Source organism: Larus michahellis, chromosome 3 (assembly GCF_964199755.1).
Source record: "Larus michahellis chromosome 3, bLarMic1.1, whole genome shotgun sequence".
Taxonomy (NCBI): domain Eukaryota; kingdom Metazoa; phylum Chordata; class Aves; order Charadriiformes; family Laridae; genus Larus; species Larus michahellis.
In genome coordinates, this window is record NC_133898.1 from 34,227,237 (window position 1) to 34,299,325 (window position 72,089).

The following is a 72,089-nucleotide window of genomic DNA, read 5'->3' on the forward strand; positions in this document are numbered from 1 at the left end:
TATTAACACTTCTAATCTGCACTGCTGATAAAACTGCAAGCCATTTGCCTTTGGAGGAATTAGTTCTGCCTCACTTGTGTAACCAGGCGATGGTGATTAACCTTTAAACTGTCCAATATTCTCAGCAGACTCCTGCTCCAGATTAGAAACTATTTAGTTATGACCAACTAAATTAACAACATTCCCTCCTCTGAAGAATAAGATTTGGAAGGTATGCATTTTAAGGTGGAATGTGGATAATGTCCTTATTTATTCAGCACTTCTGCTACATAAAATGTATTTGTCGTTTAAGAAGAAAAGGAAAGGAGAGAGGGAGATTGATTTCAGATTGAAACAATCTACGATTAGTTATGTACAGAAGGCTCTTTGGTTGAATCTGGCTTGGGGTGCTGCTTTAGATGGCTGAGACCTGTTTCTGACTTCTCATTCTTAAATAAAACTTAAGGTGCAGGGGATAAAATGGCAGGATGGTGCTCTGGCATGGGCAGCAGTTTAGGGAAAATATTTCCTTCCTTTGAAAGGAAAGGCAATTATCTCAGTTCTTCAGGAGAGTAATTTTTGGAAGTTTACTAACCTTCCTGTCACAATCAGGCAAAACAAAAGGTTTTGTACGTGGTGGTTACAGACCAACATATCCAATGGACTTTAGCTGCTGTGATAACCTAGTACTGTACCATTGTATCTACATATTTTAAATGTGTAATTTATCAATTGAAACACACCCTTCAATACATGTGCCATAAAAGAAAAGAGCAAGGGCAATTATGTAATAGTATAGTGTTTGTCTGACGTGCCTTAAATCCCCATATTGTTATTCCTCACTGAATAACAAATACAAAATCCCTGTTAGCAATGTTTTCCGTTTTACCAGTTTTATATTAGCTGCCTCCTTAAAAATTGCTAATCTAGATACTACATTAGTAGGATGTCAGTCAAACTGCAATCCACAGTGAAGCCTTCTTCATATACCAATTTAAATCATTCATGGTCCTTTCTTTGGCATTATTCAAAAGATCATAATAATTTTCTTGTGCCCACAGCACAAAAAAATCAATTATTTCCCCACAAAGACTTGAAAGTACTTAGCGAGTGCTGTAAGAAAAGCTGAGGGTTATATCAAATTGAAATTGCACTCATTACACACAACACAATTAGTTGCCACTAGTCTGGCCGGTGCTTTAATTCTGAATGGCATATCTTTATTATTACAGAAACAAGCATGCAAATGGCATTGTTCAGGATTTGCAGAAATCAATAGGATATAGTGCTGTGTGTTTGGTGGCCACTGTCACTCAGTCTGCTGTGGATTTGAGATAATGTGTGTATTTGAATTAATGAAGGGAACGTGAGACATCATAAGTGACACCCAAATAAAAGAAATGGGTACATGATATTTGTAATTATTCTACTTGTGTTTTTGTTGTAAATACTTGTGCTTTTTGTTTTTTAATCAAAGGATTAATTGCATTTTAATAAGGCATTATGATTTTCAGAGCTTTAGTTAATTAAAACTTGTAGTATATAATTATGAAGTGATGCTGAGATTTGTCTAAAGATCACCCATATGTTTAGAATACGTATATTTTTCCTTATTAAGCAGTTGCTACATTTTTGGGGGAGGATGAATTATATTAAATGTTTGAAAGATGATGGCAGTTCCAAATGGATTTCTATAAATGGCAGCTAGGAATGTAGATTATGTTGTTGGACAAATTAAAGTGGAGGAACTACTGGGGTTGGAAACACTTTTTGGCTGTAGTGCTGGAACACTCATTTGCACAAATGTTAGCTTTCAGCCGCAGGAGTAAGAACAGATGTATTTGTTCAATGTATCATATCATTCCGCCCATTAGGTCCCAGTGAAATTGCTGCAGTTTGAAATTCTGAGTACAGGCCATAAATAGTCACTGGTGGTGCGTGGTAAAGATTATTTTCCATGTGACAAAAGGGTTTTGAAAGCAGGGAGAAGGTAGGTGTGCATGTGTGTGTGTGTGTCTACGGACAACTTTATGTATCGACTTGTTTCCTGAATTGAATATTCCTGCTACAAAGCTTTAGTCACTTACAATCAAACCTGGGAGATATATAGATACATAGATATAAAAAAAGAGATATATATAAAGACTGTTTCCCTGTTTCCTGTGGGAGTATATTATGTACAGATTGATAGACTAATTGCTAGATAGATAAAACAGAGATAGAGTAAAACAGTATTAGAAAGTTAAAATCTTAATGTTACAAATGAAGCTTTCCTTTGGCAGTATTTAAAAAAAATTTAAGATCTCCCGTTATATTTATTCCATTCCTTTTGGAAGTGTACATCGGAAGTAACAATTTATTTTTCTCTTTCTTTTATTTTTTTAAAATAGAGAGGGAGAAATATTGCTTTGCTGTTGATTGGTGAGGTGGGGTTTTTTTATTTCCTGTCAACTATAAAATGAAACACAGGTTTATGCAGAATAGTCCAGCACAGTCATATATTCCTATCACATAACCCCATGAACTAGAAAGGGTTTCTAACGTTCCCTCTTGAAGGAAGGGTCTTAAATTAGACCTCAGCATTTCCTACTTGGAAGCTTGGTTCTTGCAATGCATGAATATATATTTATTTATTACGCCCTGCCTTGCAGATACTTTTTGAGACAAACCCACTCAAGAGCTTAAAATGTTCCGAGCGAGGTGGGGAGGCGAAGCCTGCAGAGAGGGCAAAAGAAAGAGCAAGAATTCTCAAAAATTTACGTTGACTTCAGCACTCAAAACAGGATTTTATTAGGTATCTATAAATGGATTTTAAGTAGGATTTTCCCATGTTTTCTCCCAAAGCTGATTTAAAATCTAATATTATTAGATTGGTCACAGCCTTCATATTTTAACTGTCAAACCCAAAGCCTGAAAGGTGATTCATTCAAAGCTTGCTAAAATATTTGCTCAGCAGCACAATAGTGTGTGATGGAAAATAAACTCCTCTAGAGCATCTCACCCTATCAGCCATGGCCTGCAGCAGGAAAAGAATGAGGGAAGGTCAGTCAATTATGTGTGGTAATCACCGTAAGCATATTATCTGAGACACAGATGTCTTCCCTGACCCCACACGACATAGCTATTAACCCCACAGTAGTATAAAAATGGGGAGGAGGAGGAGCCGGTCCCCTAGGTAAACCAGACCTTTTCAGTCAAGGCTTGTCCGGCAGCTCAGCGGAGTTGCGGCGGCGGCGAGGGCGCTGTGGTGGGGAGCTGGCCCCGCACACGGCGGGCGGCGCGGCCGCCTCTCCTCCTCGGGGACCTTTCTATAGACCTAGTCATGTGAGATAAATAGTTGCATCATCGGAAAAATGAGACCGGCAAATTGACTCGTGAGATATTTCGGGAGCGTAAACAGCCCTGGAATGCCGGGCGCTGCCCGTGTTTTTACGGGAGCAACTTTTGTGTTCCTGAGCACACTTACACAGTCGATGTATTAGTGCTGATAAAGTTTAATACCACTATCATGCAATCGTCTAATGCTTCTAGAAAACACAGATGATTTTCTCATTACATTGAGTAATGTGCTGATTACCACATACGGCTCCTTTTGAGTTCAAGTTCCTTCTATATTTACTTCAGCAAAATGATCGGCTGCTTATTCAAGTGAAAGGGATTTTTTCAGTGCGATTGTTCAAACACATCAAGTAAGAAAAGCAGATTTTTAAACCGGCTATTTAAACTGTTGAAGTTGAAGGCTCATTTAAAAGTTTGCATGTAAAATTTGGTTGCGGTATAGGAAACATGCATTAGTAAGAGATACAGTAACCCTCACCAGAAAGCTCTAAGCTTTCCAACACCAAGAATTAACCCAGAAAGTGGGTGTGTGCATTTCCTGTAGCCTTTGGAAAACCTTTTCTTTAGGTGATGCTTTGTTACCTTTTGGGAGGCCATTTTGTATTTTTCTACCAAAAAGATGAATGACCGCTAAGCAATATAAGCTATTACAGTGCTGCACAACATACAGTGCAAAAGAGTCCACAACTGACCAGGTTTGTGAGTTTTCTCCTTTTTAAATAATTGATTGTAATGGCATTCCATTTTTGTGGCATCCCTGTAACTGAGATCAGACTGGGCCCAGTGAATACCAGAACGTGAAGGGAATGCTTTGCTCGTGGCACTTGCCACAGAATGTAGCAGAGGAATCCCCGGGTTTCCTTTCTGACGGAAGGAATTATTAAAAGATATTCTCTTTGATACTGTCTCCTTTCCCAGGGTTAATCACCGTGTGAGAGCACATTTGCACGCATTGCTGAGCTACAGGTTGCAGACAAGGAAAGTGGTGAGTTGAGCACTTGGATAAGCCTAAACACCGGACTCCGAGGAAAGGAAAATCTATTAGAGATCTGGGATTTTGACACAGTGCAGGGTGAACACAGGTTGCCTCTGCCACTGACCTCAGGGATGACCTGAAAGTGGATGAAAAGGATGGGGGAGATGACTCGCTAGGATAGCTGGGCTGAAGGGGGTGTTGCATGTTCCCCTCGCAGCTACTGCTGGCCAAATTCAGCTGGAGTGCAAGGAAGAGATTTGGGCTATCCTCCCCATGAGAAAATCCCCTGTGGGAGTCTCGGCTACATGGAAAGATACCATTTGCACTTCCTCCTATTATTGTGGTCAGTCTTGAATTTTGGTCCTCTTGTATTCCCTTATTAAACTTCCATCCCATTGTCATTTTAGCCCCATGTCTAAATGTTGCTAAGTAACCTCCTGTGTCAAATACTTTTTCTGCTGGGAGAGAATCTTGCATCAGTCACCTATTGTGACTGCCAGATTAGATACCGTAATGTGCTCGACATGGGATTGCGCTCTACTTCTATCTGGAAACTGCAGCTGATACAGGATTTGGCAGACTACTTGGTAAGCAGCATCTTTTCCTTGAGCATATTGAAGCAGCCCTGAACAACTTATACAGTTCATTTACTGGTCCCTGGGCTGATTTTTAAGTTTGGAGATTTAGGTTTTGGGTTTTTTTATTTTACCTTTTAGCTCTGAATTCTACCTGTTTGAGTGGACAACTCTGCTGAAGAACACGTTGCTCCATTTGCAAGCAGTGAAGGCTGTAAGTTAAGACCTTGCCCCTGAAAGAGAGTGAGCAGTGCATACCTGGAGCTTTACCGAGCCGTGGTTTCTACGAGGCTCTTTTATCATGTTTTCTGTGGGGCCAAATAAAAGCCAAATTCTGACGATCACTTGCGTAAGTAGAAATCAGGAGTAATGCTATTTAAATAATATGTAATTAGGCTAGAGTGAATGAGAATGGAACTTGGTCCCAATTGATTATATATTTCAGGTCAGTTGAAATAATGGAACAGCCTTTTCTGTCTCAGCTTAATGCAGTGGTTCTGAAGAGTTCATCACCTGCTCTTGGCTCTCTTTCCTATTTCCAGCTGATAAATCATCTTTAATGTGTTTTCTAATATTACTTTTCCATGTAAGCACTGGTTATAGTTCTATGTGACAGCAACGGGGGGGAGGGGGGAGCAGGCAATAATTTCACTGACACAGAAATTACTGTAAAAATGCATTAATGTGTCTTAAGTATAATTGACATACTTTGAAATATATATCGCCTATAGGCAAAATTAAATTTTGATAACAAAACCAGAGGTAGGCAGAACTGTACCATCATTCCTGGGTACATATGAAATAGTCAGGATGGTTCCATCAATATATCTGTAAAATATTATCAAATTTCGCATGCGGAAATCATATGTCTTATTCAGTCATGTTTTGTCAGTTAACCTTTTCTTATGTGATAGTTTCTTTTCCTAGAGGAAATACTTGATAAAACCCATAGTAATTTTAAATACATGATTTACCATGTTAGTACTGTCACTTATCACATGCTCTTCAGTTCCTCCTTGTTGATACTCTGTTAACCTTATATGTCACAGCAAAAGCAAAGCGTTTTCCATAAACCTGTGGGGAGTCAGAATTTAATTGGCTTTTCTTCTCTAAATTTTGTCCTAGCTATAAATAATCATGGCTGGCAAAATAATTTTTTTAAAGAAACCCATCTTGCACAACGGTTTTATCATTTGCCTCAAATGCTCTCCTGAATTATGAGAACAATCTGAGAATTGTTGAGTTTTATTCATCCAAGTAAACCTATAGCCTGTTTAGATGCCAAGGGGCCCACAGTACAGAAGGAAAATAGATCTGTATAGACTTGATAAGTACACTGGTTGCAGGGAAACTACTCACTCACATGTGATGACTTAAGCGTGAGAAACTGCACATATGAATTTCTTTTGGGACACTGTACCTGCACACTGCAAACCACTCTGTCTGCAGCATCGCGGGCCTTGCTGAGGAGCTTCAAGTAGCTGCAACTGAAAATACAACATGAAACGTAGTGTCCTGCCACTCTCACCCATTGCACTAGTTTGAAGGGCAACGTAAAGGCAGGTCAAGTAGGGCTGAGTGACAGATAAACTGCATCTTCACCTGCCTTTTTTTTTTTTTAATGTAGTTTGGGCTTCCAAATAATTTAGTTGCTTTTAAAAAGACTGACATAGCTCTATATGCCAAGAGATGCAAAAAAGGACATTTTTCCATAAATGCTACAGTATGATGATGAAAAGCTTTTATGCAGTTTACAGTGTTGTTTGCATTAAGTTTCCAAACACTAGAGAGTAGGGAACTTCTGTATGTAGTTTTTTGTATTGGATCCTGCAGGAGATGCAAAGCATTTTATAGGTGAGATGTCCCAAACCAAACCCCAAGCTGTGTTGGCTATACCTACGGTGTAAGCAGGAGTTTGTTTCTGCAAACTGATGTTTACAGTTTTATGAAAGGACTGGAAACCTTTGGGAAATGCGTGGATGATTAGTAAACACAGAGGTCTCTATTTAGACAAGGTTAAATATAGGTGTAAACTCAAAAATATGTCTTTGCACCAACCCAAATTTTCTCTGTATTAAACATTTCTGCCTACATCTGTCAAATTAGTTGAATCAAAATATATTTTAGTATGCCTTTAAGTTAAAGGGTAAAAGGGTTAAGTTGCTGTCATACCAGCTCTGTGCTGCCCCTTCCATTTTTATGAGAACATCTCACCTGTGTTCTCATCTAAGAACATCTATCTTAGGAAGAAAAGTATGGCTTGGGCATAAGAACGAGGAGTGATTTTTTTATCTCCTACTGATCTGTAATCAAGCACAGTAAATGCAAACACTTGGTCCAAAACTCCTGTGACATTTAATAAGATTTTGATTGTGAGTCAGACTCAAAGTACCTGATTTTTTTCTGTGAAAGTTTTGTTCCACAGTTAGCCAATAGAACATTTCGAATGAAGTGGATACAAAGTGTACTGCACTCTAAAAAAAAAAAAAAAAAAAAAAAAAAAAAAAGACAGGTTTTTGACACGGTTCATTTGGGTTTTAAGGAACATATTGACAGAAGAAATTGTATTGTTCTGTCTGGTAAGAAGTGTAGGGGCTGGAGCACCTCCAGTAACAACTGACCTCAGAGATCTCAGGTAATTTTCTTCTGCTAAAAGACAGGCAGAAACAATGAAATGGGAAACTTCAAGTTTTAACAGAATATGAGATAAGAAAAAAAAAATACTCAGTTCCAGAACTGCTCAGTGCCTAGTGATGGCAGAGGCTGTTTACTACTTTTTCAATATTAACTACATAAGTAATAATCTCACAGACAGTACAAACCTGCAGAAGAAGTCTAGAAGAGAAAGCTTAGAAAGAGGAATCATGGTTTTGGTCCGCTGTTTCCTGTCTGACACTGTCCAAGAAACAGGGCATTGGATGCCAGTCCTGCAAACTCCTGAGTGAAGCTGAGAACTGTGCTTTGGACTTTGATTTAGGGTCTGAAGTGTCAGGTGAGCTCACAAAAAGTGAGCATTTTGTGGAAGATCCCCAATAGCTTTTACTGACCTCTGTTGTACTCAAAATCTTGCAAAATACTGCTCACAGAGTTCTGAATGGCTAAATCCTCTTTGTCACAAATGTTGCTGTCATCTAGGCTTGTTTAAATCCTTTGTGCCATGTTTTTTTGCACTAGTGTTGCACATGTGCTGGGCATGGTACACTGTAGGGTATGGGTGCCAATGCTGTGCTCCTGCAAGCTAGCATATTGCCCATCTTCTTGTTCCATCATGGATTCTCACCTCGTCTTGCTCAATCACTGCATCCATTGGCTGTTACTTTATCTCCCTGCTACCTTCTCCTCCTGCTCTCCTTCCTTGCCCCCAGCTGCATCAGCTCTTCTTCTCCACCAGGCATTCAGACTCAGACCTCGGTCTTTCCGTCCGTCTCCTTGCACACACTGAAGACACAACTTAAAAGAGTGTCACTGGTGCTCACAACTTCCATGCACATCATTTCCTGATATTTGTCTTGCACATCCAGTCACCCACCCAGATGCAACTTGTGCAACTGCTCCCTCCCCTATGGATGCCTTTCCTCCTCCATCGCTTTAACCTGACTCAGCTGCAAAAGCATGTAGAAAAACAGCTGTTTGGCTTTTTTCTCCTCTGCCTTTAGCAAACCTTGGATCAACTCTCCTAATCCCTACAAAGGTTACATCCTTTACCCTTTTCCTGCAAAGCACTGCTCCTTTCTGGCCTCTCACTTTCTATGTTCCCCTCTGTGACAAGCACCTCATCTTGTTAACAGCTTTAGGCAAAAATAGTCTTTTTGCCTTGAGGAAAAAATAATCAAACGAAACCTGGAGAAAAAATTGCAGACAGGTCTGTCTGAAATATATTTATGCTAGAAAATTGCAAATTTACTTTTCCATTCCTGGCATATTTCCTTCAATCATTGCCACGTTTCAGCTTATCTGCCTGTCATCTCTTTTGAAGATGCTTTATCTTCAGCATGGCCGAACCTGAGCTCTTATGCTTCTCTTCTGTACTCTGACTCTACTTTGACTCCTGTTCTTGGTTACACTGACCAACATTATTAACATTCCTGTGATCTTAGACCTATTAACCTGCCATTTTTATTCCCTCCAAGATAGTGGCTAAACCCATCTTTCTTTTGGTAGTAAAACACGGAAATCTGTCATCTAAACCATTGTAGTCTCTTACACCTCTTTCTTTGTGGTCTTTTTTTGCCCTTAAATGTACATCATCTCTCTTGGATACACACAGAAAACCAGCCATAACCATGCCCGTTACTCCAAGTACTCAGTCCTGCTAATTCCTGCTCTCTTAAGCTTTTTCATTGCTCTCACCCTCAGGTCTGCCAAGCAGCTGCCTTGCCTTCCAGCTGTCACCAGCCTGCACCCTGTTCCTGCTTGTTAGCTTGTATGGACATCACCATTTCTCTTTAACACAAAAAACACCCAATGGGCTCATTTGTAAGGCGCTCTCATTCTTCAGCCACTTCTTCAAAAGTGGCATCTGCTGCAGCAATGACTGGTGAAAACACCCTGGGGTCATAGTTGGCACATAAGGTTTTAATACTATTAGAAGGGAGAGGGGCAGGAAGGATGCAGGTGCCTACAGTGACGGGGGCACACATCTTTGTGATTTTAGGATTTTTCTTTTCCAGCTTCTGTGTATTGCCTGAGTTATTCCCCTATAAGCTCTCTGGGGCAGGGATGCTCAGCCTTGAGCTGTGTGCAATGCCACCACTATGGGCTCCTAATCCCAGCTGAAGCCTCTGTGTATCACTGCAGCAACCTCACTGACTTGTACCCCCATTCACAGTGGTGTGCATTCTGGAAATCCTCTGTGTTTGCATCCATACCCCTCACCCTCTTTCCCATACTTAATGTTATATATTTCTCAAGCAAGCACAAGATGAGGGGCTCCATTAAATGCGTCAACCTGCAAAAGGCTTATGTTTAAGATGTGTATGTCACATATATTTTGTGGAACTTTCACAGTCATGATGTTTATCTTAATTTAGTGATATACTTTTCCTCAGGAAAGCAGGAGCTCCAGGGCAGAGATGGACTCTGGCAGCTGTAAGAAATGATTACTTTCCAGTTTGGCTAATCATATAATCCACTGTGGTTGCAAGTCTTGCTTTTCTCTGTAGATGATGTCAACATTTCCATGAGCTACATGTGTTGTATTCATAAGTGGTGCTTAGAAATATGTGTTCTGTAATCTCCTCCTTATGCCTGACACTTTACACATGTGTTTATCTACAAGAAGTGGTGACATTAGCTTGCTAATTTTGCCAGTGTACTGTACCAGTGAGGGTGTGAGAGACTCAGAAGGATATTTAAACTGGCAAAGAGAGAATTATTGACATTAGCTATGAGTACTTTGTAAGACTCTGTTTTGGAATGTCATTTGTTAGAAAATCTTTGCTGCTGAAAGTCATCCATCATTCCCAGATGGACTTGCAAGCCTTACAGAAACTCTCTTCCCAAATCCCACTCATCGCCAGTGGCCAAAAGTACTCACCTTCTGACGTTTGCAAATTAGATATACAGATATTATTCCCTGAGAAGAAGTGGAGTGTGCAAATGGTATGATAAGATACAGTTTTCTTGGCTGCTGAATGGACTTTGGTGGTGAAAAAAATGCTCATTTGCCAGAACCCCACCTACATGCCCCTGTGTATCCATGGAACTCGGGTTTTCTTTATTAACTAGACTGTATGCACAATATTCACATGGTGAAGATCCTCAGCAAGAGCTCATACTGCCCATTTAAGTGTTTTTTTAAAGAATCAATCTCTTACCTCTCAAAATTACATTCATATGGCATTGTTCAATATGTATGGCTGACTACTATAGAAAGCAGCAACAACGGGGTACAATGCACTAATTTTATCCCACTTTGACTTTGAAAGTATAATCGGTACTTATAAAAATTGTAAATACTACAGAATCATGCTAGTAGGATTATTCTAAAATGGAAGTGCTAATACATCAAGTAAAATAGCTTTGCTAGTCCTAACTGGCTCCTATTATCACCATTATCAGAGAAGATATACCTCCGGCAACAGAAATGTGCTGGAGCACAAATGAATATATGCAAGAGAGCCAAGATTTAAGGAGGTGTTTCTTTTTATCTTACAATGAGCGTTGTACTTTTGAGTGCCACAGTTAGAGTAATAAGTGCAAGCTCTTACGTCCAGTGGCCAAGTCGCATCTAGCTAATGAAATGGTAGCCCAATAAAATACACATAACTACCCATTTTGGAAGTATGCTTTTCCTTTCTGCATAAGGCGACAAAATACAATCACTCTTGATGCATTATGTATTTATAATATTACCTATGAGTGCCTATTGTAAACAAGTTGTTAGATTAACAAGCACAGCATATGAAGTATCATTATAAAGTAATCATTCAATCAATCACTCAATCAGAATCATCAGAGGGTTGGTTTTTTCCGGGCGAAAGACAATGACGGAGCTGAGGGGGGTTTTCCTCAGGTGATGCTATAGAATCTATTTTTGTATATCACTGTTCTGAATATTGAGTTGCCTATCGTGAGAAACTGCAACAAGAACAGCATGGTGACTTGGACTTGGACACATTTTGGGGGAGAAAGAGCTACGCAGCAGCGTTTTATTTCAACTGAGTTCAAGATGGCATAAACACCACTGTCCAGTCACCAGTGGCAGTCTTGACCATTTCTATCACGTCCTTTTTCATGAAGTTTTCAGTGGGTATGTTTCAGAATGCTGCAGCCTGCTCCTGCTGGCCTGAAAGTTGTGCACCCTCCATGTGCTGAAGGTGTTGTGCCAGCACCGCGTCAGAGCCTCCGAAGCCAGAACCTCACCTCAGGAGTCTCATCAAATGTAATTGCACACAGGCAAATCTTCCCGGGCTCTGCAGGGATTCATCTCATCCTCATCAAGATGACACTGTGTTGACTTTGGGACTGTCACAGCAGCACTTGTAGGAGCATGGCAGCCACACAAGGAAAAGGAAGGAAAAAAGGAAAAAAATAACTTATGCCCTCTACCTACCCTGAGGAGGGCATCTTTGCAAATGAAAGCAAGTGAACACAGACCTCACTTCTCTTTCATAGCCTGTACATATCAGGTCACCAAGACAATGGCAGCTAGCCTCTCCCTGCTGGAATAATGCTCTGCTTAAGCCTGACTCCTTAGCACAGCAGCAAGAGATTTTAACGTCTCCTTATTCCTAATGAACAAAAGGGCTAAATCTAGACATTTCCCCTTCTATAAATAAATTCTGAAGTGCAATTTAGTTAGTTTATAAGTTGTCTGGGTAGACAGACTTGCTTAGTTAAATACAGATAGGGTTTGTGAAATGTGCCCTAGTCCTGGCAAGATCTTCTTCATACTCATGAAAATAATAGTAGCAGTGGAAGTGGTGATAGGAGAAGGTAAGAACTCATTCTTTAGCAAGGTGGGTAAGATGAGACAACTGAAATGATTGTATAGAGAAATGCACACAGCTTCAGAGCTTTTTATATTCTGCCGTTCAAGTTAGAGTATCAAGTAAGAACACAAGTTCTCAATTCATGTAGCTGAGTCCAAAATCTTTGGCTACCAATGGAAAATGATCTAGCATTTGTTATGGAATAAAGTTGGAAATGCGTAGCTGAGGCAAGTTCAGGTGAGATGAAGGATTTGTTTTGGTGTAATTAATACAACGTAAGAGTGCAGTGTATATGAGAGGGTTCTGCTGGCGTTGACAGGTGGATTAAGTCTTTGGCTTTGATGTAATTTAAAATGGTGCTGGTTACCAGCTCAAAAAAACAGTCTGCTAGAAGATGCTGATTAAGTTGGTAAGTCCTGGAACAGTAGTAGGGTGCGACATATCTGCCAGACAGCATCTGTTTTGACGGTTCATGCTCAGTATTTAATAGAACATCGAGTCGTCCAAAACGCCTTGAGGTAAAATAAATTGTTGCCAGCAGCCTGCTCTCTTGCTGGTTTAGTACATCTTAATAGCGATCTTTTGTCCTCAGCTGCAAGGTGATTCCTAAACATGTCTTCCAAGGTTTTGTTTGCAAAATGACAATCAGTAGTTTATATAATAAGTGTTTACGTTATTTACAAAAATAGAGAGCACTGGCGATAGAATTACAGTGTGGAAACTAACTAGTTATATCATAAAGGCATAATTTGTCAAATAGGCAAATTAAAGTGTCTATGCCCTCTGCAAAATCCTGATGAGTGGATTTATTTGGGTTGGTGGACATCTGGTTAATCCTAGCTGTCTTCACTTGGCCGCTGATGTGAATTCCTCACATTGTGAGGAAATTTCTTGTTAGCTGTTAGCTAAAACCAATGAGATTTGACCGAGCTCTCCGTACACGTGGAAGGCAGCCAGGATGTTGTTTGGAGAACACATGCAAGGTGCTTCCTGAGCACTTCTCAGCTGTTGGCTGTTCCTGATGCTTTGCCTGGGTACAGGCAAAAACTCTGTGCCATAACTGATAGGGTAGATTCATGCCTTTCTGGGTGGAGAATACCGTCAAGTTTTTCTGCTTTGATACAGGCTCTTCAAATAGCTGTCTGCTGCTTGCTTTAAAAGAGTGGTATTTGGTGCCTATTCTAGTAGTGAGTCACTAAGTACTAGAAGTATCTCTCTGTCTACTTTGGGGCTGGAATATGAAAGGAGAAACGTTGAAAGTGAGCATAACATCTTGAACAGTTTTATTTCCCAGTATTCCCTGAACTTTGTCTTTCAGAACGATGACCCGGGTGTAGCCTAAGCAGGGCATTTTTTCCCAGTGCATCCAACTCCTGCCTACTGATGAAGATCCACTGGAATACAATTAGATCTCACAGTTGTTTTAATTGCTGAGGGTCATGAAGTATTGCTGTGTGGAGTTGTATGGAATTGCATTTCTTTCTCTTCAACATCTAACAAAAGGTTATCTTGGATAAATAACTTCCTTTTCTTGAGATATTTTACATGTGCGCGATAGCAAAAGTTCTGTGTTTGTTCAAAATCTATGTAAGCCCATTAGAAAAAGAAAAATTAAGTGAAAAGCTTTCAATGTGCTGATCAGTCTTTATCATATGACTTGACTTCAAGCATTCAAAGAATGTGGCTGAAGATCTCTTCACAGCCTAAAAAGTCTGGATTAGACATCAGTCATTCTGATAAATCTGCTGTAACCACCATAAACTGGGGGAAGCAATTGGAAGGGCTGACTGCTGTTATATCATTCCACATGACCGAGTGCATTTGTTTGTTTTTTACTCACATTTGCAAGATGCAAGGACCCCAGCGGGTTGCAAATGTGAAATATTTTTCTGTCATTCAGTAAGAAACCCTAGCAACATTTGCTTTAAAATGTTACTGAGAGCTGGGTTTGGAGTTTAGAAATTTACTGGCGCAACTATTTTCTAAGCAATGTTACTAGGGATCTCTGCAAAATATGGAATTGAGATGGACAGTCTGATGGAATCAATCCTATTTATAATCTTGACTATCACAAACCCTTGCTAAATCTGTAGTTGCTACTTATTACCTTGGTTAATGTTAGTGCAACTCTAATATCTATGACATGCTCCAGGAAGGCAGCATGCTGTAAATATAATCTGGTTATATTTGATAACCAGGAGTCCTCGGGCACGATATTTGCACAGAAATTCTAGAATTCAAATCAGGATTTGGGACTTTTTGTTCCAATTCACTTACGACCTTTAAATAAGTGCTCCCCAGGCCATGTGTAATAGTCATTAGCCCATAAATGATTGAATGTTTAAAACCTATAAGGATTTGAAAACACTCAACACCTTTTAGGGTGTGCTCAGCCCTTAGCTAAATTGGATTATTGAAGTAGGAAAAGACAGGTCTTCTTTATTTCATGGTTCTTTGGGAATATCACTTTCCCCAGAAATCTCATTGCAATTTACTAAAAGTGGGGATAGAGGCAGGTAATTCGATAACTTCAATTACGAATTATTTGATCTATTCTTTCCTTTCAAGACACACATTTTTCTCTGGTGTAAAAGAAAAAGGTATATAGCCAACCCAAATAAATTTAGAGTCTTTAAGGTTCTTTTGAGCACCCTCTGCCAAGAACTGGCTGTCAGAGGTGCTCAGCACGCGCCTAAATTGCATCTCATATCTATAGAAAAAAGGACAGTACTTAAGAAATGGCGTGCATATACACGAAATGTAACAAGTCACCAATTTGCAGTGTAGTTAATTTGCACATAACACATAAAACAACAACAACAAAAAACTTGATAGAGATTTATAATTTTTGTAGAATAAATAATTTTATGCACAGCAGAATCTGTTAATATGAGCAATTATATCTCATTTACTGGGGTTATAAATACAGATATATATATATATATATATATGAAGAAAAGTCCTTGTAAATATCCATTGTATTTTCTTGAAATTATTGGCCAGGTAGAAGGTTACAGTAGAACACAAAATCATCTTCTTGTCTGAATTACTGTCACCATGGAACAAATTGGAAAAAAAATTATTTTGTGTCAACCAGTCGCACCCCACTGCACACATGGATGTCTCCTAAAGCCATCAAGATAGTATCTGAGCATGTAATCATAGCTGGAACAGTAAGGAATCCTCTTTTTCTGCAACAACCAAACAGCACATTGAGCCCACAAAGACACGACCAACATTGTCACTCTCAGCCAAAGTTAGAAACAAGATTTCTGCCTTATGGCCTTTGAGATATCTTTTTTTTTTTTTTTTCAAATGTGCAGGCAGGAAATTTTGGAGACGACCTTAGCATACTAATAACTTGTGTAGCTAAGGTTAAAATTGCAAGCTTTGCAAGTCACTAGAAATTCCAAAACAGAAACAAAGTAAACTTAAATTATGTTTAAGTATTTATAGGTCTGTACAACTGTTCATCCTCTGTTTTTTTTCCAAATCTTCTTCCTTTGCAGAGGATTATGGATTTAATCATTCTTAATGTATTTAACATATTAAAAAGATTTAATTGCTTCAACCAACTTATATGACTATATATATTTTATTCAGGATTCACTGTATAATACTTCTATAAACATACCAGCTATATAACTAGCATTTCTAACAGTAAAGCTCTGTTTTGAGGAAAGCAAAGTAACTTTATTTGAAAGGCCTTATCTTGCAAGGTACTGAATGCTCCAAGCACCATAAAATCTGCAATGGGTGCTCAGCGCTCAGCGCTCAGCGCTCAGCGCCACACAGAAAGTGCACAGTTGTTGACAGCATCCTTGGTTCAAGGCTGAATGAAATCAAAGGGAAAGAGCTCCAGTTGACTTTGCTGAGTTTCAAACCACACTCAGGCTCCTTGTGGGTAACGTGCTATTTGGGAACCACCAAAAGTATAAGCCTTTACTGTAGCTGCGGTTTCTCAGACAGAGAAAGTAACCAAAGAGTGATTCTCAGTTGTACAGGAATATCACTTTGGGTCAGTTTTGGAACCTGCAAAGCTTCTAATTTTAATGTCAATTACCCATCAGGAACATACTAGGAAAATAACGGTAATGTGCAAAATACTAGTTTTCATCACTTTTAATGCTCAGAGTTAAATATATGCTCTAGTGATCTCTGGAAAAGGGGTATCTTAAAACTAATCTGGACTGCTCAGAAACCCTTGATATTGCCTTCTTACTGAATGCTGATCCTGAGACACGGCAAGAAACTGTGCTGTCCAAACTGATTGGGGGTAGGGGTGGTGTTTGAGAAAGAAGCTTTCCCCTTGAAATTTCCTAGGTCATATGGATTCTGCTTGTCCTCGGCCTGAAGAGGCACTGGTGTCCTGGCAGGGTATTTGTTCATTTGCAGCTTGTTAATATTTATTGTAGAAAGCTCTGTAAAGAAATACCATAACGTGAAATGACAAGAAGGTTTGACCAAGTAATATTTATTTATTTACCCTTCCATCAGCACCTTTCTGTTACCCCAAAGCACTGAAGCTACTATACATTTTGGGTTTGGAATTTTTTTTTTAATAGAAGAAATTTGTCATTTTGGTCAATTTTGTTTAAAAAAAAAAGCAAATACAGTGAGGAGATATAAAAATGCCTTTGGTTTCACCACATTTTCTTGCTTATGGATCTAACTTTAATGTAAAGTGCTGTGATTTAGTTTTTCTCCTTTTAAAGGTGAGCTGAACATATTCTACATTGCAAGAAGACTGTGGGTACTTAATTCTGACCATGGAACAAACAAATTTGTTTCTAAATGGTCATTTTCCAGAAAGCACATTAAAGTGCAATTTATCCAGTTTACAAAAACACTGTATCATTTCTGTGTTTAGCATTACGTTCATGGATGGATGACTCTTCTAGAACAGAATATAGTATTTACTGTACAGGCAACGGATTTTCTGCACTGCCTGGCTACCAGTAACTAAGAAAGAAGATGAACTGTGAACGATTCTAATAGATCCTAGTCTATTAGTACACTGCAGTTTTATTTCAGAATAAACTGGCTGGAAGCACAGGGAAAGAGCATTACTTTGTTGATTTGAGTGACTTCTTGCAGCCCAGAATCTGGGCTTTACCTATTCTGGGCATTTATGAAGCTGAAAGAATTATTTGCCACTTCTGTTTAAATATGATTCTTGCTAGACTGATTCAGGGCCAGATTTTCAAAACCCTATTGCTAGGAACATTGCTGTCTAGCCAAAGGGAGAGGGGAAAGTAGCTGCACTGGCTCAGGGACAAGACAGGAATCAGAGAGCGGTTTGACTGTTTTGATGCACGGGATGAGTTTCTAGTAATGAAATTACCCACTAACAAAAGCAGTTGCCTGCAGTGGTCCACTATAGCCTACCAATAGTGTTGACTATTTTGTCATTAACATAGAACAAGTGTGGCTTAACACTCACACCAAGAGATAGACTAGATTCTTCACATCACCCTTAATATGCTGAACGTAGCATCATATAGACCAAAATCAGATTTTGGTGCAATTCCTGACACACCCAAGTGACTATAATTTGTAGCCTCTGCCTACAAATTAACACCTCAACTACTTCTGAAACTAGTAGACCACAGCAGTGGAGACATGATGCATTCAAACATTGCTGAGCTCCAAAGTCCAGCTTTCTTCAGGGAACAGTGGCACAAAACTTTTCCTACTCCATTTCTACTGGTAAGTTGCTGGGATTTGCTCAGTGTATCTGAGTCGTTAGTAACTTGTCTTGACTTCAATGGCTATAAGTGGTTTTAACTCCAAACAAGGGAAAACTCAGTTGTGTGGTTTGATACTTTTGGGGATCTCTTCCAGCAAATATCAAGAAATGGAACATCGTAGATCAAAGAAAGGAAGCCACAAGATTTTGCAAGATCCCTAGTGGTGACCATTCTCAGCTTTCCCAGCAACTTATTTCTCAGATACTAAATACAAATACTTTGACATGTGCACTGGGAGGGACAGCCCGCCCACCCCTACCATGCAGAGAGAAAGGTACATCAGAAAGCTCGTGAACTGTGCATAGTTTTTAGAAGGGCTGTATCTGCATTGTGGCATCATGAAAGCTACTTTGGTTTTGAACAACATTTTTTCCTTCGTGATACGTTAGTACCTCATCATATTTTTTGGCCACAGTTATGAGGAATTGGGCCAAGCTGGTTGGGCAAGATCGTGCAACCTTATACAAACAGCAGAACTGAAGGTGTTATGAAGTAGTGCTACCAAAAGCAATTCACTGAGCAGTAGAGAGTCAGTAGTAATTTAATTAGCTGCTTATAGTAGTCATAGCATGAAAAGCCATCTGCGTAACTGCAATCCACATTTTCCATCAGAAGTGTAACACCAAAACACACCCAAACATATTTTTCAGGACTGTGAATCTAAAGGCATTTATTTGGCTTTAGTAACATGAATAGTAAACTAGTGAACACGTGCCTTTGTTATATTACATACCCTTGTGACGTTGGATTAACAAAAATAGAGATGTGGACATAATGTAGACTTTTTGCGGTTATGGAAATGGAAATCACAAAATAACTTTGGACCTCCACCCCATGGAAGTGTTTTTGCAAGGTTTTTGAACATAGGCATGTTCCCCATAGTAAGGCAGTGGGAAAGCAAGTGATCATCGTTGTAAGAACTGAAGCAGGGCAGCAATGTTCCTCTTAGCAGGAGCAGAAACGGAGGCATGGAGGCCATGCACACTGTGGCAGTGCCTCACGGTAATTCCTGGGGCAGCCCAACGTCCCTTCCCATCCTAGCTTCTTAACAGTACAGCCTTAAGAGCCAAAGAGGATTGCTGTGGGGTAGGCTGCTCTTGTGGGATATATAACAATAACTAACATCTTCAAGCGGAGAGGGAGTTTTGGGGTTTTGTCCCAAGAAAAGTAACATTGTTTTCCACTTATTGAGACCAGCAGTCTCATGTGAGCGCCGACTCAGGCCCAAACCGGCCTTGTGCTAAACATACAAGTTACATGGTTTGCTCTTCTCCTTTGGACACTTCTCAGTGGTAAAAATAACATTGCCCCTCTCAGCCTCGCAGACACCATTGCATACTGGGGAGCTGGAACAGGCACCACCGACCGTGAGTGATTCATGAGCGTGCAGCTCATTTTTGGACCTAATTAATTATGTCGTGGAAAGGAGATTTATTCTTCGCCCCCTTCCAGCCCCCACCTTCCCCAATCCTTGCTAATCTTGCTTTCTGGATAGCAGGGGGAAAATGAGGAAGGTGTTTAGCAGTCTCAGTTGTCTCTGTGATTCAAATCACAGAATGAAGCCAGACAGCAAAACAAGTGCAGATCAGGCAAAGACTGCCTGCTCCGCTTCTGCTTTCTCTGCAAGAATCAGTTTCAAATATTAGGTGGATTTTTTTTTTTTCAGTTGCAATTAACTAAGAAAAATATTTCAAAGCTGTATAATTAAAGGCCAGCATTTTATTAGGGTTTAAAATAGTCTTTATGAAATCTACTCCTGCCACTGGTAATTACAATGTACATCTTAATATACCTCTGCTAGGCCTGAGCTGGAGATAACAGTCCTGTGTGTATTGCATTTGGCTTGCGCATAGAAGGTAAAATCCTTTATCTTATCTCAATCTCCACACAACAACCAGCCTCTCTTCCAATTCAGCCCTAATCTTCTTAGTAAATAATACTGATATTTTTCACCATAACAAAAATGGAGCTGCCAGATTCAGACTGATAACACCTCTCATTTACACACCATTCTCTGTCAAAATCTGCCTGATTTTTCTTAATCTCTTTAACTCATCAAAAAATACTTTTTTACATTCAGCCATGGTAAGTTCTTTGCTACCAAATAATATTATAAATAAATCCGTTGACTACAGCTGTCTCTTTGGATAGATATTGGAACTCTTCTCTTTCCTGGCTTGTTTCCTTGAACGACGACAAATTATTGTTGTCCAATTTAATTTTGCTGTAAAGTTTGGTATTCTAACAAAATGACCTAAAAGGAGTGTTTAACTGAGAGCATGCCCAAAAGGCATCTTTTTTTTTTTTTACATAGGATGTCATCTCAGTTCACTTCTCTTGAGAATGCTGTCTTTGCACTCCAATCCTTTCCTTTGCAATGGCTTATCTTGAAAACAAGGGGAATGATAACCTAAGTCTTTGGATTTTTATAGCCTATTAATTATCTCTGTATGATTTCTTAAATTGCAAAAAAAAAAAAAAATTACTGCTGAGAGAATGGCAGGAAAAAAGTTGCATAGCAGGATTTCTGCTTACAGTGGTTGAATAGGAATGATACGCTTAAATGAGACTAGTTTATTTCAGCAGCAACCTGCCCTCTGAGTGACACAGACATTTGGGGTACCTGTCCTATAACGGCAAACCATCCGTGTAAGTAAACACTAGATTCAGTCATTTTACACCAACCCTGATTTCACCCACTGCCATGCGACAGACTGAGGCATGTATCACACCAGCAATTTTTATGTCAAACTTCCCATATCAGAGAAAATAATCTGAAAATCTAGAGCAGAATATGGCCCAGAATTGCCAGGTGTTACAGCTGGAAGCAATAGGTATTTGTCTTCTGTAGAGCCTGTGGACCTGAAATGCTAATTCTGTCCCTAGGTAGAATTCTATGGGTTATCTTTAAAAGTATGGCAGAAGGAGTTTTGTTCCACTAACTTTATGGAGGGGTTTTCAGGGTCATTTTTACACCACTCTTTCTTACTTATTAAAGTTTGCAGACCTGTTTTTCCGAAGCAAGGCCACAACACGTTTGTTACGAAGGAAGAAGATCATAGTTTGAGGCTTGAAACCTTGCTGACATGCTTCCAAAGTGCTAATCAGGATCTTTTAATAGAGAATCACCTACAGCATCTCTATCCATGTCAGGATTATGGAAAAATGAACCGTAATGTTTACATAATCTGTCGTCTTTGTGCTACTCTGAGAGAGGTAGGAGCTTGTGATATCAGTCAGTAAAAAACTGACATCTCGTAAGACTGGGGAATGAGACATGCGGTTAGCATGAGGTGTGGGACATTGGTCTTGGCCAATAGATGACCACTGGCAGGCTCCAAAAGATGACTGTCGTACACTGACACTGTGTTTTGCCCACACGTCAGGGCTTTTCCAGCATCTGGTGCTATGTTGGCCTTCTTTCACTGCTCTGCACGAGAGCGGAGCTGAGAAATGGGGCAAATACATTGGGAATTAAAGGCAGGACATGATTGCTGATGGTATTATTACTACAGCTACAACTACCACTACTGTTACGGTTGTTTCTGCTACTCGTTCAATCACAAAGGTGTGCTAGAGTGCCAGGGTTCCTTATTAGGACACGCTATATTAAACTGGGACAAAGAGAAGATGCTGCCTGACAGGCTAATGTTTAAGTCCTACTGATAATATCCATCACACAAAAGACGAGAGCCTTCCTACAAACTTGAAGAACAAAGCATCTGTCCTGAATATGAGTTAAGGTAAGTGATTTTTTCCTATTGACAGCCTCGGTATTTATGCGTACCCCTGACAGCACACTTGTTGGTTTACTTTCTATTTTCCTTACCATTTTGGTTAGCCCTCCCCTGCACCTTGTCCAGTTTTAATTTATCTTGCCTGAGACTCTGTAACAGGACCGTACCAGCATTTATGGTGAGGCCTCAGCAGAGACTTTCATAACGGAGCTAGTCCTCCTCTGTTCACCTAAAGTATACCTCCTGATGCATCCCTTGTGTGCCCTTTTTTACTGCAGTATCTCACTGATTGTTCTCAGCTCTGCTGTGACTGACAACTAACCTGAGGTCCCCCTCTAGCTTAGTCTTTTCTAACTAATTCTTAATTTTTGTTATTGGTTTCCAAATGCATTATCTTCATTTGGGGATAAGTGACTACCTTCATTACCTTCAAAATACTGCTTCTCATCCCATTCCTATTACACTTGTCCTTACTGTCATCCAGCCTTTTTCTGCATGATATCCTTCTCTCCTGTGTATTGATAGTGCCAACCTATGTAGTATCACCACATTCCTAATATTTGTGTCATGGTCTTAATTGAAATAAGAAGATCAGACCCAAGACTGATCCATAAAGAATTCCACCGCTAACTGGTAACCCTACCAATACTTTTCCTTTCAACACTATCTTTTGCTGTCGTTCCTTGAGACAGTCTTTTACCTATCTTTCAATTCTTCTACTAATCCCTATCTTCTCCAGCTTAACAAATAATTTCCCATGTGGCACCATACCATGTGCTTTACCAAAGTCTAGATAAATGAGATCGACTCCATTTCCTTTGTCTAGAAAATCAGCTATCTTATCAAAGGAAGCTATTAAGTTAGTCTGCCTAGATCTCTCTTTTTTATTATATTTCCTACTGCACTGTAGCCAATATTTCATTCACCTCCATGTCTTTATGTATCTGTTCCTTCAAAACCTGTTCTAAAACCCTGTGTACTTTAGAGGTTAGGTTAATGAACCAATATTTGCCCGAATATTCTTTTTTTTTCCTCTCATATAGTATACTTTCTGTTCTCCAATCGTATAGCACTATCTTTACCTTTATTCATCTAGGTTTTGTTCCTGCTTTTCGCTTGAAAGACAAACTTTCTCAATTTTTTACCCCCTTTGGGTTCAAGAAATTTGAAGTGTAATTCTAATTCAAGTCTCTGAGTTCATCGTTCCGCGTGATCTTAGTAACCAATTGCATTAGTTCATTAACATTTGTTCTCTATTAATAAGTACAATAGTAGTTGCAATCTTTTCCAAAGGTCTGTCATTTAATTGAAACTTCTTAACTCATTACCCATTTTTATCTTTCATAACCAGATTTTCCATTGGTCCATAACAGTTTTGATGATGGGTGATGGAGTCTTACATTGAGATGGAATGGTGGTTTTTTGCTTCATCCTTCGTAAGTGGTATCAAGTGGATGCAGATAACTTCAGCTGAGAAACACAAGAGCAGTGGGGGTCTTGTTTGTTAAGGAAAGGGAGACTTGGATAGAGATGAGATGTTTTGCTAAGAAAACTGAAGAAAAATTGAAGTTGGATGGGGAGAACGTTTTCAAGTTGATAGTTACTTCATGCAATTGTTTAAGTTTTTATCCAAAGCAAGGCAGGAACGTAATTTGCTGAACATTGCTCTGGTGGACGTTCATCTTTACAACAGGCAAAAAGGAAGATACTATGAAACAGATGACAGAAAATTAGGACTGACCCTGAGGCCTCAAATGACCTTACTTCTTTTTCAGACTTGAAAATTCCACACAAACTGTCCTGGTTCAAATATATGTGCAACTATGCGCTCCAATCTCAATTGGCATTCACACAGTTTCTTTCCATTCAAAATTTTGTGGAAGGTGAGCAAAAGGGGAGAATAGACATCGCTCCTTGTATAAGCATACACTTACAAATATTTCTTCTTCTTTTAACTTTTTAAACTTTTTTTTCAGCTACTCTATTTCCCTAGTTTTGTTGATCTCCTATCCCCCAGTAAACTGTTATTCAAAAACTATGGATCCTGCTTCCCATCAGATGGTGAATAAGGTTTAACAGGTATCCAGTCAGGGAGATATGCTGCAAAAGCAAATGATTGCAACGCTCTATGCTTTTTTAAACTTCTCAGTATTGCCAAAAGTAACCGGCCCGTATCTGACGTATTCCTGTTTCAATTGTGTGTGTGGAAGTATTACCCCTTGTACGGCTAGTGAGCTGATCTGTGGAATATTTTCAGCAATTTGTATTTAACCCTTAGCTTTAAAAAAAAAATCAAAGCACATTCACAATACTTACAGAAATGTGGGTGTTGAAAAGTTCATTTCATGATCAATATTTATGGACCAAATGCTGCTCCTGATTGCACTGGCCCTATATTTTTACAACGAGTTTCCCAGATGTCGAAGAAGTGAACACACAGCTTTTGCATACACTTTCTGAACTTTGAAGTTTCTGTTGCCTTCCCACTGAGCAGAACACATTCAAGTTCAAGTGGGATATAGAATTGTTATTTAAAACTTACAGTCAAATTAGACCCTAGAGACATGATTGTATAGTGTTATTGTCTCAGTCCCCGTGAAGTTAAGTGTTCTCATATCAAATATGATGTGTTTCAGCTTACCACCTACTGCACAAGTATTCATCTCATTGTTAAAAGATATCAGGCAAAGTGGTGTTTTATTTATTTTTACATGTGTCAGTTATTTTTAGTGGTAATGCTAGTGTGACACTGCTGCCTTTTCCTCTGAGTCACAGGAACATGAAGCTGCTACCTGAAGTTCTCAGCCACCTTAATGATGAGGCCTCCAGGCTTTTCTTAAAGATCAGGATTGCATTTTTCTTTGTGTCTTGCTTTTGAAGAAGCATATTTTTGCCTTGAAGTGCTGCTCTCAGGAGAAGTGGGCTGTCTGAATGCGAGTTTCGGTGGTGGCCCAAAGGCGCAAACATTGACGAGACAGCAGAGCCGCATTGCTGTGAGCTCGGTGGGCAGGGAGCGCTGGCCCCATGCTGGAAGGCTTGCTGCTGTCCAAAGGGGTCCAGGACAGAGGGACATCTGCAAGACAAGGGGGACAGGACTTTGGGTCACACATAGGCCAGAAGGATTTTTAAGGAACTACCTCTTTGAGAAGTCATGGTTCGGCAGAAACCAAATTGCACAGCAAACATTCAACTTGATTTCACCTGAATTTTCTTTTGAAAGAAAACCAAGGAGAAAATGTCAAAATAATCCATTTCAACGTTGTTGGGGTTTCATTTTTCACTTGAAACACTTTTTCACTTTGGTATTATATTTTCTCTAATACAATAGATTATATATTACAGCACAAAATAAAACATTAACATCAAAATGGGATATTATGAATGACCTTGAGTGTTTTTTAAATAGTTCTTTGTGAGAAATTTTGAAATATCCATGTTTTATTCCTGGCACAGAATGAAACTCTTGCCACTAAAGTTCCTTCTGCATAGCCTCAGAGTAACTCTGCAGCTGATTTGGGAAGTAAAGATTGAATTTGCCTCCTTGTCTCTCTGGCTAGCTCAGAAACTTGTGTTTCTGAAAATGGTTTCTTACGTATTCTGTGATTTCTAAGACTTGATCTATAGTCCTCTAAAGACGCCAGAAACCTTTTCCCTGGCTGGAGTTTGTTCTGTAGACACAAAACGTTTGGACACTTTAGAAGTGTTACTATCAGCATTTGTCCCTTTCTTTGGTAGGGTGATACATGAGGGACTCTGGAAGACATTTGTAGGCAGGGATTACTGGAAGGTGAGGTGAGATGAGAGCCCTCTGATCTTAAAATTAATTACAAATGAAATCCAGACTTCCTAGTCTCCCTGAACAGTATACAGTTGCGACTGAAGAACTCCTTTTCCTTAACTTTTTTTGCAGTGATTTAGTAAAGACGTATTTTGCATTAGTACTTCATTGTACACCTGTATAAATTATGCTGTTGGGTAGCCAATGTTTTTTAAAACAGCATAGCTGTCAATTGCTTGTGTAATGGCACATTTTGTGATACTATCAGATGACATATAACTTGTTAAATTACATTGAAAAAATATTGGAGAGAATTGCACTATAATTAAATGACAATAATAATGAGACCAATATTAGCTGCTGCCATCAATTATGTAAGACTGGGCATTTATTATATATTTTTCCAAAAAGCCTTGCCTATGGTTGAAAAACCATTTCATTCAAAACCCTGCTGGTGCTTTTAGCATTTAAAAAGATGTTAACCTCTGAATTCACATTCAGATGTTTATGCCATGCCCAGAGGAGAACAACTATGTGCAAGAAGTTTGCTAAAGCTCTGTGAGGTTCTATTAAAGACTTTTTATTAATCGCTTAAATATTGTGCATTTTGTTTCGCTCTTTTCGTTTGTTTTATATCTGGGTGATTAACAAGTTCTTTAAGGAATTCAGGCCTGACCAGCTGATAAAATTGCACTTCCATGTAAATGTTTTGTTGACTATTGAATATTGTTCAATGCTGTTGTCTCTGTGTGAGGGCACATCTCTTCAGCATGACCTAATTAATGCACTTTTCAAACAGCAACACTATTGCTAACACTTGCATATTCTTACGTCTGAAATATCAACACCTAGTTACTTTAGCACTGCAGCAAATGTCTTCTGTTACATTTTCAACAGATGGTCTGATTCTGCTTTCAGCTGCATCCGAGCAGAACCCCTAGGCATAAGGTCAGAATTGGACCCGTGTATGCGCTGCACACGTGGCCAGGAAGCCATCCTTTGCAAATCTGTCAAGTCCTTTGGAGGAGCCTTTGAGTAAGTACACAGGGGAGGTCAGCTGACAAATTTTGGATTTCTATTTTTAACAGAGTCCCTCAACCAAGGGTCTTAAGGAATTAAGCTGACACAAAATAAGAAGGGAGGGAAAAGGAAGGAAGAGGAGAGGAGAGGAGAGGAGAGGAGAGGAGAGGAGAGGAGAGGAGAGGAGAGGAGAGGAGAGGAGAGGAGAGGAGAGGAGAGGAGAGGAGAGGAGAGGAGAGGAGAGGGGAGGGGAGGGGAGGGGAAGGGAAGGGAAGGGAAGGGAAGGGAAGGGAAGGGAAGGGAAGGGAAGGGAAGGGAAGGGAAGGGAAGGGAAGGGAAGGGAAGGGAAGGGAAGGGAAGGGAAGGGAAGGGAAGGGAAGGGAAGGGAAGGGAAGGGAAGGGAAGGGAAGGGAAGGGAAGGGAAGGGAAGGGAAGGGAAGGGAAGGGAAGGGAAGGGAAGGGAAGGGAAGGGAAGGGAAGGGAAGGGAAGGGAAGGGAAGGGAGAAGAGAAGAGAAAGCGTGATTTAAGACTCGTGCTGGAACGACTAAGAATAGATTGGGATTTCTCAGCCTAGGAGGACATAACTAAGCGGGATGTGATGGAAATCTTTGAAAGCACAAATGGTGTGGAGCATGTTCATGGTTTTCCATAGTGCAACACCTAAGGGGAACACATGAAAGAATCAAATGGGAGTATGAAGAAAGCAGAAGGATACTATTTTTCCTCTCAGGTCATAAACTGCTCTTACTCATTGCTACAGCATATTGTGGATGTTCACATGGATTCAAAGACATTTCGACAAATTCATAGACAAACAGTCTATGAAAAGCTATTAAAACACAAAGGTGTCATCTCTGGCTCAGAAGTGACTGCATTGCAAGTTGCTCTAAGGTGAGAAAGCACATCAGGAAAGCAATGCCATCAGCTTGCAGAATATTAACTGGGAGGTACCCAAGCAGCTTCAGGGAAAGTGCCAAGGGAACAGCAATCAGTTCAACCTCCATTAAACCTACTGATGGGCTTTGTACGCATTCTTGTCAACGTCCTCTTGCTGGAGCAGGTAGGAAAGAATAGGTCATTTCTGAACCAGGCCTCAGAAAATTAGCACAAACAGTGTCTGATCTTAAATATTTTCTGGTTTGAAGAAGGTGAAATTGTACTAACCACAAAAACATCAATGGACACGGCAGTGTCAGAGCTTCTCTGTTGTCCTTGTTCTGCACTGTCCCCACTGCACAACTTATAAGGCTGGTTTACACATCAGTAAGAGCAGCAGGACAGGAGGGTTGGATATATCCTAAGTCAAATTCTCAGAAATGTAAGAAGCCATAAAATTTCAACATGAGAATAAAGAGAGGAAAAACTAATTCTAAAGCTTAAAAAAAAGTTTGATAGGCTACTTGGAAAAATAGGATAAAATATTACGAGCAAATTTCTTCCATAGTCGTGCTATGCTTGAACTTGTAGTATGATGATAGTGTGAGGAGAAAGAGTTAACTGACAGACTTGCAGAATACATTTTACAGAGGAATAAATGATAAGGTAAAGGTTAGGTGCTCCTTCTTTAGAGCTGTGGAAGTGGCAATAAAATGGCAGATGAAACTCAGTGTAGATCAGTGTACAGGGATACACATGAGAAGAAACAGTCCTAACTTTATATATGCAGTAAGGTAACTAGCACTGAACAGGCAGCTATTAAAAGAGGGAAAATGCTCTTTCGAATGGTAATGCTTTTCTCAGATAAGAAATGTCCTTAGGTAACATTGTAAATGGAAATAAATTAAAACCTGACTATCCAAATGTTTTGCACTGGTAAAGAGAGAAAAAACAAATAATTGCCTGTCAGGATGTTCACGCACTGGGTTACACAAGGAGCATGAGCCTATTTTGGAACCAGCCTGCTCACTGCCTATTATCTCCATCAGACATTACAAATATGCAAAATACTCTGGTTGGTGTTGTTTTTGAAGGATGGTTAAAGCAGATGGATGAACCGGTTTAGGTGAAAATAGAAACCGGCTTCTAATCTGGTCTTTTTTTTTTTTTTTTAAAGTGCTCTCTCTCTGAACCTTTTTTCTGAAGTTTAGTAAAACCTGAGATTCACATGCTTCTGCATTTCCTGTTTTTGACCAATAGAGGAAACAGAAACACTGAAATACTGTAAGATGTTATTTTTAAAATATTTCCACTTAGCCAACCAGGAAGTTCTGGAAATCTTGCAAGAAGTCTAATCCTGTAGACTATGTAATCCAAAAATGGTTGCACAAGTTTGTCCAGTCTTTCAGGTATTTATAGTCTTATCTGATGAGGATCGAAAATATAGAGAGAACACTCTATTAGCGTGACAAACATTTTGCATGTGCAATTGCAGTTGTCTCTGAAGAGCTTAATTCCCTGATGGGAAATATGCAGTAATCTGAGCTGCAGCTGAGTGCCAAAAGCCAAGGGGCCATGGGAGAAGGTGGGGGCTGAGTTGCCACACGGGCTCAGTGGAGGCAATTGTAACTGCAGCTGAAGGCACCCACTGCTTTCTAGAAGGCGGCAGGGAGAGTGGGACATCGGCATGGGATGGATGGGTGGGTGGGTGGCTGGATGGATGGATGATATGTGGAGCCTCAGTAAGAAGGTGGAGAAACAGGCAGGTAGGAACTAGAGAACTCAAGAGCAGCAGCCCAGAGGTTGAGACGGTGCGGTGAGCAGAGTGCAACGCAGTACATGCATGGGACAGCAAGTCCATACCTGTTGTTTAGAAGAAAGCAAAAGACACAGGGGGCTGAGGAAGGTGAGGTACGGAGAGTAGAGGATTGGACCAAGAGTTTTTAACACCAATGACAATGTTGCAACACTTTCAAGGAGTGTCACAACAAAGGTGTGCCAAGAGGTGGGCGATATTCAGGCAACAAGCCTACACTGAATAGATTGTCAAAAGTAAATGTGATTTACTTTAAGGTGTGATAGAGACAAACAATTCAGAATGGAGATATCCATCCTATAGAAAGAAAGCAATGGACAAAAAAAAAAAAGCAAGACCCAAGTTTACTTTCACACTTTCACTTCTTGCTTCTCAGGCATGTTCTGCTCCTCTCCTTGCTGGAACTGGCCGTTAAGAGTTATCCAAGGATGGGCTAACAGCTAAAGAAGAGATGCCTATTACAGAAAAGCCAGTGCATCACTCAGCAGATGTAGCCGGTATGCAAAGGCTTATATTAATTTACAGCATGGCACTTAACTGCCCAGATATTTTGTGATTTACGCTTTAATTTAAACTTATCTTGGTTCCTGATGGTATGAATGTTAGTGTAAAGCAAGATAAAGAACTGTTCCGATATGTTTAACATTTTAAAGGTGGGTTTGGTTCATGTGATTGATAAAGCAAGTGTTTTCCATGTTGTGAAACATGGTATGTTTTAGATAACTTTTTATGAGACTGTATATGGAAATCTTTCTGGAAATAGCATGAAGTCTTCTTTTTTGCTATGACACCAGTAAAGCATGAGAAACCAAAAATACTGTAAACCCCAGAACTTTTCATATCATTCACCAGATGAAAATTTTAAGCCTTTTAAGCATGTTCTAGAACAAAAATATACCTCCTGTCAGTTCTAATTATCATGGATTTTGCAAAAAACCCATTTTAGGATGAATGTGTATAAGCACACTACACTGTCCCTCAGTCAGATATATAATTAATAGGAAGGGGAAAAGGGAGGAATTGTTTGTCTTCATTAGATTAGATTTGTTTAAATAACACATATTTTTTAAATAAATAAAGTTTAAATAAGAGAACTTGAAAGTTCTGTGGGCTCCCTAAAATGGCTAGCAGCAGGAACCCATCAAACCCCTTACAAAAAGTACCCTTCCCCTGCCATCGCTCTGGGAAGCACATCCCTGGCTCCCTCCGCAGCCCTTCCTAAGAGGCAGAGACCTTCCCCTCTTGAATCACTGGCTATCTGAGATCTTTTCTCTTTAGAGCCACTTACTTTATTTTCTGCTGCATCCGAACTGCCTTTCATTTCCAGGAAGTCTTCGCAGATATCTTGAGTCTGTCAGATTATCACAGAGCTCATCATTATTAGTTCCTCGTCAGATGATATCTTCCCCTATACTTAGATATCAGTCCTTAGTCGTCTGCGTGTGTATTTTGCCATCAGCACAGCAGTATGCTCTTGATGAACGGCATTGTAAAAACAAGTCATTTCTTAGCTGGGGTGTGACAGACTGTTTGAATCCTGAAAAATTTTCTAGCAGTGATAAACTGTTAGATCTAGATATTGCCTTTCCCACTACCCACGTCACTGCTCATACTAACTACTTCCAAACTATTTGAATCAGTGGGGCGACTACAGAATATGCCCCATGTCAAAACTGCAGGCTTGACACATCGAACAACAGTTGCTTTCAGAGATGTCCCTGTTAAACAGTACGGCCATGCTCAACGGAGATCTCTAAACACCATTGAATGTGAATTAAACACCGTGCAGTTGCTTTGAACAGTAAAGTGAGTTAGAATTTCTCTCCTGTGTTTGTTACATTTTCTGTCAATTCAAAAGCTTTTCTACAGTTTGGGTTTTTTTTATGACCCGTGCTGTCTGCAAATTAAAATTTCGAAAAATTCTGTATTTATGCTATTAATAATGAAATTAAGTACCACATACAAATGAGAGTAGTACCTGTAATTCCTGTAATAAGGCTACAGATCTTTGATAAATATTAACATAGACATTTTTCATCTATTTTTATTGTTGTTTAAAATAAAGATTTTAAACAAGGAAGTAGTTATTTAAGGGAGTGTACTTTGGGACAACTTGTGGAATGGATGACAAATGTAGGAAGATATTAAGGTTATGACAAATTATGAGCCATACTTATGTTTTTATTACCTAATAATATGGGATTACAAAGTTCCGTCAAATTTACAAAATGCTCTCTGAAGTTACAGGGTCTACAGACCTGTCACAAGGAAGAGATATTTTGAGCAGGCGAAAAGGAGAGAGAGATATGATAAGGCAAACCAGAACTATTACCAGTAAGTATGAAAGCAATTAGCCATCTATCAGTATGTAAATAGACTATCCCTACGTATCAAATAACCGTGCCACAAATCGCTATTTGCTTTTGTGCTCAAAGTAGAAGTGGGTAATGACTCTGAACAGCATTTCAGGCACCCAGTGCATGCGCACTGTAATACTAAAAAGAGGGGAGGCAACGGCTGTGGGCAGTCAATAGGGCACAGTGTGGGCGACGCGAAGAAATGAGGGCGGAGAATTAAGAAGGGATTGATTGGGCTCTGACAGCAAGGACTGGAACGACTGGAATTTGATACGGGGGAGGAGGACTTTGGTGAAGAGATTTAAACCAAAGACTCCGACCTGTGAGAAGGATTTGCCCTGTGAGAATTGTTGTGTGTGATGCAGAAGTAGTGATTTGAATGTCAGGGGGACCAAAGAGGAGGCGGCTGCAGTGGGTGGCAAAGCAGGGGATGGTTCAGAGTTTTTGTTGTGAGGTGTGGTCAGAAACAGATTTTGGATATGGTCTGGAGACAGATGTGGCAGAATTGTAATGCAGCTTGGATGTGTGATTGGAGAGGAAGTCAAAGACGATCCTCAAACTGTAAGTCCCACTGCCAGTGAAAATAGTGGCACAGATAATGTGGAACAGGTCAAAAAAGCTTAAGCGAAGATGAGGGGCTTGTTTTTTGTTGGAGACAGGGTAGGATACAGGATTGTGTGGGTGGAGATAAGACAGCATAGCACCGAGCAGAGATAAACTTCTGAGCCATTGCCACTGAAGTGGGATTTATTACACAGGTGTCTGAGGGAAAAAGATCACGCTAAAGAGAGAGACATAAGGAAAGAACTAATGAATGATAATGCTATAATAACAAAGGGAGACATGACTTTGTGATGGCAAGAATGTCTGAATCTCTCCAAGGATACATGGACGGCAGTGACAAGAAAAGCTCAGCAGAGAGTTTGTTGAAAACAGTTCTGTGAGATTAAACAGGTCATAAACAGCTGAATATTGTATCACAGGGGATGATTTAAAGCAGAAGTTGATGCAGTAGTTTAATGCTGTTTGATAAAGTTTTGTCAAGCAGTGGGAACATGAACTTATATTTGGAGACCATATTTAAGAGGTGGGTCTATGGACAGGAAGCATGCAACAGAAAGTCAACAGAAAGCTGGGGGAAGGAAGGAGGCAGCAATTGTGGCTGAAAAGTGGCAGGAGACAATATGAGCAGAAGACATCTGGAGGCAGAAAAGAAGAAAAAAAAAAAGAAAATTACAAAACTGGCGTTGCGTTGTGAGGAATTAGCCAAGATTTCAGCTATCAGTTTCACTCTGTACCTCAGTAAAAACCTCCATCTGTGGAAATCCCTGGGATAGGGAAGACCTATCATCCTTTCTGAATCAGCAGAACGTTACTGATTCAGAAGATAACAACAGTGTTTTGCATAAGTGGATATATTTCACTGTTGTCTTCGCTGTTATTTCAAGTAAAGCCTCCTGACAGCGTTTTCTCCAGAAATCAATGTGTTCCCATAAAAAGTTTCATGAAAGAGTTTTTTCTAAAGGAAAGATGAAAAACCAGCCAGTGTTAGAAGTAGAAGAAACTTTCTCATTGGAAATGGACACACATGCAAAAGGCAAAAAGCTGGGATGCTTCTAAAACCTCTCATCTTCTAAAAATACATTGAGCTACAACGCACAAAATCTGGAATCCACAGATTTTTCATCCTCGGTTCACATATTCAGAAAGGAAGCACTGTTTCACTGGCTGTCGGCTGCAACTGAGAAGCACCACATTTTTAATGCCACTGCCAGCTACCCAAGGCATTAAGAAAGTAAGTGGAGAAGAATAACATATCCGAGTGAAATTGCAGGCAGGGCTACAGGCAAAATGCAACGAGATGATCAGTGAATGCAAATGAACCCTCTCACTTGAGAAGGTGATAGAATGACTTATTTGAATAGTACAAAAATGTCACATAGGTTTTTAGGCCAACAGATAAGAGCACATTGTTAATTTTAAAAGACAAATTACTTGAATAATTATCCTCCTCTTTAAACATTTTCTTAATTATTCTCAGGCATATCTTCAGTTTTAAAGCAGAAAGTGCTTTAAAAGCACTGACAAGCTAGGACATTTTAAAACTTTGCAGGTATCCGAATCAGAGTTGCTGATAATTGGACTTAATCTGTGGGACTGGTATCTAGGAAAACTCCCCTTAACTTCCCAGATAGAAAAATAAAGACTGATGACTCAGGCCTTACAGATTAATTATTCAAAGCTTACAGTTTTGTAGTGAAGAATCGTCTAGTTGAGAGTGTGCAAGTATGTATAAATATACAGACAGAGACGGATAGGTAGAAATAAAATGCTTTTTTTTTTACTATTCTAACTGTAGCCATTTCTGTCACTGATTACCCGTAGGTTTCCTTTTTGTTGTACATCACCAAAACCAGTTGTTAGCTGTCTTTGACAGTGGGTTGAAAAGCACCAACATGGCATATAGACTGGGGATGGGTGGCATTGAGCAGAACAGCTTTGCCACGCAATGATACACTTGAGCTTTGACAGAATACTAGCCCGGTGTCAATCATCCTGTCTTTGCCAATCAAACGCACATCCTTCTGGAGGCGCCTGCAGTTGACACTGGCACCCCAAACATAGTGAAAGGTTAATGCAATGACATTTCAGAGATGACACACTGTCAAGGGCCCAGCAAAAATAGCAGACCTAGACCATGTTTAGGAAAAACTAGTGTGTTTTACAGGGCACACACGTGATGACGACATTCCTGGAGGGGACGGATTTGGTGCAAACATCCTTGAAAGACCTTGTTCCAGAAATTCAGGAGTCAGGAATGGACAACAGCATAATAGGATCTGGCCAAGACCCTGGGGTTCTTTCTTTTCCAATCTGTAAAAAACAAACGTCCTTTTGCCAGAGCTCTGGTTAACCTTTGCCAGAGAAAAGAGCAGGAGCTGGAATGACAAAGCCTTTGGCATCTGCAAAGCCCTCCATTTAATTACAGGGATTTGCAGGGCAGCTTATGACTATAAAATGTATAATAACTTATTTTTCTTCTTAGGTAAAGATGTGTGGCACCCCCACCCATTTTCAAAAGGGAAGACTGGTGATTAAAATAATTCAGGTAAGGGGAAAGCTGCGTATTTAGAAAGTCATGTTCCGGTATGTGTCCCTGTCACAAATAGATGGTATTTGTGACATAGTTTAGAATTCCATTTCAATTACTCCCTTGCTATCTCGGTAAAGTTTCCATTTGTTTCCATTCTTCCTCCAGCTTGCTTCTTTTTCACCTGTCTTATGTAGAAGGCCCCCTCTCCTGGCACCTTCTTCTAATCTCACCTCAGTGAAATACAATGTGACCATTCATATTTGACTTATTACTATGAAGAGCAAGTGTGTTAGAAATGAGGTCAAATTATTTTCTTTGTCCCTGACTGTCAACAAAAGACCAGTTGGAGCAGGGACTCTTTTTTAGCATACTTCCCATTGACTGCAACTAAACTCTGTTGACTTACTCCAGTTACAGATCAAGCCTGGTATGTCCTATTTATTAATTTGATATTTTTGTGTTTATACGTTTGTTTATTTATTTATTTGTTGGAACTTTAATGCTGTTTGAAGACATAGTAAAGTGCATAAACTATCACTGGGCCTAATGGTAGAAGAGGAAGCTATTTCAGAATAATTTGGGGTGTGAGTTAGAAAACAAAATGTACAAAGGTAAAGACAAATAAATTCAAAAAAGAAAGCAAGGTCAGAAATGCTGCAAGGCAATTGTCTGTTCCCTCCAGACAATAACAAGGACTCGATGGCCACTGTATCTGGGCCTGAGCTTCTTTTCATTGACGTCAGTAGTAAAACTTTCATTGACCTCAATAAAAGTAAGGCTAGGGTCTATATAAGCTCTTAATGTTGTCTCCTGCAAAGCTAAATGCCACAGACCAGCCTTGCATTAAGCACTGATCATCAGCTACTTCTTTATCCTATAAATGTACTATTAAAAATGAAAATATTAAGAAATATCATTTCCATTCTAATGAGTGGTTTTGCTTTAAGAACTAGAGATAAGCCCAAGCCAGATGTTCAGATACAAAAATTGCCCTCAAAATCTTAGAGCAAGAAATCAGAGGGTAATAGCTTGTCCTGACACCTTTCAACATGCTCCGTTGTCAAAGGTGAGAAATAGTCATCCCTGGGACAGAACCCCTTCCTCTGGTCTTGGATAATTCTCGTTGTAGGAGGTGCTTTGCCCTTTTGGGGTGCCCATCTCATTTACTTGACTATGGAGGCAGCCTGGGCAATATACAGGCTTGAAATCAAATGTTTAGGCACTAACATTTAGGTGAACTGAATCTTATCCTGAACTGAAGTTCCACTACTATGAACTTTCATCCCACGTATTCACCCCTTCCACATCTTAATCACTGTCCTATAATATCATTTTTGCTTTCTCATAAACAACATATCTCTCTTCCCACGCTCTTGCCTTCTCCCTCTATGGGACAATTTCAGCAAGAGAGATCTCCATCACTTACCAACCAATAATCTGTTGGTCTAATTACTTAATTTGATATGAAAACTGGGGAGTTATGTCCATACAGCACATATCTATAGCTGGGTGATGCTTTGAGATGTGTGTGGGATAGTGTTCCTTGAGAACTGTAGATGGCATCAGCATGCTCAGAGTCCTACTGGGAAGACAAGTGAGGAATCTTGCTCCAGGGCCTGTAAGACTGCAAGGCACTGGCAGTTATCAGTCTTGTGCGCATCCATTTCTTTGACAGAAATATTGGTGTTGTAGATGACAAGGAACTGTAGAGGTAGGTTGCAGTTGAGTAGCACTTTCAATGATATTATTAGCACATAAATATCCAACATCTAGAAAGGTAGATGTCTATCCCCAGAAAATGCAAGGTGTTTCATCTAAAATCCACCCAGCTGTCAGATCCAAGCATGAGAGATCTAGTGGTATTCTTGGAAACTATTTAACTTGAAGAATTTGGAAATGATACTCTAGTCTAAAGAATAAATTGATTGCTCTCTTCTCACGCTTGCTTATAGACTGAGAGATCTACACAACTAAATTCCTGTTCCACAGGACAAGACTTTGAGAAGACGATTCACAATCTTTATAGTCAATTAGATAAAGTTTTACATCGTTTCAGATTGAAGGCAGTACACTAGCAGTAGATGTCTTCTCTCTGAGTCACTGAACGTTTCTATAACTCAGCCTGAGATAACTGAGGTGTTAAACTATTTCTTCTTTTATGTCTTTGTCTACTCTGAAATAGTCATGAGAGTTTGGTAAAGAAGAGGTTGTCTAGCTTTGTGCTTGTGCACAAAAAAATCTACAACTTACCATTTATTTCTTGGAGGGAAATTCTTCTGGCTGCTGGATGGTTCTTCAGAGCAAGCACACAACATGAGTCTGGAACTTCATGGGCTTAGCTTGCTGAACATGCAGGTCACAGATCCTCTTGCTTTAGCATTTCATTGTCATGAGAAAAGTGGCGGAGTTAAAGGTCTAAGTCATTTGCTCTATTCAAAGTGTTCCCACTGGTTCTTCTGTTTGTGTCTTATTAAGATCAGACAAATGCATTTACATTTGGAAGCAAGAATTCAGGGGGGTCATCCTCAGACATCACAAACCGGTTCTGGAAGAGCACAAAGCCCTTGTAGGACTATTCAACTAAATAGCGATTGCTTGTGAAAGGTGAAATCGACAAAACAAATAAGACAATGTGTGAAAAGAAGTTTATTGCTGCTCTACTCAGTAACAGAAAAAGTAAAGGTGTTCATGTAACTATAGCTTTATGTTCCTTTTAACAGGGCTCTTGCATGTGGATGCTCTCTTGGATGCAGTCTTCTGTATCTGTTCCAGGATGTACTTACAAACTCTGCGTGTCTTCTGGACCTGCAGCACAAGCACTGGAATGGTCTCTGTATGAAGCAGTACTGAGTGTTTGTGCATGCAGAATTATTTTTCCCAGAGCTGCTTATTCAGTAACAATATATTTTTAATTATTAACTGTAATAACTGTTATTGAAGGAATGTGTACCCTATGTGTCAGGACACATAGGGTCCTGCATAAGCTTCTCTTTAAGGGTTGTGAAGCAGTTGCATGCTGCCTGAGAAGACTCTTTGGAGCTTACCAGGCCCTGAAATACTTGGAAGAATAACTTGGCAATGGCTGAAAAACTGGGTACTGATGCATGTTCAGTCTTCCAGATGGTAGTCTATAGACAGACCTTTTAGTGTGCCTTGTTTATGCAGGGTTTTGGTCTGCAGCATATATGGAATCTTTTCGGCTTAGCAATGAATTTTAACTTTGAGCCCCACTGCAAGGAAGAGAATGCAACTACTTTTATTAATACAAATTGTGCAGTTGGACAAATGTAATGGCATAAAAATAGCACGCTGCTAACTTGCTTTTGAAAAGAAACTTGAAAGAGTCTGTATACAGTGCGAATATTACATTGTACAAGCTTTTCCTTTGAAGAGATGAAAAAATATTGTTATGCTTAGTATTTTCATCTATTTTCATTCCTAATACAGTCCTTGTTAAATATATGGGATTGCAAGCTTTTTACACAAGGAGTTTCTTTTAAAATTGCTTATGCACATAAAAGGTTGCCTTATTCTACAAACTAGAAGTCAGCTAACTCAGAACATGCCTTTGCCTTAGTATTAATGAATATTATTTTTCCACAAACTGTGTAATGATTATTTTCCACGTATACAAAGAAAATGTATGCATATTAAAGACACTAACTTAGAGGGATGTAGCATGCAAAACGCATTACAAGGTCAAATCCAGCCCAAACTTCATTTTTCCTTTTCATTAATATTTTTAGGAGTCTTCAAACTTGTAGGTGGTGACTCAATGGGATTTGATATGAAGATGTGACACCTCATCTTAAATTCCTTAACCACATTTCTTAAGTTGACAGGAATGTCAGGAAGTGTGCCTGATAAGGCTTGCTGTCCTCTCCGAGCTGACTAATCATACATGAAGTCTTGGCAAGAGATAACCAGGTTACAGTAGAGCCAAAATGACATCACATCAACTCAATTTCATATCCTGTAGACACCAGTGCCTATCACCACTCCAGGTTGCTAACATCCTTGACACACAAATGGTATTTTCAGTCTCCGATGTCCCCCTTTTACCCTGTGTCTGTCACTCTGGGGTAAATCAGGAACAAATTTGTCACTAAATGTAAAGAACCATTAACTCACAGGCACTTTGTCGTCTGAAGCATAATTTTCTGTGCACGGCTCGCCAATCCCTGAACTCTAGCTATTTGCATAACAGTTTGCTATACGAATTTGTGACGGAGGATAGTGCTGAACTTGTTAAAATTCCATGTGAATCTCAGCACAGAAAATGGACTGGTGCTTTAAATCTTGGAGAGTTGTTCACATCAATAATGAATTTCAAATAATTTATTCACTTCAAGTGTAAGTGGTTGGCATACAGTCCTTACAGCTGGTTTGTTGAGATAATTGATTTCCATATAGTTTAAAGATGGGGAAAAGAAACATATGACAACTACAGCGGGTTTCGAGGCAATTGTGAATGCCATATCAGTTTAATTATAGCTCCATCTTTAGCTGACATGGGCCCTGTCCTATTGGAATTAAAATATCCCAGCAACTTGAAATGTAACAGTGATGAATTTTTTATGTTCTTCTACCTACCTTGTGTGCTAGCTTAGGGCACTGTTACAAGTACACTTCTAGCTTTTTTTCAGTGGATAGTTAACATGACATGCAAGACTGGTCTGCATGACACAGATAACTCAAGGGAATAGCAACAAAGTAAATGAGATGCATTAGTATCTGGATGTGAACTGGGGGATACAAGTTCTCAGAACTTCTTGTTTAATTTATAGAATTGGTTTTTTTCCCCTGTGCATAAGATTTCAAAATGGTAATCATATTCAGGAAATGAGATGTTCCCACTTCAGGTACTAATATCAATATGTAAAAGATAATCATTAACCAGATGTACTACTCAGCAGTGCCTATTATATGTAAACAAGCTAACTGAGGTGATAAAAGAAGCTTTACTTAAACCTTAGTTATATTGACCACGGAGACATGGGAAAAACTGGGAGGTTTTTTGTTTTGGGTTTAGATTGTGGGTTTTTTAATTGACCACCGTATGCACAAAGGAAGGGCTTAGTGAAACAAACAGTGTAATAAAAAATTTGCACTGCAGCTAACACCACAGTGTATGAAACACCCCCACTGTGTGAGGTCCAAGCTGGCTGGTCCTGCACATGGCCATTTAAAAGGAGATCAACTGCACCTCCACATTTTCACATATAGAACACACAGAATGAGCAGAGGCCAAGACTGCTAGAAACCCCAAACTTTACTCCATTTTTATATTTCCACTAAAAATCGCATCACATAAATAGTAAATAGAAGAGCTTTATTTCATTCTTATTCCATTCTTACTCCATTTCTAAGTTTCACAGTGTATAAAAAGCAATAACAGATGGGCTGTCTAGCAAACTTGCATGCAGTCAGGGGCCTGATTCCCTACTGCGTTGTTTCTGCTTCACTTGATGTAACTTCCCCGTTTCCAATCAGGGTCCTACACTTAAGTTCCAGTGTTCAACTAAAGTAATTCCCATGGAATGAGGCCACAGTTTTGTTTCAGGTTAAAAGGATACTTCTGAGTATACCTCAAATATCCTCCCTACATCTGAATAAAGTGGAATAAATGAGAATGGACCCTTCTCTGAAATAAATTATAAACTGTAATGAGGAATTAAGGGCTTCAGTGGTCTAGCTTAGCACAGACAGCACAACATTCCTTGCTGTTAACTCCTTTTTTACAGATCTATACAAAGTTTTCTTTTGACATTGCTCAAGAGCAGAAGGTTCCCCAGCATTGTGACTCCTAGCTTCCAAGATTTCTTAGGGATTAACCGTTAATGGTCTGCCAACTTGGAATAAAAATACTTGGTAAAAAATATCCAGTAAATTACACAATGGTAAACATTTCACAAGGGAGAGGCAGACAAAGGACAGGGTAGAGACTTCATCTTAGCAGTGGGTATAGCTGGTTGGAGCTGATGATACCAGTGACAAGACCATAAAAAAAAAAAAGAGGACCTTAAATTCCTAAGAGCTATTTTAGCCATAACAGCTCATGAACATACTTTATGCAAGTTTAGTTTGGGGAAAACACTGAGTTAAACATTCCTTTCAAGGCGTCAAACCCTAAAGCTCCTGGTATTGACTTCCAGTTCCAACTCCAGAATACAGGCTTTCACTTAAAATGAAGCACAACAGTAAGGTTCTGTAAAGGATTAGTTGCAGGTCCCCGACAGTCACCACACAAATATTTTGGGATGCATTATCCCATCACGACTTTGCTCCCTGTTTGTGGCTCAAATATGTAGCTTTGATTCTGAGCTCGTGCGTGTGCATTATGAACACATATTCATAACTTGGTGTTGGAGCTCAGACAGAATCTTGTATCAAGAAGTCCCTGTCCCAAAAACTGTCTTAGCTGTCTTAATTTAAAGAGAGCAACAAGAGGTACTGGAATGATTACCAAGAGCTCTGGAGAATTAAAAAGCCTTATTGTTATACAATAATGACATATGTATATTATGTACATATGACAAAATGTATACTAACACGACAAAGAGCTGAGATGAGTAAAGAACCTAAAATGGGGGCTTTATGCATAAGAAACACTCTCTAGCATCTGTTTCTAAAATACAAAGGCAAAGTTAGATTGCACAAGAAATGACAGTGGCTGATTCTGTTTGCAAGTGGCTCCTGAAATGTATCCAGGAGTGGAAGTCAGATGGAAACCGTAATAGAGAAATGACCATGCAAAGTACCACCTAGACTTCCTGCACAAGGACAAAGTTGCAAAAATACGCTTTCACTGTTAAGTCTAGACTCAGGTCTTCTTGATATGTCTGAGATGGCTTGTTATGGGGAAGCAGGAATTCTGCCAATGGAAATAAGGTAGCCAAGTGTGCAATCTGCTATAAATAAAGGAAATGGTCTGTGCCATGGGATTTAACCTTCTGTAACTCTGAATCCAGTCAGGTGAGTAGGGCAAGCTAATAAATAGATGCTAACAATTTTTGTGTGCGTCACACTTTTGTTATACATTCCAGGTTGCGTCGTTGCCTCCCAAACTGGTAACTTAACTTGAATACTAAATAGATACCTGTGAAGTGATACTTTTCTTTTTTACTCATTGACAGTAATTTGTAAGACACGGCTTCCTCCCCTCAGCCTGCACAGGGAGAGGAGGGGAGAGATGAAGGATAGATTCTCTCAATCTCCAGTGATGGAAGCATACAAAATTATCTTTGTCTTCAGAGGGGATGAGATCTGTCCAAGCATCTAGTATCTTTAGTAGCTTTTGGGACCACCGTTTGTTAGATCTCAGAGTGTCTGTTTTGACTTTTCTTCCTCAGCCACTGAACAGCCATACTCACTTTTGAAGGAAAAGGCTAAAAATCCCAAAGCTATATAATATGTCTTAAAACAACACTTCCCGTGTACCATTTTTGTGTAAATGTTGTTCCTATGCCTAAGAAGAAATAGACTATTAACTGCGTATTTTAAAGCCTATATAGAATACAAGGAATTGCACATCAATTTTCCACTACTACTAAGTTATGTCAAAAAGTGAGTCATCGACACGGTTTTGTCCCACTCAGAGTTAGTGGAAAAAATTTCATTGACTGGTGTGATTCAGATTCCAGTCTTCCAGCTCTTATTTGTGGTGATGAAAAGTATTTCTGGACATCCCAGACCTGCAACTACATGTCAGAACATGTCTTTTCAGCTCTTAGAATGTACCATATATTGTGGCAAGTTGTTAAGCGTGCAACAGGGTTGGGAAGTCATTGGATAACTATAGCCCTAATTATGAAAACTGTATTAGGTAAAGAAAACACCTTGGGCACATTTGTTGCTTTCATTGCTGAAGGCTACCTTACTGCTATACGCCTCAAGAAGAGGCAGAGCTGCTGGCAACAAGAAAGGCAAAATTTGCAGGGCTAGGTAGAAAGCCATGGATGTTGACAAGAGAATGAACCTCACCCTGCATTGCCCTTAGTTTTGGCTGAGTCTTTTTTTACCTCAATGTTCAACCCGAGCACTTGGTTCAGACCTAGCCAGGTGACATCTTGCTGCCTACTGTCTTTCATCCAACTGTTTCTCTACACAGATGGATGTCATCTAGTGGCGCAAAATCTTACTAATGCCTTTCATTTCTGGCCCAAAAGTGGTGTTTAACTTTTCTAACTTGCTGAGAGAGTAGGCATGTTAGAATCAGTGTGTTGCACAAAGGATGTTGAGACAAATTCAAGTGAATGAAAACTTATTAGCAGGCTCCAACAATGACGGGGAAAAAAAAAAAAAAAGAGATAGAAAGGGAGGGAAAACTCTCCCCAGTGACAAGCTGGGAGGAGAAGCTGTGGTAGGCATCCGGAGACGAGCATCTTCCACAAGCATCCTAACAAGGGCACCAGGTGGTTCCAACACAATACTTACCCCACAGCGACTACATAGTTTTGATCAGGACTCACTCAAACTCCCTGCTGAGTGTTCCCAAATACAGTGCAAGCCTTGAGCAGGGGCAGGTGCTGCATGGCTGGTTGGTTGGTGAGCTCTGTGCAGGCATATTGTTGAGACCCTTGGTGTAAACCAAAGGCTACAACCAAAAGGCAGGAAATAGAGGGGAAAGGAGGGGGTGATTCTTGCTCTGGTGGCAGTCTCTTCCCCTGGAACCTGCCATGCCAGCACTATCAAGGTCTGCAGGCAATGGCTCACCTACATCCAGGAGAGACTTGTGGTCTCAGGAAGCCCTGGTGCCAGTGCACAACCTCCACGGTGTCAAGATCGTCATTCGCCCCTTTCAGTGGCATGCAGCAGAAGATAAGGAATCCTCCATGTGACTCTTCGTGATAAAAACCATCCAACCTTCCAATCACACCCTGAGCAGGACACACCAGTCACTGGCCATGGGGAGGACAGCCTGCTGTAGGGAGTTTTTTTTACCAAAAAGGAAGTGGCATTTGGAAGTAGGCAGAAACCATTGCTTGTGACCATTTGCACAGCTGTATGTTCTCCTTTAAAATTACAGTAAATTTATCAACAAATGCATCGGTACTCCTGAAGTTCTTGATTGGCTAGTGTGAAAAACACATTAATAAATCCTACACATTGTGTAATTTGATGTTACTTAGCATTTAAGATTACAGCACAAAAATGGAAAGCCATGACTCACGATAAACCTTTACCTTCCTTTGCCCAGATTTTGTGCAAGAATTCCCTAAAGCCTCTTCTCCACACCAAGGTGTAAAACACTGCATGGAGAGCCTCCCCATGCAGAGTAGGGGACACAGTGGCACTTCTTCTATGTTAAACTATTTGTGTTTAATTCATACTGCACGCATGCTGATATATGTGGGGACGTAAAGAGCCTCAAGATGCAAAAGGATAGCACCATATTTAAATATACACTGGATAGCCAACTCCAGTGGTTTATATTACAGAAAGTCCTGGAAATGAAATAAAGAATTATGAAATCCATGCATTTCACTTATTCAGACACTGAAACAACCATTTCACAACTAGTGTGTTAGCATAGAACAAGTAGTAATGCTGGACAGGATAACACAAAGAAGTAGGCACTTCACATGTAATCCTTGTATTTCCTCTTTTCATATGAAATTCTGCTTACATAGACAATCACACAGACAAACAGTGTGCAGAACACTTGTTGTCTTCTCCTTTTTAATGCATCGAACATAACAATATCAATTTAAAGGAATGGCTTTTACCCACACATTTAAATTGGTATAAAATAAAAAATTGAATCCCCATGAGCAAAAAAAATAAATTAATATAGAACTTTTCACTCAAATTTCCTTTACTTCCAGCATTGTATGTGAGTAGCCATACATGATCTTCTGCCTGGACTATACTACTGCTTTATGCCAGCTGCAGAAGTGAATCGGTGTGGCCTGCGTGACAGTGTATGTATGCAAGAGGCACCCTGCTTGTCCCTGGTGACTGTGAGTACCAAGTCCCTGATAGAGGGTTTGATCCACTATGTGATCTTTCTCCAAAACACTTCTTACTAACTTTAAGATTTTTGCTTAATTAAATTTGTGTCCGCTGTCTCCTATTTAAACAAAAAATGTGCAGAAAAACATGCAGAAGGACTGTGTTTGGTATCTATGCATGAGCAGCAGGTCTTGATTTATTTGCTCTCTTGTTTGCATAGCTCTAACTATGGTTATTTATCTAGATTATTTATTATTCATAGACCTCTGTAAACACTGGCCACACACGCCATCAGCATGTTTGCAGTTCTGCATCTCCAGTGATGGATTCTGACCAGCCTTTCAGAAACATTTCCTAGTCACTTTGTTCTAGAATAACATTTTCCTGATTAAGGAGTAAATTTGAGATCTTGACCCCACCTTCAGTCAGTCCTTTATATTAACTGACTTCAGAGTAATAATTAGGAATTTTAATATTCACATAGGCTTACAGGTTGCAACAATGAGTTTTATGAAGAGTTAACTATTTTCAACTGAACTGTGACACTCACACTAGGTGTATGAACACTATATATATATATATATATATACAGAAATAAAATAACTTTATGTCTTCTTTTTACTTGTTTTGATCATAAAATATCAAGGTCTTGCTGTAGTTTTTAATCAATATGAAATGCATTTCGTTCATAAATGAATATTCCAGCTTGCTGCATTGGTTTATAATGAATAAACAGCAGCAGCTAAGTATAGAAAGATTAATTTTCACTTTTATCATTCACTTGCAAGAAGTTATTCTCCAATTACTTATTACCTGTGGAATAATACTGAAATTAAAATGAGAAACCCAGTCAATATTGCATGCATCAAAAGTGATGAAAACCTTCACTTACTCAGAACTGTGAAATGTTTATTGGTTTTTAGACATAGAGTCCTCCAGGGAGTGCTACAAATCCACACAAACTCACTGCATCTTCCACGTTGCGTTTGGAGCGTTGGTTTAGACGAAATATGTGTAAAACCTCCTGTAGGCAGACATCTCTCTAGTGACTATACATCTGCAAAGGCTCAGGAACATAAATTATTCCAGCATGAGTCTGGAATAAATTACGCTCACTTCACAAACTCTAGATCTGCTTGATCCACGCAGTAGTGAAGGAAAAACTGTTGTGTTTTAGAGTTAGGGAACAAGAAAGAGCTTATTTAACCATCCTGTATACGTGTGTGCAATTTTACACTGAATTTTTTTCGAAGTAGCCTAGTGTTAATGAAACCAACAAAGGAAAGAGGACTTGTGAAAGGAGGACATGAAATGATGTGAGACTGGCCTGGTGCAGCAGGTTCCCTGAGCTACATCAGAGCCGAAGGTAAAGCAGCTGCCTTCTCTGCAGGAAAAAAACGAATCAAGCTTTTGCCCCTGCAGCACCCTACTTAGCTCAGATCCCTTAAAGCTACTCTGTATCCCCTGCAAAGATAAAAGCACAATACTTTCTCTTCTAGTTTGTATCCCATAGACTATCAAAAAGACTATTCAGATTGGATCAAATTAAAAAAATAAAAAATAAAAAAAAATCCCAATATTCTGTCTCCAGAAAAACCTGAGCAACTATGCAGTGGTTCATCCCTTGCTGCTGTTATACACCCAGATATTGCAGCTGAACGCTGCATTCAGTAGCTGTGGCAGAGCTTGCCCTCTGTGAATTTACTGAGTCTTTTCTGAGTTTACTTATCTTTAAGCCTTTGCAACGTCTTGTGGCAATGTGGCAAGGAGTCTCACACTTCGGCTACTCAGTCTGTGAAAAAATACTCCCTTGCATTTGGCAATTGCTTGTGTACCACTTGTTCCTGTGTTGTGATAAATAGTTAATAATCGTTCATATTTACCTTCTCTATGTCTCCTGAAGAAATAACACCCTACATTAGCCCCGGTCATGTCTTGTCCACACAGAGGTCTTATTCTATTTAAACAGTCCTCATTCAGAAGCTATTCAATGCAGCTGACTGTTCTTTCTGGTTTTCAGTGTATTTCTCTAGGTTTACCTATAGTTTTTGAGATGGGGTGACTGTACACCACAGGCTATGTGCCAGCAGAATAGTTTCTGATTTGTTCTCTAGTGTTTTCCTAATAATTCTTAATTGTTTTCGCTACTGCTGAGCATGGGGCTGGCATCTTTATCAGGCTCTCCAAGATGTGTTCCTTCCCTGAGATGAAATAGCTAATTTAGTGCTCATCGCCATGTAGATGTATTTGTTTTCCATACCTGCATTGTCATTAGTGAACTAGAATTTATTGACTTCTATTTTATTACCCAGACACTCAGTATCAAGAGGTTGATGTTTGTTTTTTTTTAATTCTTCACATAAGTTTTAGTTTTTCTATTTTGATTAATTCTGTGTTAATATAGATGTCGGCCCAGATTCCTGTGAGTCTCCAGCAGTAACCTCCTTTCCTTGAGAAAACTGACCATTTATTCTTTCTTCCTTATTTGTTTCCCTCCTGCTTTTCCCAGTGGTGAACATGCCGTGTTTATCTATGAAATCAAGCCTGATTTATACTGTCACATTGCAGCTACAAACACTGTTTCAGGCAATGAAATATGCAATTAGTCTTCCTTGACGTTTGTCTTTTCTTCTTAGAATCACAGAACCATAGGGTTGAAAGGGACCTCTGGAGATCATCTAGTCCAAACCCCCTGCCAGAGCAGGGTCACCTGGAGCAGGTTGCACAGGAACGTGTCCAGGCAGGTTTTGAATGTCTCCAGAGTTGGAGACTCCACCACCCCTCTGGGCAGCCTGTTCCAGTGCTCTGCCACCCTCAAGGTAAAGAAGTTCCTCCTCATGTTTAGGTGGAACTTCCTATGCTCAAATTTGTGCCCATTACCTCTTGTCCTGTCCCTGGGCACCACTGAAAAGAGCCTGGCCCCATCCTCCTGACACCCACCCTTTAAGTATTTATAAGTGTTGATAAGATCCCACCTCAGTCGTCTTTTTTCTAGACTGAAGAGACCCAAATCCCTCAGTCTTTCTTCATGAGAGAGGTGTTCCAGTCCCCTAATCATCTTGGTAGCCCTTTGCTGCACCCTCTCCAGCAGTTCCCTGTCCTTCTTGAACTGGGGAGCCCAGAACTGGACCCAGTACTCCAGGTGTGGCCTCACCAAGGCAGAGTAGAGGGGGAGGACGACCTCCCTCGACCTGGTGGCCACACTCTTCTTGATGCACCCCAGGAGGCCGTTGGCCTTCTTGGCCACGAGGGCACATTGCTGGCTCATGGTCATCCTGTTGTCCACCAGGACTCCCAGGTCTCTTTCCACTGAGCTGCTCTCCAGCAGGTCAGCCCCCAGCCTGTACTGGTGCATGGGGTTATTCCTTCCCCGGTGCAGCACCCTACACTTGCCCTTGTTGAATTTCATAAGGTTCCTCTTTGCCCAGCTCTCCAGCCTGTCCAGGTCTCTCTGTATGGCAGCACAGCCTTCCGGTGTGTCAGCCACCCCCCCAGCTTTGTGTCATTGGCAAACTTGCTGAGGGTGCGCTCTATCCCCTCATCCAGGTCATTGATGAATATATTGAACAGGACTGGACCCAGTACTGACCCCTGGGGAACACCACTCGTCACCGACCTCCAACTAGACTCTGTGCCCCTAATCACTACCCTCTGAGCTCTGTCTTTCAACCAGTTATCAATCAACCTTACTGTCCATTCATCTAACCCACTCTTCCTAAGCTTCCCTATGAGGATGCTGTGGGAGACGGTGTTGAACGCCTTGCTTAAGTCAAGGTAGACCACATCTACCACCCTCCCCTCATCTATCCATCCAGTCATGCCATCATAGAAGGCTATCAGATTAGATAGCCTTCTATTACTAGAAGATTATTCTTCTTTACACATTGTTTCTTGACATAGTTCTTATGTCCTTTTTGCTTCCATTTTCTGTCTCTTTCCTTCCCTGTATCATTGTGTTCACTTTCTCATCCATCCACTTTCTTATCCAACATCTTCTTCTCCTCTTCAGCTTTCCTGCAGGGTCTCAACCCTTTCCTCACTACTCACACCTCTTTACACAGGCTTACTAGAGCTAGAGTAACTGCATATGTGTATCATTTCTCTCCTTACCCTAGCCATTCCTCTTTCACTAAAAATGGAGGAAATCACACACAATCTGTGCATGAAACAAAGTCACTGAACCTAGTGGAAGTCTCTCCACTGGAACAAGTAGAGTTGGAATCAAGTTTTTGGTGAAAGCAGGCTGAGTTATGTATGAGGCCGGCTGACGGATAGACACTGCACTGCTCTTCCCAGTGGAGTCAGGTGGTAGGGAATATGCCACATCTCCTCTTGGGCTGTTCAACCAGGTGATTTGGTCTTCATGATAAGGTGGGAAGATTTGCCTAAACAGGTTGTAGTGCACTAGGCTGAATCGTACCACTCCCAGCTCGTCTGCCTCTGGTGAATTGCATGCAAAGAGTGAATAACTCTAGGAGGAAAACTGTAGAAGTTCAGCTACCTACGCCTTTCCTAATATTTGGCAACTATGGGATAACAGAGCTGCCAGCACATATAGAGAAGGATGAACAAATCAGTGCACAAGGCAGGAAGATGATTAACTCACCTAGGCTTGCTGCAGGCAACAACAGCAAAACAAGGGACACCAAGCATTGCAATTACTAGCTTGGCGAGCTGTGTTGAATTTTGCTCTTCAGTCCCATGATTCCTGCAAAGATGGGGCAACCACAGTAGTTAGATGTGTTAGTTTGACCATAGTAGAGACGGAGGAGCTGTCCTCTCTCCCATCTGTCACCGATGACACCTGTGTTGCAGCACAGGGTGGGATGCCACGGTGGAATTTTTTTCCCCGTGATGGAACTTCCCGACATGGTGGCACTTATTTCCTCACACCTCAAGCCTTGATTCTCTTAACTGGCCTTTTTGATGCCAACAATACCTTTTCTTCCTCATATATCCGGCATTCTTGGTTTATTCAGTCATCACCAGGGATCTCAGAGGGATTCAATATTTGCAGTATATGGAAAATTTTATGAGATGGGAATATGTGGTGATGAGTGAGATAATAATTTCTGTGATATGGCTTGTTATTTTTATCATTCTCAAAGCCGTTTGTCAAGTACTAAGTCAAATAACAGGTAATAAGACATATTTCTTTAATCTTCACAGTGAAGTATCCGTATTTTTCAGATATCTCCACTGGACTTTGTTCTTACATTCACAAATATCTTACTCCTTCAACAGCACTGAAATCAGTGGGGATATTTTGTAGGGTGAGATATTCTTCCACCAAATAAATACTCCCCATGAGAAAGAGTGATGGACTGAACATATTTGGCACAGTGAGACAATCTGCAGAACTGGGGACAGCATGGGGGAGTGAAGGTGTCGCAATCAACTATTTCAGCGAAAATAACTGAATGAGTCAGCTGTTATGTGTTAGAAGTGGTAATGGCGATAATGACCACACCTTGTGGCCACGCTGCTCTCCTTTTGCCAAGGATTGTTTTCTACTGGGTGACCTCTTCTTCAGGGTAGTCGGGATATTTCTGCTGCTGCAATGCTTTAGCACAAAGGCTCTTTGTGCCAAATAACATCATATTTTTGCCGGAGGGTGTTCATGGTTATTGTTTCTTCAATGCGTCTCTAATTAATTTTGCCAAAGCCACCCACCTTCTGCCATCTGTCAGGTGGCAAGAAGAAAGAATGTGGCTCCAGACAGCTAGACATTTTGAAGGACAGAAGAACATGTGGTGAGGTGAGAAGGATACAGAGACAAATTCAGATCATCACCTCACAATAGCTTCTTTTATATGATAGCTTACGAATCATAATGGGCTATTATATCTACAGTATATAAACTAGGGAGTTAAAAACCCACAGATTAAGAAATTGCAGCGATGTTATGAAGCAAGAGGCGCTAAAGCCCTTTTTGGTCTAATATATCAATGACAACAATAATACAGTTATTGTAGTGATTCTTTTTAGCCAGTAAGCTGAGTCCTTATAGACAATGACCGTAGTTTATACTTCCCATAAGAACAATCATGTATTGTCTTTTGTCTTAACTGTTTCCATATTTCCATGCTTCCAGTTATTTGTCTTAATTGTGGAAACAAAACAAAAATATACAACATGTAAAGAAATGGCTTGACCTTCTTTCCATAGGCCACTTCCTATATTCTTTGCATTCTCCAAAGCTACTTTGCACTCCAATTAACTTCACTAGGAGTTGTGTTTGCATATATACCCACACAAAACATATATATAACCTGGTCTCACACGGCTCCACAGCTCTGAACTGAAATCCCAGTAGAGCTTCAGCTATGGTATCAATTATATTTTCATGACCGAATGTGGGTTGCAAGAAAATGTTTAACGGTCCGTAGAAACTTTTCTTTAAAGTACGCAATTGCTAAACACTTGGGTTTATATTATGGTCCTTATTTAGTATTTATTAGACTATTTCATATTTGCCTTTCTGTTTATTTTGTAAAAGTATACTTGTCTAGCACACATTTTTATGCCAGCCTTGCTTTGCATTTTTACAGTCTGCTAATTAGACCATTTTAACTAATTTGTTTGCATTTTGTATGAGCAAGTTGGGCTTTTGGATTGACTAATGTAATTGCAGCCAGTTTCTGCCAAATACAAATTACTCTTTCTAGTGTGAGCTAGAGAGAAAAGTAAATATTTAATAGCCATCAATACCCTTGCAGCATTTTAGAGTGTGTTTTTTTCCTATGGAAAGTTTAAATAATTTCTTCAGTGCTTGATTGCACTTTAATGTTAAGAAATTATTTTTTAATCTTTTCTGAAATAATAATGAATTAGACATTTCAGCATCTCCGTAAGGGTTTTATTTCTGTGCACTTTGCAGTTTTAAATTCCAAGCTTTAAGATCTGGTACTTTCACGTTTGAAGTTTACTTGTGTAGCTTTTTATGTATTGAATGCTGTCTCCTGAAAGCATTCTCCCGGAATGTACTTGGGTTTTAACGTTTCTAAGTGGATGAATTCAAGTCTTATAGCAATGTTAACTTGTGGGACTTTTGCTTGCTTTCCCTCTTTTTGTTCTTTTTCAGGGGAGCACAGGAGAAGACAGGAACTGGCTACCAAACCTCAGCATTATTGGTATCTGTCTTTTGAACAGCAAATCTTGCGTTCTTCACCTCTGCAGAAGTGGACATAAAGGCATAGGTGCACCAGAGACTGAAGCAGGTTAAAGCTCCTCAATTTTCAACCTCAGTATTCCCAGGGTACTTGCTAGGGTGCAGACGGAGAAGACCACCTGCTGGCCAGGGCAGGGCAGCTCTCTTCCTCCCCCTTTTCCTTCCTCATGCCTCTGTCCCACCATGGCCTAAGCAGAGGGCAGGGTGACGTCTGCCTCACCTGAGGGGCTGCCACAGAAATGTTATACACAGACCAGGCTTCTCAGATGAGGAGGGCCAACATAAAAGTGCTAAAAGGCTTTGCTTTCTGGCAAAACTTGGTGATGGCACTCTTCGCCCCAGTGTCCCCATCTGCCTGTCAGAGCCTTTTCCTTGGGATATGAGTGATCGGGCTCTAATTTCTTTTCCCACGTGAAGCTTTCAAATAGGGTGCGTCTCACAAATGTCTTAACCAATGGCCTAAGGAGTGGGGCTGCTGTCGCCCTCTGTCCCCCAGTGAATGTGGGAATAATCCATGGAAAGCAGAAGGGTTTGAGCAGGAGTGGTGGGTAATGGTTAACTGGTGCTGGGGTTGCCTTAGTGCGTTTCTAACCTTACCTTAGCTCTTCTCAGTCATCTTGTTCAGCTGGTACCAGTCCCAGGATGCTGTGGGAAAGACAACCTGCCTTTGGCAAACTTACTGATTAATCTGATGAAGGTAGAATCATAATGGATCAACAGTGAGATCCAGCACTAAGGAGAGAGAAATCAAAACACCTTTTAGCTGAATCCTCGACATGTCAGCACTCATTTTCATTTCAGATAGGGTGCAACTTCATGTAATATTAACTCAGCCCTAATTGTTAATTAAGAAGGTGAATACATAATCACTGCCAAGTGACAACAGAGGTCCATGTCATCATCAGGCTATATAACCAGGTTCTGAATTTCATAAGCACAACAAGCAAATTCCTTCTCTCTGTCCCATTCCTGTTATATCATACGTGTCACGGAGCATGAAACAACATGTTTTTGATGGATGCTCTATCTCTATCCCTCACTATCTTTGCAATCCTCCCATCGTGCACTAAAAACAGGTGCATTGCAAAAGGTAATAATTTCTTTGTTTGTTTCTGGTATTTGCCTGGCCTGGATGCATGGGCAGGTGATTTGATCAGTGAACTAACCATGCTGTTCTCAGAACGTTACTACTAACAGGCAGTCTTACCTGCCCTGCTGGATCAGTTTAAGTAAGTGCGGCGTTTCGTTAGTAAACTCAACACTGCCATTCTCGGGTATCTGCAGGTCTCACAATCATCAGTAGCAAAATTGAGCGTTAACTCAGTGGTAGGATTTGTCTACTTGGATTAAAACTTCTTTTTTTTTTTTAATTTAACACTACATTTAATATTAACATTGAATACTGAAAAGTAGTGATTCATTTAACAATAAATTTAATAAAAGTAAATTTTATAAATTAAATACAAGTAGATTTAATACTAAATTTCTGGTGTATATTTTCCATTATGGACATGATCACCCCTCAGGAACAGTGCTCTGTGGTCCTAACTTATATTGTATTTCCTAAATAAGTACTTTTTGGTCCTAGATACAGAGACATGTAGCATCCTTTGTATCATTGCATTTGTTATTTTGGTACCGGTACTTTGGAAATGAAGAGGACAGATCATCAAACGGATATGAGTATGTACCCAGTCCTTTTCTGAGTGTGCCTATCTGAATACATATTGAAAAGCTGCTATAATTTTGGTACCCCGGAGAGAAGATAAGAGGGTGGAGGCTTTGAAGATGTTGGTACCATCACACAAGAGGTCTGTCTAAAATAGCTGCACAGATCATCTTTAGAAATGAGAAGGAAGTTAGGTTATTTTCTCACTTCTGACCATTCTACAATTTATCCATGCCTATACTCTCTTGCTGCTAATAGGATTACTCACACAAGTAACACAATAGCACTTTAGCCTTAAGCAGTTGGCCTCCACGCTGATATACAAGTGAACTTGTCAGCTGGTGCTTACTGTGATGCAGGGAACAAATTAAGCAGGAACTGGACTGACTCTGTTTTAAGTCATAGATAACTGAAATCTATTTTAATCATTTCAGCCACAGGAAAGTATTTTCTAAATGTGTTATGTCAAAACATCCCAAAAAGTGACATGTAATCCAAGGCATGTTTTATTCTTGATTACATTTGCAAATTCAGTCTCAGTCCTTTCAAGGCATTTTGAATTTAAAGTAATATTGTTAAATGCTTATGTTCTTGATACTTAACTAAAGCAGTGCCACAGGAATATTCAATAAAAGGCTTTAGCACAATAATTCATTTATACACTGAATAACCTGTCTTAACAACTGACAATTTTTACGGAGCTGACCCATCTCCAGAAATTTAGTAATTCTCAAAAATGTAACAGCAGGAGACGAGGAGATGTTAAAAAAAAACATATAGTGCATTACAAATTGTTAAATAAATAAGTATCCAACTTAAAATACAGGTGCTTTTCACCAGCTACATCACAAGGCCTTTCAGTGTCTGCTCTCTGCTTATGAACTCTTCATTTCTGTAAAAGCCTATGAGAATCAATGTCTTCACAATGTCAGGTCCTGGCAAAACTCTGTAGGGAAACAAATCCCAGACACGTAGTTTTCTAAAGCTACAATGGCACGTCTCATACTGACTCAGCCTGAGTGTTTCTGCTGTATTAGCTTGTGTCAGTAATTTTCAGAATTTCATATTTCAAAGCAAAATTTTATTTTTTTTAATTTTGGCTTTTTCTAAACCCAGTATTTCTGTACCTGAAGAGTAGCTTGAATGTAAGGGACAGTGCATGACTGTCTGTGTGTTGCTGTAACATTCCAGCTGGAAAATTCTTGATCCGAATGATGAACAAAGAGTATCGTACAGCAGTTAGTTCTTAAACATATACGTCCTCTCATAAATTTGTGGTCTGCCGTAACACTTTTTGACTAAGGACAGACATATTTAGAAGACAAATTTCCATGTGAAAGTCTACACATTTTGCAACCATTGTGTGAACTAAAAGGGGAAATGCCCACCATCAGTTTTAGACGATTTTATTTATACCAAGCAGTAGATATTTCTAGTGTTAATTAAACTCTTTCAAGTATGAGAGCAGTGAAATGTTGTCCTAGAAAAATTGTTGGTTCATTTTCTGTCAATTGCACCTATAGTTTGGACTTAATAGACAAAAGTGAAGGTATGTATGGGGAGGGTATGTGAGGAAAAAGTGCATGCAAAGCAGTGATGTGAGTAACGTGAAAGAAAGCAAAGCTGAAGAAGAAAAATAATGGCCTGAGTGAGTTTTTCTACTCACTTCTGCTGGGAAGTGGTATGAAAATATCTGTTCCTCATAGAGCTCTACATTGATACAGGACTTCTGCAAAATTTAGTGTCCTGATCAACGCCTGGGTTTGCACCTCCAAGAGTTTAGATCTACGTCTGGCCATCACCTCAGTAATGCACTTTGACACAAAGCATTGCTTGTGTTGCTGCTGATTGTAAACATTTGTTTGCATAGGTGAACATCACTTAAAAAGGTGATAAAGACATAATGAACGGGACCCAAACTTTTGAATTCTTAACCCATTCTATAATATCTATAAGGTATACTTGAAAAAACAGGAATGCCAGTTACGTTTGCAGGTGGCTTCAGATTAACGGGGGCAGATATAATCCAAAGTACTGTTAAAGGTCAGTGAAAAGTTTAAAGGTTAAACCCTGCTACTTTTTTTTTCAGTTCGGACTCCAGAGAGTTCAAAAAGAAAGGCCCATTTCTACTCTCAGCTACACTAGTGTGAACTTAGTGTAAACAAGTGCTTGGTCTTAGTTGAATTGACGTGGATTTACAGCACAAGGGCTACCAGCTCTGGCTCTGTCCTGTAGCTTTGCTGCTTGCTTGAAAGAACAGGTTTTGTTCAGCTGACACTTTCCACTGAGAAAAAAAAAAATAGCCATGTAATATTTTCAGACCAAAGAAGCTACACAAAATACTCCAAATACACTGTAGAGGTTAAAAATAAATATATTGGGAAAGGTGAATTTCGGTATTAAATAAACTTAATTGATGCTCACTTTCTTGTGGCAAGAATAACATTCGTCCATCAGCAGTTCTACAGCTTTTTTAAAAATGATGCAAATCTTGGATTATATTTTACAAGGGAGGCTTGTTAACAATAAAATAATCATATCCCTATTTCTATCATAACGTAACAGGAGCCACACCAAGAAGAATGTTTTATCTCAAATGAGATTTCCAACTAAGATAATGAGGAAATATATATAACAACACTGTGACTCTTGGGTAACTTAATGTTTTCTACTTCTTTTTCCACTATTAGCAGTAATAAAACCATACCATTTAGCAAAAGTTTACAAAAATGTCAGCCAATAAATAAGCATATTCACATTTGCATCTTTTTTTCCCGGAGAAATCCTTCAAGTCTCTCTCTTGAACTCCACTCTTATTCATGTTCCCTGAGGACAGAAGATCTTCCAAGGGGTGGAAGGGTTCAGGGTCACTCCTGATACAAATTGCAAACACGATGCTCTTGAACTCTGGGGCACTGCTTTCACCTCCTCTCTGTTGTCCATGCTACCCACCAAAAGCCCATCTGCAATTGTTCTGTCCTGGACAGGTCCCCGAGCAGTAACTACTGGAGAAAGTTGCTTGAAGAAAATGTATAGAGTTTAGTGATAAATGTATAGAAACAAACCACAGTCTGCAAATTCCCTTTGGGCAACTTCCCAGAACTTTGTCCAGAGAGGCAGCTGGGTTAACAGCAGCAAGGACCCTCACAGGATCTCTTGACTCCCCCTTGGTCTTACAGGCTCTTTGCAATTGCCTGTTCTGCTCTTGTGTCCTCCCAATGGTTCTTCCTCAGCTCCTTTAATTTCATATTCCACTTCTGTGCTGTCTCTTCAAATGTCTCCTCAGTATCTCCACTGCTCTCCAGAGCTCCTGCTCCCATTCACACCATGCTGTCCTGCCGCTTTCCCACACCCGTGCAATGCCAGTCCATGGGCAGCTCTCACCTCACAGTTCCCTGCTTGGTTTCCAACCACATCGCATGATGGAGAGGCTTTTCACAAATTACTTTTTTTTTATTATTTTGTATTTTTTTTCCTTTTGAAAGTCTCTAAAGGAATCAGACAAGCTTTAAGTAATGATCTCACGCAGAAGGAAGGACGAAGTGTTGCATAAGGGGCAAAAATGAGAAATGGCACCCTTTTTTTAATACGTCCAAATATTCCTGAAAAAATACTACATGGTTCTGGAAATTACAACTGGTCTTATGACCCACCTTGCAACTTGTGGCTTGAAAAGCTGCAAGACTTTCCTCCCCTTGATCAGATCTCTGTAAAAGCACTTCCAACAGGAAGAGTTGTCCATGTGACCTTGGCGGATTTTCTTTTCCTTTTCAGCCTTAGCAAAAATTCAAGAAGTTCAATTGCTTGGATATTAATACAAAATGTATCCACAAGAATGAGAACTTGCGCAACGTATATTCATTTCAAAAGTCAAGGAAATATGGATGGAAAACACTTCTGCATCTTCCACTAGAATTACTCAATATATTTGATTAAATATATAAACTTCACTTTGCTATTCAAGTTCACCAAGCATGTTTGGAATAACAATTATTTTATTAACATACTGACATGATCTAGTCAAACAAAATTAAATGTGTTTTGGGGTAATAAAATGTAAAGCCTTATTTAGGGAACTTTGCTTTTTTTAAAACAGTGGAGAGACAGAGATTTCTGCAGAAACAAAATTATATTCCCACAAAAACTGTAAACTAAAATCATTAACCTCAGCCTTGCCGTAAGCATCTTTTTCCTCACGGGCATGGACCACCTGTCCTCAAAGAGAAATTTTAGTTTCATAAAGCTCTGGGGAAAAACACAAAATACATTGTTACACTATTTATAAAATACAACAAGTTGTCTCTGATCTGTTCCTACGAATCAGTATAAGACCAGAAGGGGAAAAAAAATGCTCTTAGAATAAAAATTTTCAGAATCTTAGGGACATAGGGAAGATTCTGAAGGGAAAAGTTTAGTTTTAAGCAAGGCATCACATTCTAACCGTGATATTGGGTTAACAACCTCTACAGGCTCAGGTGCATCAATTTATGCCAGGTTTTCTGAACTGTGAAATGTGAGTGATATTTGTTACCTTGCTCAGAGCGAGCTACAAAGTCTTAACACACTTTAGTTTGAACAATACTTGATTTTCCTTGTCCCCTTACCTGCTCTGGCACACCAGGGTCAGCCTTTTTAGCATTTTACCCTGACGTCCTTGCTATCTGTTACCTCAACGTTTTTGATGGCACCATATATGTACACGATGCCTCATAAGCAGTAAGGTTCAAAACTGCTGAACTTGTGCACCCATGCGTTAATCTACATGCAAGAATAATCCAGTTAATGAAAAGATGGCCGGGGGAAAGCATAGCCTGTCTGCAAGCTCAGGATGGGAGAGGTAGCATGGGCTGTGGCTGGCACTAGGAAGACCTAAAACTGCCACTGACTCATTGCGTGATTCTGAAGAAGCCATTTCACCTTTCTCTTGTGCTTTTCTGCTCAGCCTTCGTCTCTCCAACCTGCCAGCCCTTCACAGCAAGATCTGTCTCTTACGATACGTGTCTCACAGTGGGAGCTCAGCTGGGGTTTCCAAATGAGACCTGATTGGGAATTTTTCAATGAAATGAATTTTCATTAGAAAGTGCAGCTCCGTTTCAGTGCAGCTCTGCAATGCAGTTGAGGGGATGCTCACACAGTATGTGAGGATGCAAAGTAAAATAATGACTCCGAAGAATACGTTGTTATAAGAAGTAGATCATCTCTAGCTGGAGTTGTGGAGTGCACCTTGCCCTAGGATAACTACCAGGCTGTGGGTGAACTGGCACAGTCTGCAGTTAGAGAGAGAGCAGGTCAGGAATTTGAACCTGAGTATGCTAGGGTATTACATGCTGTACATCTCTTTTGTTGTTGTGTTCGGTTTTTTGTTTGTTTGTATAAAAACAAACCTAAAAGCACTCGGGTTGCTACAGGAGAGAACCGGAGCATCAGTGAAATCCTGCGAAATTTCATGGGTGGGTTTACTCGGTCTCCCTCGGTTCTGCTCTGAACCCTGCAGGCTGTTAACAGTGAGATCAGGCATATCTTATCTTGTAAAATACTTGCAGTCTAAAGGAGACAGACAACTTCCGAATAAATAATGACCAAATAATTGAGGAGAGTTAATGATGAAAAGAGAAGTTGTTTTCAAAAATCATTCCAAAGAGAAATAGAAAGGCCTTGTGGTGATTCGTAAAAGCAAGTTGTCCCCAGCATGAGGAAAGAGATGGCAGTGGGCATGTGTGGGCAAAGGGAATAATCAGATCAGTAAACCAAAGGGAATAGTAACAAAGTTCAGTGGAGACAACAGCAAATTAAAGCATGGAATTAGGGGGAAAGTGGTATGGGGCTTTAGTAAGTTTTGGTCTGCCATCACGAGAGAAAGGAAATAAACATGAATTTCCAGAAGCGACACAATTGCAGCTTTTAGAACATTTCCTTAGTAGCTTCTGAGTATTAACTCTGGTGGAACACACTGAAGAGAGAAACAATTTAGAAAGAGGGGTTTTTTTGTAAAAAAAGATTTGTTGTTATGAAGCAGATCTCTGCTATACACCAGCATAAGGTGCTAATTGTGTAGAACCCTGCGGCAATACCAAAATACAGTGGTGAAGGGAAGATGTATTTTCTCCCCTTGCTAGCTTCTCTTATTGACTGCCAGTCTAAAACAGCCTGCGTTTCTAACCCAGAGAGCAGCTGAGTCATATTCAATTCACATGGTCACTTCGCAGCTGAGTATGATTGCACCACCTGTGTGGCATCTCCAAAGAATATGCAAAATATCGTTTGCTGAAATGGCAACCCTGTGAACATGTCTCCAGGGGACATTTTGTACAAAAGTTAAGACCATCAGAAGTATCATATCACTTAGGCTAAAGATTTGTACTGGATCATGCACTATTCTCTCTCTAGCCTCTGCCTGCCAAACGCCAATTCTGTGCGCACAACTGCAAACCTAGGGTGGGGGGGTTCAGGCTCCGGTGTAACTGAAATTCGGACACAGTCTGCTGCCTGGCATCGGCATTGCCACTGTGCTCACCTTTCACGAAAATTAAGACCTCTTTCTCTGGGAGCCAATTTTGTTTAAGCGCACCCCATGAGTTTCCATTCTCTAATTGTTCACTTTAGACTCGGCCAGAACAAACCATTTTTCCAACCTGCAAAACAATATTCCAGGAGAATACATGGAGAAATTAGTCAAATCCTGGAAGAAATCTCAACAAAAATATTGTAATGACAGTACAGATTACTAACAAAACCACTAGATTAGGCTCCTCAATGAAGACAGTAACTTTTCCAGAGCAGGATGATGACCTGTATTACTCCTGGAAAAGAAAAAAAAAAAAAAAAAAAGCACGCCTCCTTTTAAATTATATGGCTAGTAAAAACCCCAATGAACTAAGGAGTCTTTTGTGGGCAAAAGGTTTGCCCATGAACCTTCTGCTACATAAATTGAGATTAAAAAGAGAAAAATTTGAGACAAACAAGCACTGACCTGTGAGTGAGAGTTAAGCAAACACGTAGATGAACTCAGAGATGCAGCTCTGTGATGGGGAAATACCCAGGGTAAGAAATGTTTACAGAGGAAAGTTCTGTGGATTTTCAGGCAGGGGAATAGCAGTGGTTACCTCCTGCTGAAATATCATAGCCGCAATGAAGTGTCAAAGACGACAACTGACATGTCAGAGACACATAAATCTATCCTTATAGGGCTGACAACTTGGTATGATTGCTCTCCAAAGATAACTTTATAACTTGCTGAAGTGTGATTTAAGGATGCCCTGGAGCAGCACTAACCTGTGTACCTTTCTTGTGGGTAACTTTTTATAAGCTATAGCTTTAGTTAATAGCTTATGCAATTTTTCATTTGACCTACGGGTGTCCCATGTGGGTGGGATTTTCAAAAACACTCAGGCCCAGAGCCACAAAGGGATTTACACAGAGATGATTGCACCTATGATGTATGTGGGGACCAGAGCGGAGACCTGGCCACGATTTAGCCTGTGATCTAGTGAGGACGCAGGAGAGGGACTGCAACACCCTTAAATGTTGACCAGGAAATCTACCCATGCTTATGTGTGAAATTGCTCTGGACTGTGGGGACGCCTTAGCTCCGTTCCCACCGAAATGGAGTAAAATCAGGCACCAGGCAAGTGTTCTTGAAAAGGCCAGACTGAATCTTTCTTTTCCTACTGTAACTTTGACCCTTTCTAAAATATCTTTTAGAAAGAAGCATTTGAATTTTATTATCAGATAGACTGCTTCAGCAGGAAGAACATGTGCTGTTTTTATTTCAGTGTTTTGTTTTTCAAGTGAACTATTGTATATACATACAAGAATAAAAAGGATGATAAAAAGGATAATAATACAATATCCAGGTTGGTCCCAGTGATGTTAGGTGTGCTGAATCTGAAGCAGTTGATAAGCTCTGCATGCAACTTGGGCTGTAGATATTTGAGTGCATCCTCCCTTTTGATGCTGGCAAAGAGCAGGGGTTGTATCTTCATATACGTCAAACACTAGGATAAATTATGTCCTCCATGGGAAACAAGCCACAAGCAGCAGTGTATCTTATAAATAAGCCTTCAGGGAAGCTGCTTTATTTCCATTTTTTCCCTGTCTTTTCACAAAGACAAACTATCCCCTGTGGCATTTGGGCACTCAGAAGACGGTCGTATTTGAAAGGCTATAAACAGTCAAACCAAATAAATACACGTGAAAAGCTGAAGTCCTTGCAATGCCATGCTATAAAATAGATGCAAGACTGGCGACTGCTGCACGAAGCCTCGATGCTGATTTGCTTCCTCAGAGCCAGAGAGCTTTCAACCTGTATCTCTGAAGAAAAGTAAAGTGCAAGTTGCTCTGACCTCACACCTGGGGAGCTGATAGCTACCTTTCCAATGGCTGGTGCAACACCAGAACTTCACAAGCTAAACTCTCAGAGACGTGTTTTGACCCCGACCAGCGGCTGAAGTTACACTCCTCTTAGTGGGGAGAAAGCGTCTTGAAACCAGTAGAGGACCCCAAGGCTCTTTAGAGCTCATCAAATGCTCAGGTGAAGCAGGTAGTAGCAGAACATCTAGTCATCTAGCTTTCACTGTGACAGGTAGTAAACCCAGTAAACTTAACTCAGGGTAAACATCTGAGGGCTGCGGAGTGAACTGGAGAAAAGTCTTTGTTTGTCCTCCTGGGACAGCATTATGGGAAAGCCTATAAAATTGTAGGTCCAGCCACGGAGCCTCCGATGACTTCCAGGGGAGCGCCCACTGCAGATAAACAGCAGTACAAAGGCCTAAAGGCATGATAAGAATTCGTCTCAAAAACATTATAAGTTCATTTTGCTCACACATACAGGACGGACGAAGTATGGCAATATTGCTGCTGTTTTAGCTAAAATGGTGTAAGGACAAGATAAGAACTGCAGGAAGAGGCAGTATTCTGTTTTAACTGGGGGAAAAAAGCTTGCAGACGCAGATCCTCTTTAATACACAGAAATCTTCCTCCCGCTTTTGGTATCAGCTGTTCTGGTAGAAGAGGTTTCTTTTCCTTGTAACCTTGCCTTGGAAACCAAGTGAGATCTGAACTCTGCTTCAGTGCAAAATATTTGGTGATCTATGCCTACATTGTAAATTAATGTTGAAAACTTTTATTGGTAAAGCTGATGATAAATAAGCCTTTAGGGAAGCTGCTTTATTTCCATTTGAACTCACAACACACTTTCCCCTAAGACTGACATGATTTTAAGGTTAGTCAGAAAATGTTTTTTTCCCAGTGGGTATATTTCCTAGGCATAGTGATTTAAAGTTGCATCCTCGCAGAAGAGCATTGTGGAGTATCTGAACACTTAAATCCTAAGAGTGAAATGTGGGCCCTGTGGAATTGGTATGGTTATGAGAGTGCACAGGCCTTGTAATAGCAGGTTTGTAATAAGGTGGAACTTGGTATAGAGAATGGCAGAAGAAGAAAGCAGATTCTACCCTAAACCACTTGCACCCTGGCTCTTAATAAGAAGTCAAGTAAGTATTTGATGCCACATGGCACTCCAAGATTTACAACCTCTTGTCCTCCCTGGTAAAGAAAATACCACTTACATGCAAGTAGCAGAAAAATCACATTAAAATAAATTCAGCTACTTCCTACTTCACAGGAAGAACTAAAGTGGTGTTGCTGTCCCTCAGCATCAAAAAAAAATGAAAAATTATGCTTTGTCAGATAAAGTGCACCATTCACCATTTGCTGCAAAACACATGTTCTGGTTGGTTCTAACATTTCATTCCTTTTGCGCTCTTTAGCTTTTAAATAAGGGGAAATCTGGAGCTTTAGGATCACAAAAAAGGGAAGTAGGTTTCTTTTTGAATCTCTCTAGTTCCAAGTAACTAAGATATTTCTTCTAAGTATTCATTGCAAAGGCAGAGAAAACTAAGGAAAAGTCACTGCAAAGTACGATCTGCAGTCAGATTTGGGATGAATGTTCTCAAAAACTTGCCTTAGACGTACATTTTGTGGGCTTGAGTATTACGTCTAAAAAGATGATTGGGGACTACCAAAAAAGGAACAGAAATCAGAAAGCAGGACAGTCTCCTAGACCTCTGAGTCCGGGGCAGAGGCATTGTATTTCTGAGGCTGCCTTAAAGTCGAAGTCGGTCGTTTTTACCCTGCCTCGGTACCTGATCTATAAGAGGGTAGCAACACTATTCCCTCTCACCCATCCATTTTCAGTTACTGTTCATTTTAATAACAGGGGCCATCAGAGACTTTTTTTTTAATGTGTATTATTACTTTGGTCAGTATGGAGGGCTTCTCTTGGCATCCCCGGTTGTGGGAGTAGTATAAATATATTCAGTGCTACCGTGATAAGCAAAGTCTTTAACATAAATCTCGGCACACACACATATTCATATATAAACAGTAAGGCACACTCTGCACTAGCCTAAATAAAGGAAATCAGGTAACAGACAGAAAGCAAGTATAAAATGAGTCTTGATCAAATGGTTTCTACTTCATTTATTTTTGTCCTGCTCTGACTGGTGTAACTTATAATTAGTCTCTGCCTGCAGTGGTGTGGTTCCAAAGAATGGTGGATTAAGGAGAAACTCTAGAATTTCTCCGTAACTTGACAAGTTGTAACCTGAAAAGCTACACTTAGTCCATTAAAGATTTTTCACAGTGACATTTTAGTGCAGCTAGGGAAATATGCCACTTTGCCATTTATCATTTTCAGGGCATGGACAGTGAAAAGGAGGTTGCTATGAAGAACAAAATAAAATAGATTACACGTGTAGAAGTGAGGTGAAGAATACTGATAAATATACACCACTGAATGTCAGCAAATGTCACCTGAGAAGCCATTTGCAGCTACCAGAACAGCCTTGCAAACCAGCAAAAGTAGCAAAACCAGGCAAAACAAGTTGGGTGTACTCCCTTCCACATGAATAAGCAATAAGCCTCTCTGAAGTTACACCAGAAAGTTGTTAAACTTGATAGATGAATCTTTTCCAAATCGCTCTGTCGCATACTGTATGTGGCTACAAAGGACTACGGATGGTTTAAAGTGAAAAAGAGAAAGCATTGCTGAGAATGCAACGATTTATGCATTTTTTGTTCAAACACTTGTGTTCTGCTTTGTATTAAAGGGACAGTTTGAACAAAGGAGTGATTCATCACACCGCTTTTTCTTCCATGGGGTTGCTCTTTTTTTTTTTTTGTCTGAACTTTTTTGTTGGAACTATTGCGTTATTACCATTTCTCTTTTAAATATATTTGCCAGTCTAGCAGCAGGGCTTAGAGTTAAATCAGTTTTGGTTTGGTAGGCAGAATCACAGAATGAAATATTGCAAATGAAAGCTTTTCTGCTGAAAAACTTCTAATGGTAACTATCTAGTATGTCATCTAAGTGTAAGTGAAAGACCTGCAAGATATCTCCTATCTTTCCAGGAGCATCGGATTTGGAGATCTATGGATCAGCTCCATTTTGGTTTATAGACACGTTGACCTGGAAAAAGCTCTCCTTGTGAAAGTCACAATACTTGAGAGACAACATCAAGATTCCTTCAGGCTTATTTTAATCTGGGATGTCTGTTTGCAGCCTCTTGAAGCAGTACTCTTCATTGATAATAAACAGAAGTGAAGATCTTTGACTCAGAAAATATCTCCAAGGAAAAGCAAGAGTTCTTAAAATTTCAGAAACTCTGACTGCTTTTATATTTAATTTTCCATGAGATTCTTCCTCCCGAATTCTAATTTACCTTAGCAAAATCAGAGACAGCCTGCATCATTTTGATTTCATGAGACTGTTATCCCCAGACACCACGCTCATGCAAATTTCAGATCAGTTTTGTTTTCATTAGTGAAAAGCAGAAACATGGATCACATAAATGGGGTCATACAGGAACTCCTTTATTCAAAATATTTCATACGTGCTAAGATACACTGATTGTAGAATCATTTCCGTTACACTTCCTACCATATGTCCATGTAAAAGCTATAAACAACCAGTCCTACAATGGCATCCTAAAGCCTGAGAGTTTAAATCTTTGAAGAGAACAAATTTCTTGTACTTACAGATCCTGTAGATGGAGTAAGGGCGGACCTTCCTTTCTTGGGCAGGATGTTTATACAGTGAATTTTCTTTGTACGAGTCTTCGCTCTATTCTTGCAAAATCAAAATCAAAAGTGATCCTTACTAGTCAAACCGAGCCCTTTATTAAATTAAATGTAAAGCCCGTTTTAAAAATGAACAATGAAAATCAGAAAACAAAGATTAAACCAACGGGTTGTGCTCAGCACTGCATGAACTTTCCTCAACTGCTCCCCGCCCCCCTCCCCCTGATTCTTTCAAAACTGAAGTAGTCTTTGAGGCAAAACAGGCATTTGACAACATCCGTCATCCAGAAGCTCTGTAGCAGTTGTGCTGCTGCTTTGGTCTTATTTCAGATTTCTCTGTCAATCTGAATAGACACAACAGAGTCTCAAGGAGTGATGCTCATGAGCTGAGAAGGCAAGGACCATGTCGGATGCAACAAAGGGGAAAAGATCTATCAGTTTGTTACCTCATGACAAATATGAGTGTCCCCAAAAGCTTCTCCTTTTACATAAGAGTGTGCAGCTCAGTGAGAAACAAGCAAGCTTATTTACTTTTTATACGTTAAATTTAATATGTGTTATGTGCTTAACCTTTTTTTTAGAAACTGAGATGTATAACAGATGCACAACACTTGTCTTCAATCAAGACAAAAATTCAGTTTCTTAAAGGATATTTGAAAAGTAGAAATGCTTGGCTGAGAGGTTTTAAAGGAATTCTTGAACAAATAGGCAGCACATGAATAAATATGCTGATTCTGTGACAAGCACTGAAAAGAAACTTCTGGTTAGCAGCCTGCCTAACCGAATGAATGGTTTAGTCCTTCCTTCCTCCGGCCTAAGCGTGAAAGCTGCCTTCCACACCTCAGACTTGATCTAAGCTACTGACTACAGTAGGAAAGTGCCTACTGACGTTGGATCAGGCCTGGCAGCCTCCAGGCTTGACCCTGGAGGCCTGTTCCAGCCCAAAGCCAACCTACGCTTCCCCATAACCGAAAGTCCCTCAAAGGCAGCTGTTAAGGTATGTGCAAAATATCTGAAGCTCTTAATCAGACAGATCTCGTCCTTTGGAAAAAGTAGAAATTTTGCTTAAATAAAGCAGTACAAGGTTTGGTTTGGTACAGCCAGCAATAATGAAGAATCATAGTTTCTGTTATCTGGGGGTTTTGGTACATGTGTCTGTCTAAGTAAAAGGAACGTATAATTCGGGGGGGGGGATCATTTTTTGTCCTTTTTTTATTTTAATGGCTAAACATTGTAATGCTAGCTAAATAGAAATTCTTGTCTGTTAATAGGTTCCTTTAGTTTGTAATAAATAGGAATGCTAATGACTAAAATTTGGTATTTGGTATGCATTAGCTTTTGTAAGTCTTTTCTTTACAGGCTTCATTGACATTCAATATGGCAAGCTTCCTTTGAAACATATTTATAAAATAGCTACAGTATAATTAAACCAACAAAGCCATCTTTTAAGTAAGCTTAATAGCTCAGTTTTTCAGTCTGTAAATTTTTCATTTTAAGGAGGAAAAATAGTTATGCTTCAACTCTACTGTATATTTCATTTTGCATGTAATATTTTCTTTCCATTTGCAATCTGTGCATATCTAATTCTTGACAACTGTGATTATTAATAAGTGCGCATGAAAAATATGCATCGCAGAATCTTCCACAAGAATATTTTTGTTAATGAGAACTGAAATGTATCTTGGCAAAGACAATATATGTAATATATATATGTGTATACATACATATTTTAATAGTAATGGTGGTGTAGTTAATACACAAAAATGGATTAATAGATATGGCAGGTAATAATTGAAGTGGATGCTGTTTAATAAATGTAACTAAAAATATTTTAATGATATAAAAGCAATAGGTAAATAAAAGCAATTACATTTAATTTGCTTTCAGCTTGTGAGCGTTTTCTGTAAGCTTTAATAGAGGGGAGAGCTTGTGCAGAAGGCTAATGGTGGAGTCAGTGTTAGCATTATTCATTAGGGTTTCTAAGTAGTACTTATTCTGAGATATTTCTCTGGAAGACTAAAATGTTCTTGGTAAGGGTACTTGGATCTTGATAACCCTAATTCATAATAATATCCCCCTCATTCAGAAAATTAAAGTTTACAGAGTCCTCAGCAGTTTGAAAATCTTTATACTATTTAGAACCATGATCATGTTTACTTGGGACAAGCTAAAAAGTGATAGCTCACATTATAATAAGTAAAGTGGAACCTCATAACTGTTTCTTAAACACTGTCCTCTACAGGCATAATAATATTGAGACCCCATTTACGGTATTGTGAATAAAAACAGTTGACATCATTGTTATAATCTTTATTTAAAACTGTTGCCAAGGTTACAAATTACCATCACTGTGTGCAACAGGTCCCTCTGAAGCAGTATCATTACAGATTAACTGTAATGTGTAGGATTATAATAAAAGGCATAAGGGATTATGCACAAGCAAAAATGCTAGAAATAACACAAATACATCTACACTATACAGTGCATCGCGTTGCAAAACCTCTGCTTTCAAAGCTGAAAGACACAATGTGGCTTTTTGTTTAATTCGGGCATTTAGAGAGATGTTAACTGTATCCTGAAGTGGCTTTACAAATGTCAGGGAGCAGAGGGGGTAGGGTTTATCTCGACCTATAAAACCGCGGCTGCTGGAAATGTTCTCACGTCGTCTCCCCTCTTAGCGGAGCACCTAGTTTACAGGAAAAAACGCCTCTATTGTGTGAAGGAGGACTGCAGTGGAAGGACACAGAGTTAGCGGCTGTTCCGCCCGAGCGGAGGCCGGGGCTGCCCTCGCCGCCGGCGGCCGGGGCGCGTCCGACGGGGCGGCGGGGACAGGGCACGGGGGCTGAGGCCGAGGCCCCCCCCGCCCCCAAAGCGGGGTCTCGCCTGGAGTGACAGGGTGGCAAGAGGGAAAGCGGAGCGGCAGGTGACCTTCCGCTCGCCAAGGCGGCTGGCCACCCCCGGCCAGCACCTCCGTCCCCCGCTAAGTCACTCTATCCCGCCCTCAACTTAATGACACAAATCCGGGCTCTTAAAGTCTTTGCGACTGATCGTACTCGCTCATTTATAAATAATGATCTCCATATAGATGCATAACAACAACATACCAGAAGTGTTTGGGGAGAGAAATCCGATTAAAGTCTATAGCTTTTTCCCCCCTCTCTCTCCCGGAGCAAAAGTCTTGCCACAGGTCAGCTGCCGCGGCTGGCCCAGGCTGCGGGGTTAAAGGGAAGAAAAGGCTCCAGGCGAGCCGCTTCCCGCGGGCGGCGGGTGGGGGCTGCCACCGAACGACTCGCCCAGCCGAGGAACGGCCCGCCGCCCCCTCCGCCCGCCTGGCTTAGGAGGCTCGGCCAGGCCGCCGGCGGGGGCGGCCGGTATTTTGGGAGGAGGGAGCCGCTGCCCTGGTTGGATCGTGAACTCTGAGGTGGGGGCCGATTTCCCCCCGGCGCCAGCATCCCCGGGCAGGGGCGTGGGGCCGCCCCGCTCCTCCTGGACCGGCCCGGCCCGGGGTGGCGGTGACGCAGAAACGCGTTTTCCTTTCCTCTTTCGGGCGATTTAGGGGAACTGGAAAAACAAACATCGGGCCGTTTCATGAAACCGGTGGAGAAAGCTCCGAAGGGAAAGAGAGCGGGGCACATCCTTTTAGAGGAAGGACAAGGGTTCTCTGAGGAGGGAAAACAAAAGATGACAGGGGTGGCTGTAACCCCACCATGAACCAGGGACCTCCTGGCCACGCTTGGAGAGCTAACCTCCCCGGACTTCCCATTACCTCTCCATGACACTTCACTAATGCTCACACAATGGCCAACTGAGCAGTTCAAGTAAAGATATTTTAACCTGAACTAAACATTGTCTCCAGACAATAGGATGCAAAGCAACATCTGGTACCACACATAAACAACAGCATATGCTCGACGTCTGGAAGTTTATGTCAACACTAAGCAGTTGAGGAGGCTGTCGCTGCTCGGCATGAAATCTTAATAAACGGCTGTTTGCTGCGCTTCCGAGGTGAGTATCTAAGATACTTCCTCCCTGGGCATCCTCTTCAGGTTGAGGTTGCCCGGCAAGACACCTTCAAACCCCATCCGCGCCTCCTCCCTCCCGCCCTCGGAGCAAACCACCAGTGAGAAATGCCACGGGGAGAGCCCGTGGCCTGGCCTAGGGACAACGCCGAGTTCCCTTTTCCCCGCTGCGGCTCTTACGGGCACGGCTCGGCCGTCGGCGCCGCTGGAAGCGGCCGGCGCTGAATGGGCGACTTCAGGGAAGCGCATCTTTAAAGAGGAGGCTCTAGGCTAATGAAACAACGGGAGATGACTATTACAAACAGCTGTTCCTCATACATATTTCATTATACAATCAGATAATGCGTCTTACCACCTTCTCAATTATTCACAGATAAACATTTTCAAGACGTTTTGACATCTGTCTTAGGGCCTGCTATTAATTTAGTAATCACTGTGGTTAAAAATGTATGGGGACTGCACCTCACAAAAACTCCGATTTCGCTTACGAGGACAACTTCCGTAACAGCTCGCCCTAAGCAGCACATCAGGTCAGAGACAGCCCCGGGATGGGGGCAGCCCTCGGACCGCCGCCCCGGGGGGGCTGCGCCGGGCGCCTCCCAGCACCTTCCGGAGCTGCCGGGGAGAAACGCCGGGGGCAGGAGACTGGTGGGGGGAAGGTGGCACCTTCCCTCCCTGGCGAGCCAGGAAACCACCCAGAAAAGTCGCGTTCATCCCTTCGGTCGGGTTCTTGGCACAAGCGCTCCCGCTCCCTTCCTCAGGCACCTCACCGTTGCCTCGGGCCACCCCGGAGGAGGACGGCTGCCTGCCCGGCTGCGCCTTGTCCGGGGCTGCCGGACGCCTGCTCCCCCCAGCTCCCACCCGTGACCCGCCAGCCCTCCGCCCAGCGTCCCCACGGCCGCCCGGGGTGGCGGGGCCCGCCTGGCGGGGGACAGCGGGGCGCCGCTGGCAGCTCCTGTGGCTTCGCTCCTCGCCGGAGCAAAGCCCCCGCGTCCCCGGCCGCTCGTCCCTCCGGAGCGTCAAGAAAGTTCTGACAGAAAGTTTGTCTCGCTGCAGCTTGGGCTGGTTGTAAAACCGCAAGACTTTAGGGAGCCGCAGCGTCTTAAAACTGCCTCTTTTGTGTCTCTTCCTTGGCAATAATCCCTTTTCTTGAACTAAGGAGCACACCACCCCCCCGAAACTACCAGATGTTACACATGAACATTAAAGACCGAGTTAAACCAGCAAAGGGGAGAATCAAATCTCGACAACTCTTTCAGATGCTTTATTGATTAAATCAAACTATTCAGCGCCTCTCTCCTCCCTCCCCTTCCCCAGGCTTTTAACCACAAAATTCACAGGCAAACAATAATCATCCCCCTTCACGAACCCCCCCCCCACACCGCCCATGCCCAGGTAAGTGGATGGAAACGCGCGCGTGTTTTCCCGTCCTGCCACAAAAGATCTTGATTGCAACTAATTTCTAGAGCTGCGGTCTCGCCAGTGACACGGGGCTTCTGCTTTGCAGAAGGCGCAAGGACCCACGCGTGATCCCAGCAAAACGAGGGAGAAGCGATGCTTTCAGCCCGGCCTCGCTCCTCTCCCCGTCCCGCGGGGGCTTGACCGCCCCCACACCCACCCGACGGGGTCGCACACGGTGGGGGGGCGGGTCCTCCAGCTACCAACCCGCTGGCCGGCCCCTCTCGGCGCATCCCGGCGGGTCCCAGGCTTGCGGGGGTGTTTGCTCTAAAGCCTCAAGGCGAATCCCGGCCGTGAATTTCATTTTAATCACAGCGCCAAGAAAAGTACCGGCACCCAGGACGGCTGTGGAGTGTAAAAAGCCTTTCTGCCTCGCAGGTGGCGGAAGGCAGAGGAAGATTTGGGGTCTGAGGGAAGGGGGGATGCTCTGTGAAATGGAAGCAAGAATTCCTAGCGCTCCCTCAAAGTATTACCCACAGCTGAAGACCTTGCCTTCCCTCGAGTGCTCTGTAAACAAGAGGGTTAGTGGTGAGCTACGAGTATCTGGTTCGGATCTACCTGGAATACACGATTTTTTAAGTCGGAAACGGGAAAATCGGGCTTCGAATATGCCGAGGGGACCCCTGGAATAAACCCTTCCACCTCAGCAGCATTCACCGTGTTTTAAACTGAAGTGTCACAGAATAAATCCGGCGCTGTTCTGTAAGCTTTCCCCCAGCCGCTCTTGAATGGGTCCTCCGCTCTCTCAGAGCCGGTCGGTGCCTACCTGGCTCTTGACTTCGGCTTTCTGAAGTCCTTGTACAGTTTCAACATTGTACGCACAACCGTGTCCCCTCCCCAGCCTCAAGACGTCCTTCGCCCTATTGATTTGCGCTATAGCCAAACAGGGCGAAAAGACGAGAATTGTATTCGACAGATGCTGCTCACTCGTGAATAACAGGTTCAGCGCATACGGGATCTCTCGCCATTATCCTGTAAGTTAATATTGAGTAGCAATAGCTGTCTAAAT

The 72,089-nt window shown here is 40.8% G+C and overlaps 1 long non-coding RNA gene across 1 annotated transcript; it reads left to right on the forward strand.

Annotated features, from left to right (window-relative positions):
* Positions 1-27,353: 27,353 nt before the first annotated feature.
* On the forward strand, positions 27,354-34,747 carry LOC141740036 (uncharacterized). Its single transcript, XR_012585863.1, has 4 exons — positions 27,354-27,479; positions 29,657-29,777; positions 31,528-31,614; positions 34,684-34,747. It is a non-coding gene; the product is annotated as an uncharacterized LOC141740036 (long non-coding RNA).
* The last annotated feature ends 37,342 nt before the right edge of the window (positions 34,748-72,089 follow it).